The sequence below is a fragment of the Neodiprion virginianus genome, chromosome 5 (assembly GCF_021901495.1).
Source record: "Neodiprion virginianus isolate iyNeoVirg1 chromosome 5, iyNeoVirg1.1, whole genome shotgun sequence".
Taxonomy (NCBI): domain Eukaryota; kingdom Metazoa; phylum Arthropoda; class Insecta; order Hymenoptera; family Diprionidae; genus Neodiprion; species Neodiprion virginianus.
Genome location: NC_060881.1, coordinates 17,760,746 through 17,816,746, shown reverse-complemented (window position 1 = coordinate 17,816,746; position 56,001 = coordinate 17,760,746). Strand labels below are relative to the sequence as shown.

Genomic DNA, 56,001 nt, shown 5'->3' with positions numbered 1-56,001 from the left:
TTACAATAAATTATTTCAATTCGTTTTTCGCGCAAGCTGAAATTCAGTAGCTGTCGGTCCGCTAATAAAATTTCTCGACTTCCAGGATAAGCGCTCCGTGGTTCCTGGTTCACGTTTACAATAAATTATTTCAATTCGTTTTTCGCGCAAGCTGAAATTCAGTAGCTGTCGGTCCGCTAATAAAATTTCTCGACTTCCAGGATAAGCGCTCCGTGGTTCCTGGTTCACGTTTACAATAAATTATTTCAATTCGTTTTTCGCGCAAGCTGAAATTCAGTAGCTGTCGCTCCGCTAATAAAATTTCTCGACTTCCAGGATAAGCGCTCCGTGGTTCCTGGTTCACGTTTACAATAAATTATTTCAATTCGTTTTTCGCGCAAGCTGAAATTCAGTAGCTGTCGGTCCGCTAATAAAATTTCTCGACTTCCAGGATAAGCGCTCCGTGGTTCCTGGTTCACGTTTACAATAAATTATTTCAATTCGTTTTTCGCGCAAGCTGAAATTCAGTAGCTGTCGGTCCGCTAATAAAATTTCTCGACTTCCAGGATAAGCGCTCCGTGGTTCCTGGTTCACGTTTACAATAAATTATTTCAATTCGTTTTTCGCGCAAGCTGAAATTCAGTAGCTGTCGGTCCGCTAATGAAATTTCTCGACTTCCAGGATAAGCGCTCCGTGGTTCCTGGTTCACGTTTACAATAAATTATTTCAATTCGTTTTTCGCGCAAGCTGAAATTCAGTAGCTGTCGGTCCGCTAATAAAATTTCTCGACTTCCAGGATAAGCGCTCCGTGGTTCCTGGTTCACGTTTACAATAAATTATTTCAATTCGTTTTTCGCGCAAGCTGAAATTCAGTAGCTGTCGGTCCGCTAATAAAATTTCTCGACTTCCAGGATAAGCGCTCCGTGGTTCCTGGTTCACGTTTACAATAAATTATTTCAATTCGTTTTTCGCGCAAGCTGAAATTCAGTAGCTGTCGCTCCGCTAATAAAATTTCTCGACTTCCAGGATAAGCGCTCCGTGGTTCCTGGTTCACGTTTACAATAAATTATTTCAATTCGCTTTTCGCGCACGCCCAAATTCAGTAGCTGTCGGTGCGCTAATAAAATTTCTCGACTTCCAGGATAAGCGCTCCGTGGTTCCTGGTTCACGTTTACAATAAATTATTTCAATTCGTTTTTCGCGCAACCCCAAATTCGGTAGCTGTCAGTCCGCTAATAAAATTTCTCGACTTCCAGGATAAGCGCTCCGTGGTTCCTGGTTCACGTTTACAATAAATTATTTCAATTCGTTTTTCGCGCAAGCTGAATTTCAGTAGCTGTCGGTGCGCTAATAAAATTTCTCGACTTCCAGGATAAGCGCTCCGTGGTTCCTGGTTCACGTTTACAATAAATTATTTCAATTCGTTTTTCGCGCAAGCTGAAATTCAGTAGCTGTCGGTGCGCTAATAAAATTTCTCGACTTCCAGGATAAGCGCTCCGTGGTTCCTGGTTCACGTTTACAATAAATTATTTCAATTCGTTTTTCGCGCAAGCTGAAATTCAGTAGCTGTCGCTCCGCTAATAAAATTTCTCGACTTCCAGGATAAGCGCTCCGTGGTTCCTGGTTCACGTTTACAATAAATTATTTCAATTCGCTTTTCGCGCACGCCCAAATTCAGTAGCTGTCGGTGCGCTAATAAAATTTCTCGACTTCCAGGATAAGCGCTCCGTGGTTCCTGGTTCACGTTTACAATAAATTATTTCAATTCGTTTTTCGCGCAACCCCAAATTCGGTAGCTGTCAGTCCGCTAATAAAATTTCTCGACTTCCAGGATAAGCGCTCCGTGGTTCCTGGTTCACGTTTACAATAAATTATTTCAATTCGTTTTTCGCGCAACCCCAAATTCGGTAGCTGTCAGTCCGCTAATGAAATTTCTCGACTTCCAGGATAAGCGCTCCGTGGTTCCTGGTTCACGTTTACAATAAATTATTTCAATTCGTTTTTCGCGCACGCCCAAATTCAGTAGCTTTCAGTACGCCAATAAAATTTCTGTAACTTTACAATCTTCTCATAATCTTTCTGGTAGATAATATCGATAAAAAAATTATATCAAACCTTACACATTATTTTTGATTTGTTCTCATGCTGAAAATATTTATTAGTATTCGTGGTATAACTCGAGGTGGTTGGCGGTGGTCGAAGGTGGACGGGGAGGAGGACGAGGAGGACGAGGATTTGTGCTGGGTGAGTAAAACACTTTTATAATATTTGATGGCAATTGTAATTATATTTCATCTGAAATATTACAAACTTGTCACGTTTACAATAAATTATTTCAATTCATTTTTCGTGCAAGCACATATTCAGTAGCTATAAATAATCTTATACAATTTATTACATTATTAATCAATTGATTAATTACATTAATCCTTACACAATATCTTTGATATGTTCCTATACTAAAAATATTCATTACTATTCCAGGTATTACCCCAGGTGGTCGGAGCCGGACGAGGAGGAGGACCAGGTGGACGAGGAGGAGCACGAGGTGGACGAGGAGCAGGCGGGGTGGGTCGTTGGAGAGGACCTCTCCTCTCCTCAGAGGAGGGGAGGGGGAGGGGCTGGGACGGGCGAGGTGGGCGGGGAGGGGGAAGGGGAGGGCGGGAGGGCGGTAGGGAGGGAGGGAGGGAGGGAGGGCGGGAGGGAGGGAGGGAGGGTGGGAGGGAGGGAGGGAGGGAGGGAGAGAGTGGAGGACAGATGTCGATGCAAGCCCGTTAGAGTTAATAGAGCAGTACCGCCCCCCTACACGCCCGCCCTTCCTCCTTCCCGCCCTCCCTCCCTCCCTCCCTCCCTCCCTCCCTCCCTCCCTCCCTCCCTGCCACCGCCCTCCCGCCCTCCCCCGCCCCGTCCCACCCCTTCCCTTCCCTTCCCTTCCCTTCCCTTCCCGTCCCTTCCCCCTCCCCGCCCACCTCGCCCGTCCCTGCCCCTCCCCCTCCCCTCCTCTTAGGAGAGGAGAGGTCCTCTCCCACGACCCACCCCGCCTGCTCCTCGACCACCTCGTCCTCCTCCTCGTCCACCTGGTCCTCCTCCTCGTCCGGCTCCGACCACCTGGGGTAATACCTGGAATAGTAATGAATATTTTTAGTATAGGAACATATCAAAAATATTGTGTAAGGATTAATGTAATTAATCAATTGATTAATAATGTAATAAATTGTATAAGATTATTCATAGCTACTGAATATGTGCTTGCACGAAAAATGAATTGAAATAATTTATTGTAAACGTGACAAGTTTGTAATATTTCAGATGAAATATAATTACAATTGCCATCAAATATTATAAGAATATTAATTAATTAATTAATAATATAATAAATTGTATAAGATTATTCATAGCTACTGAATATGTGCTTGCACGAAAAATGAATTGAAATAATTTATTGTAAACGTGACAAGTTTGTAATATTTCAGATGAAATATAATTACAATTGCCATCAAATATTATAAAAGTGTTTTACTCACCCAGCACAAATCCTCGTCCTCCTCGTCCTCCTCCTCGTCCACCTCCGACCACCGCCAACCACCTCGAGTTATACCACGAATACTAATAAATATTTTCAGCATGAGAACAAATCAAAAATGATGTGTAAGGTTTGATATAATTTTTTTATCGATATTATCTACCAGAAAGATTATGAGAAGATTGTAAAGTTACAGAAATTTTATTGGCGTACTGACAGCTACCGAATTTGGGGTTGCGCGAAAAACGAATTGAAATAATTGATTGTAAACGTGAACCAGGAACCACGGAGCGCTTATCCTGGAAGTCGAGAAATTTTATTAGCGCACCGACAGCTACTGAATTTCAGCTTGCGCGAAAAACGAATTGAAATAATTGATTGTAAACGTGAACCAGGAACCACGGAGCGCTTATCCTGGAAGTCGAGAAATTTTATTAGCGCACCGACAGCTACTGAATTTCAGCTTGCGCGAAAAACGAATTGAAATAATTTATTGTAAACGTGAACCAGGAACCACGGAGCGCTTATCCTGGAAGTCGAGAAATTTTATTAGCGGACCGACAGCTACTGAATTTCAGCTTGCGCGAAAAACGAATTGAAATAATTTATTGTAAACGTGAACCAGGAACCACGGAGCGCTTATCCTGGAAGTCGAGAAATTTTATTAGCGCACCGACAGCTACTGAAATTCAGCTTGCGCGAAAAACGAATTGAAATAATTTATTGTAAACGTGAACCAGGAACCACGGAGCGCTTATCCTGGAAGTCGAGAAATTTTATTAGCGGACCGACAGCTACTGAATTTCAGCTTGCGCGAAAAACGAATTGAAATAATTTATTGTAAACGTGAACCAGGAACCACGGAGCGCTTATCCTGGAAGTCGAGAAATTTTATTAGCGCACCGACAGCTACTGAAATTCAGCTTGCGCGAAAAACGAATTGAAATAATTTATTGTAAACGTGAACCAGGAACCACGGAGCGCTTATCCTGGAAGTCGAGAAATTTTATTAGCGGACTGACAGCTACCGAATTTGGGGTTGCGCGAAAAACGAAATGAAATAATTTATTGTAAACGTGAACCAGGAACCACGGAGCGCTTATCCTGGAAGTCGAGAAATTTTATTAGCGCACCGACAGCTACTGAATTTGGGCGTGCGCGAAAAGCGAATTGAAATAATTTATTGTAAACGTGAACCAGGAACCACGGAGCGCTTATCCTGGAAGTCGAGAAATTTTATTAGCGGACCGACAGCTACTGAATTTCAGCTTGCGCGAAAAACGAATTGAAATAATTTATTGTAAACGTGAACCAGGAACCACGGAGCGCTTATCCTGGAAGTCGAGAAATTTTATTAGCGGACCGACAGCTACTGAATTTCAGCTTGCGCGAAAAACGAATTGAAATAATTTATTGTAAACGTGAACCAGGAACCACGGAGCGCTTATCCTGGAAGTCGAGAAATTTTATTAGCGGACTGACAGCTACCGAATTTGGGGTTGCGCGAAAAACGAAATGAAATAATTTATTGTAAACGTGAACCAGGAACCACGGAGCGCTTATCCTGGAAGTCGAGAAATTTTATTAGCGCACCGACAGCTACTGAATTTGGGCGTGCGCGAAAAGCGAATTGAAATAATTTATTGTAAACGTGAACCAGGAACCACGGAGCGCTTATCCTGGAAGTCGAGAAATTTTATTAGCGGAGCGACAGCTACTGAATTTCAGCTTGCGCGAAAAACGAATTGAAATAATTTATTGTAAACGTGAACCAGGAACCACGGAGCGCTTATCCTGGAAGTCGAGAAATTTTATTAGCGGACCGACAGCTACTGAATTTCAGCTTGCGCGAAAAACGAATTGAAATAATTTATTGTAAACGTGAACCAGGAACCACGGAGCGCTTATCCTGGAAGTCGAGAAATTTTATTAGCGGACCGACAGCTACTGAATTTCAGCTTGCGCGAAAAACGAATTGAAATAATTTATTGTAAACGTGAACCAGGAACCACGGAGCGCTTATCCTGGAAGTCGAGAAATTTCATTAGCGGACCGACAGCTACTGAATTTCAGCTTGCGCGAAAAACGAATTGAAATAATTTATTGTAAACGTGAACCAGGAACCACGGAGCGCTTATCCTGGAAGTCGAGAAATTTTATTAGCGGACCGACAGCTACTGAATTTCAGCTTGCGCGAAAAACGAATTGAAATAATTTATTGTAAACGTGAACCAGGAACCACGGAGCGCTTATCCTGGAAGTCGAGAAATTTTATTAGCGGACCGACAGCTACTGAATTTCAGCTTGCGCGAAAAACGAATTGAAATAATTTATTGTAAACGTGAACCAGGAACCACGGAGCGCTTATCCTGGAAGTCGAGAAATTTTATTAGCGGACTGACAGCTACCGAATTTGGGGTTGCGCGAAAAACGAAATGAAATAATTTATTGTAAACGTGAACCAGGAACCACGGAGCGCTTATCCTGGAAGTCGAGAAATTTTATTAGCGCACCGACAGCTACTGAATTTGGGCGTGCGCGAAAAGCGAATTGAAATAATTTATTGTAAACGTGAACCAGGAACCACGGAGCGCTTATCCTGGAAGTCGAGAAATTTTATTAGCGGAGCGACAGCTACTGAATTTCAGCTTGCGCGAAAAACGAATTGAAATAATTTATTGTAAACGTGAACCAGGAACCACGGAGCGCTTATCCTGGAAGTCGAGAAATTTTATTAGCGGACCGACAGCTACTGAATTTCAGCTTGCGCGAAAAACGAATTGAAATAATTTATTGTAAACGTGAACCAGGAACCACGGAGCGCTTATCCTGGAAGTCGAGAAATTTTATTAGCGGACCGACAGCTACTGAATTTCAGCTTGCGCGAAAAACGAATTGAAATAATTTATTGTAAACGTGAACCAGGAACCACGGAGCGCTTATCCTGGAAGTCGAGAAATTTCATTAGCGGACCGACAGCTACTGAATTTCAGCTTGCGCGAAAAACGAATTGAAATAATTTATTGTAAACGTGAACCAGGAACCACGGAGCGCTTATCCTGGAAGTCGAGAAATTTTATTAGCGGACCGACAGCTACTGAATTTCAGCTTGCGCGAAAAACGAATTGAAATAATTTATTGTAAACGTGAACCAGGAACCACGGAGCGCTTATCCTGGAAGTCGAGAAATTTTATTAGCGGACTGACAGCTACTGAATTTCAGCTTGCGCGAAAAACGAATTGAAATAATTTATTGTAAACGTGAACCAGGAACCACGGAGCGCTTATCCTGGAAGTCGAGTTTCACCGCGTAGCGGACCCGAAGCGCGGGATCCGGGAGGTTGAGAACCCGGTACTCGAAGTTTGCGGAGCGCGACTCTCAACCGTCCGCTCTACTGCGCGGTTGTTACCAGACTGAGGAACTCGGCTAGCCGATTTCAGATTGGTGACGTCACTTTCCGAACATCCGAAAATTCAAACTTTGGTTTCGAACTGTAATACTAGGTATGATGATGTATGATGTATGATGTATGATGTATGATGTACGATGTATGATGTATGATGTATGATGATATGATATGATGTATAATGATTCTAGTGTTCACATTTCATACAAGAAATACACACCTGGTCTGTCCTGCCGATTCCAGACTCAAGCGGCCAGGCCCTACGATGGTCAGCCGTTGACTGAAGATATATCCTTTACTTAACGGGTCAGCCGATAACGCTGCCGTTCTGCGACAGTTGGATGATGAAAAATTTTGCTCGTATCTTTCAAATGTGTGTTAAAATACACTGGAAGTGTTAAGAAGCTTCGTTCTTTCTCTTCCTATCACCTTTTTAGGTCTTTAAATCACTACGCAGCGTTAAATACTATCTCATATACGAAGCATCCATTTCATCTCGTTCAAAATTAGCGCATCCGTGATGTATTACAGTTACTCTGAATTTTTTTCCATCCGAATACTTTTCGAAAAACAATTTTGCTTCTCTACCCAACGTAGATACTTCACTCTCGACTAGCTAGAACAGCGTTTTGGTTATATGCCTACGAAAATTCAAGATCGAGAGAGCAAATGAAAAGTTGTTGAAATAATTAGGAATACTAATGTTATGGAATACATCGAGCGCGCGTCGAATAGAATCCCATTTCGAAGTGAATAATTCTTCTCTTTTCATATAATAGCTAATCTAGTAATATAGGTAAATAGGATGGTTGGAGGTGTTCGGAAATGGTAGGACATTTCAAAAGTTAAGGCTGACTCTAAAACTCACATTTACTTAAATTTCTTTAAAAATGAAGTAATTACTTGCGTAACATTTATTTAATATCCGTAGGATTTATTTAAGATGTAAAAATAAATACATTTATTTTTCGCAAGAACAGCGGAGAGAATGAAAAGAATCCTTGTAAACCATAACCATTTACATCAAAGTAACGCAGGTTTCCCTATTTTTATACTTGGGATGAATTTCGGCATCGGTCGGGTGTTCACACTAGACGACGGCGATGCGCGGCGATGCGCGGCGCACCGCCGAAATATTCCCAACCTGGAACTCGCGAAAAATTGCCGCGGTCCGCCGCGGTCCGCCGCCATCTAGTGTGAACACCTATATGGATAACTGTATGAGCGAAAATTTCGCCGCCGTCCGCCGCCGTCCGCCGCGGTCTAATCGGCGTCAGCCTTAAAAGTTTTTCGCCCAAAAAAACAGCAAGGCTTACCCCTTTGTATTTTTGGCGAAAATTTTTGCGATTTGGAAAAGCGTTGAAATAAATTCTTTCACCCACTATTCCGACGTAATTTTGCGAGAGAAATCGATTGGGCGCAGTCCCAATACGCTGCGATCAACACATCAAAAGTTACAGCCAAAAAACGAAAACCTGTGATTTGGACATTTTCAGCAGGTGCTTTTTCCTTTGTGATCTCCATCCTGTTGATCCCACGCTGTTTTCGCTGCGTTTTCTGAGTTCCTGGGCGTCCAATTGGTCAGAAAAGGGTCATAGAAATCGAATCGGAGACTAAAAGTTTTTCGCCCAAAAAAACAGCAAGGCTTAACCCTTTGTATTTTTGGCGAAAATTTTTGCGATTTGGAAAAGCGCTGAGATAAATTCTTTCACCCACTATTCCGACGTAATTTTGCGAGAGAAATCGATTGGGCGCAGTCCCAATACGCTGCGATCAACGCATCAAAAGTTACAGCCAAAAAACGAAAACCTGTGATTTCGATATTCTTCAGCAGGTGCTTCTTCCTCCGTGATTTCCATTCTGTTGATCCTACGCTGTTTTCGCTGCGTTGTCTGAGTTCCTGGGCGTCCAATTGGTCAGAAAAGGGTCATAGAAATAGAATCGGAGACTAAAAGTTTTTCGCCCAAAAAAACAGCAAGGCTTACCCCTTTGCATTTTTGGCGAAAATTTTTGTGATTTGGAAAAGCGCTGAAATAAATTCTTTCACCCACTATTCCGACGTAATTATGCGAGAGAAATCGATTGGGCGTAGACCTAATAAGCTGCGATCAACGCATCTCAAGTTACAGACAAAAAACGAGATTTCGAGTTCTGCCATTTTCCAGCAGGAGCTCTTTCCCACGTAATTTCTCTGCCGTTGGTCCTAGTTACTTTTTGCCTGTGGTTTTTGAGTCCCAGGGGGTCCAATTAGTCAGAATAGGATCATACACGTCAAATCTGAGTTTATTTATTCATTATTTACTATGTGCTTTATTCTATCAAGGTTAGAATCTTATCATGTCCAACTTTTTTTATGTTTTTCATTCCACGGTCCACACAAAAATTTAAAACCAAATACATCACTCAAACAACTTTACAAGGGAGAAAGGCTTTGAACTGACTTATTCTTCATTTCGATACAGTTCGATATAGCGTTCTCTGTGTTGCCCATCTCAGCGACAACAGCACTCCTATCGGATTTAACGCTAAAAATTTTCTCCACTTTCATAGACCACGTTTCCACCACAGCGTTCGGTCTCCCTACTTCTAGTCTTCATGGTTTCGCGCTTAGCTGACTACGGCGCTGTAGGTTTCTCCATGTTGCCAACTCAACTGTCGACTGTGAAAAATTAGCCGTCCCAGATTCATTGTTCTCAAGTGTACATGCGCATGCACACGCTTGCCGCACCCTCAACTGGCGGAATGCGCGACCTAGTACGAAAATTGGTCCCCTATCGAGCACACCTTACTTGACTCCTTACGTCATGGTCATGAAGATCGATTCAGATCGATTATCGAAATTCGAAGTTCGAACACCGGCTTCGAAAATGCGCACTGGAACGTACCAAAACAAATTGTGAAAAGATTATGCTGTCAGACCAATATCAAATTCAGTTGAATTACAATTTCTGATGCGTATTTGCCAGTTTCAAAGATCAAATTTTCTTGCATCACTTATTCATCCCAGTACCAACTCGAAATGGATCGTCCGAGCATGAGTGCATCTTTGGGAAACACTCTAACCTCACCACGAAAGAGAATGTCATTAACGCAGTCCCTGAAGAAGAGTAATTCGTAAGAAATCTTCCTACTGTATCATTGATTTCGCAATCCTTATCTCAGAATACGGGAAATATTTCGGCAAATTTCCACTTCAATGAATGATTAAAAATTTTCGAAATCTCTTCACCAAATGTAAATAATGTTTGGGATTGAATTCGTTGGATGAAGAAAAATACGATATATTTCCGAAAGAATTTCAAGCAGTCGGTTCAAATCCCCAGTTATATTTCCATGGCCCTGAAATATAGTTTTCTACATAACCAAACCATGTGTAAACCAATAATTTCTCAGCATGGTTCATAGCTAAGATGGGTAATTAGGGATACTGGGTAGACGAAACTTGATATTCTTCAATAGTCTTATTATGAGGTTGTCGTTCCTGGAGTATTCACCAAACTGTTATAATCATAAGCTGAGGAGATATCACCAAGTTTGAGAATACAAAAGTAAATATTACTAAAGTTATAACTGAAAGCTTAAGTATCAATGTTTCGTCGTTTCCAATTGCTGAAAGACGGTTGCAAATATATCAGATTCCAGCCATTTGTTTCTGCAATTCCTCATTTTATTCAAGAGACCATATTGTACATATTAAATCGAACAATGTCTTTTCATCATAATTGCATATCTGATTTTTTGATATTATAACATCGCACCAATTTCGATTATGGTCAACAAATGACAATATTAAATCAAACACTGAACGAAAAAAGAAAATGTCTGAGTACATAGAAAATAGTCTTCTAAATAAAATAAACTCTGGTCTAATGAAATCAATCCATACTGCTAGATTTTTAACTTTTTCGCAGCAATTTGAGATCAAGTATCGGTATGTAAGCTCTTGTTTGAAATCCCAGTAATATTTATTTGGATATTTTTAACGTGATTTTCGTAGCTTAAGAATATAGTAATTGATTAAATACTCAGTGTATGACAATCTCGTAATAAAATTAATAACCAGTATCGATATTTGGCCCAAAAACCTCCTCAAAAGAATATCTATGTAATGTGAAACAACGTAAGTTCATTTTTTTCAAATATTGAACAAACAACGCACATACATACGTAGCCACCGCTAAACATACTGCGGAACTTATAAAGTATCGTAAGATTTCACCTCTCATCGAATTTCAAATCCGGCTAACAATTAAAATGCCCTTATTTGTTCTCATCTGAATATAAATTGTTCAATTCCAGAGTAATAAGCATTTCGGGGCGATCGAATCAGTCTGTCCAAGTAATATGCAAGACGGCTGGCCATGTCGTGGAAAGTTTCGGACCTTCTTTGCCGGTTCTTGTGACCGAGGCATTGACGTTTGTTGATCGAAACACCGCAGTCAGCGTCAGTGTGTCTTTAGATGGATGGGCTTGGCTGGTTTGCGGGCGCAGGCTCCTTGTGTGGCAATGCAAAACAACCATTCATGATCCCAAGCTCAGGCGGACCTTTAACAGTCAATGTCGAGAGTTGCTACTTCCTCAAAGCGACCTTGCTCACAAAGCTGACTGCATTGCTGTCTGGCTGACTCCGGGTCATCAGGTTAGGTGTAAATCTAGGTGTAACAAGGAATAGCATACCTGAAGTTTCGATTGATCAAGCTTCAAGATTGGTCGGAAAGGATTCCAATAATACCGAGTAGATCACTGTAAGACTCGGCCACAGTTTTAATAATTCTCTACTTTTTAAAAGCCTCTCAGGTTTTATTCACTTTTCAGAAATTCGTCATCTAATCACAGTATTGGTAGAAAAGTTTGGTTTTCGATCAGACTTGGTTCATCGAAACTTCAAGCATATAGGTCATAAAGAATAAAGAATTTGGTGAACAGAAAATCAACTAATTTAATTAATTTAGATGAGAAAAAAATTTGACAAATTTAGAAACCAGGCTCCGATTCATTTTTACTGGAGGCTTTCGACTTTAACCTGGAAAATTTTAGTCTTTCTGTAGGGATGTTGTTATTATATCGCATTTTATTAATCATATTTCTCATATTTCTCATTTTTTTAATACCAAGGTTCCTAGCTGCATGGCTGTATCTCCGGAAGGCGTAGTTCGCTACTGGTCAAGCGTCGCTCATGAGGGGTCGTCGGTGGAAACAAGCGCAGAATTAGCTGGACAGGAGGTTGACTGTCTAACTTACGTACCAGGGCACGGTTGCATTTTAGCAACGACGACTTGCACAGTGGCGCTTTTGCAGCCGCAATTTACCAGTGGACGAAACAGCATTTCTTGCCGAGTTCTTCGCACCAGCCAAGGCTGGCTAGGAGGCATAAGTCGTAGGATGTCTTCCTTGATCTTTGGAGCCATGCCTCAATCTCCAGTCACTGAAACAGTACTGAATTTAAATTTATTTAGCATTTTTAGAGGGATTAACTAGGCTCAAAGTCTAGTATAACCACCACTCACGAAATCCTATGAAATCTTGTCAAATCATATGAAATCCTTTGAATTTATACGGTGAAATCTCAGGAAATCTACTGAAATCCCATGAAACCTGTTGAAATCGAGTGAAATTTTTTGAAATTCCTAACATTTTATGAAATATTCTGAAATCCTGTAAAATCCTGTGAAATCTCCTGAAATCATTCAAAATATTTGATATTTTTGTAAATACAAGAATCCCCTGAGACTTCATGAACTGTTTTCAAATTGTTTGAAATCCGGAAAAATTCTGTGGAATCTTGTGAAATCATTTGAAACCACCAGAAATCACTAGAATCCTTTGAAATCTTATGAAATTCTGTAACATTCTGGGAAATCTTGTAATATCTATGAAACCTTAATCCTTAAATCTGCTATACACACAAATTGATGAATTTATTTTCAAATAATTAGTGCTCGGGTTTTGTGGAGCAAGAGATATTTCAATCCTAGTTGCACATTTTCGTTAAGTTGATTGAAGTTCATGCGAAATATTCCATGTAGCTCGTAGCAAATAATCATTTTTCACATGTCGATAGAATTTGTGAAATATCCGTACAACCTTCAATATTTCTGCATCTGCAATCATGTACGTTAGCAGGCCGCAGCTTTCGCACGGTCGTCTGAGTAAAAAGTCACAGTCTACGATTTTCTTTCTGATTCAATTGTCTAGTGACGGTACTTTTTATTTATTTTTCTAGACGGCTGCAAAGTCTATTTTTCTTAATAAATCAGTGCTTTAGCAAACAGTCTATTTGGAAGTATATGTTGCTTATTCACAGAATGTTGATGGAGAATTCAGCATTGCGTATCCAGTGGTTGCTTAAAAGTGAAGTCTTTTCCAGACCAGAGGACTTGATAAAATTCTTTCCAAGACTGCATCAGTTAAAAAAGAAAGAAAAAAAATCAGTTTTTATGGAATGTATAAAGTTTTGGACAACATAGATATGGCAGAATTTTTTCCACTCTCGCGAGATATCTCCAGAAACTTTACCGATTTCTATTTTGACATTTCACTGAATTTCACTAGAATGCATGGAATTTCATGAGATTTCTCACTTTCTTGTGTTGAACAGTAAGAGTTTGCCTGATGTATTTAGTTTTTCAGAAACTTGTCAAGGTTACTTGTACATCGCTTGGTGAAAAAGCATCCAGAGTCTTGATATTAGCAGGCACCTCTCTGCAATACTGGTCATTTCCACACGGTGAGACGGAGAAGATGGAATTTGACGAAGACATTGGTCACACAGTTTCACAAGGTTTTCAACGAAGATTTTGGGTATGCAATTTCAAAGAATACCCCCAATTCCAGATTTCTGCACTGTTTTAGGGACTATATACGAGTATATAGCTGAAAGGATGGGTTATTCTTAGAAATTTATATTTCTACAACCAATTGTTCAATTCGATTAGATTTGATGTTTTCAAAAGCATGTGGCTTCAGTGAGCTTCATTTAGAAATTTTTTCTCATTAGAATCAATTACCGAAAATCACTGCTATTGACAATAACGTCAACGATTTTGCTGTGTCAAAAGTTTTGAGGTGACCATGATATTTGGCGCAATCTCATAAACGGCTCAAACCAATTTACTTTAAATTTAGAGATAGCATTTTTGGACAGTTATGTCACTGATCAAAAGGATTGGCATGATTGTCAATGGTAATGCGCCTTATTGATTAGATCTGATACAATAGATATGTAAATGATGTTCTGAAATTGCAAAATTCATTCACTTTTTCAGCTGTCTAGTCATACGTACCAACTTATTTCTGGTTGGATCGGAAGCTAATTCAACTCCCTCTGTAAACTGAGTCGAGTTTCTCTTCTTTTTGGTAATTTTTCTTTCAATTATTCATCACAGGAATCCAGTGCTTGCGTGCCTCAGGGTATGGATACCTGTTTAATCGACATGCAGCCATGTGAAGAAGGCGTGGTAGTGCTGATGGCAGCAAGTTGCACAGAAGTATCGCCAGAAATTCACTTTGCGATTGGTAATCCTCTAAAACTTGTTACTAAACAAATTTTTTTTTAAACATCTTTATTGATTTTAATGCGAAAATAGCAGTAAAAATTTAACAAGCTTTTCGACCAATTATCCATTCAAAAGTTCATTTATTCAGTTGCTACAATTGAAAAAACAAATCTTCGAAAGCTATCATTTCTGTTGAAAAACCAAATTTCTCCATAACTGAAGTTGGTGTCGGACTTCGGTGATCAAATGTTTTGTTGTATTTTTTTTTTTCTTTTTTAATATAGACGTCTAGGGACCAAAATACTTGGATATCAAAGTATAAGAATACGGCGATGAGAATGTATCAGCAAATTTAATTCGTAGGCTCTGTGATCCGAAAATTTGAAATCGTTCTACGGAAAGAGCGTAAACCAGAAAAAAATGATATGTTCTTGTAGTCTAATATTAGCTGACGTTCCGTCTGGCGAAGCTCCCGTATTAAATTTGCTGAAACCCCGTTCTGTGTTATGGCAAGGTTGTTCTCAGACATTTAAAAAAAGATACAGAAAGTATGAGTTATTTAATCAATGTCATTAATTACACTTAAAACTGATAATATCTTCACAAGCCTGGTTATTTAATCGTATGAAGTGTAAGATGTATAAATTCAATTTTAGACATATTTTTAATGTAAAAAATACAGACTTCTTACCTTTATATGTCTACAATGCATACGTGTACATTCGTAGGTTTAATTCCACTTGTTGATACGAAGTTAACAAATACACTAAAGTGGTTTATACCTTTGAAAATTGGTCCTTTACGATACCGAGATGACATCGAATCTACAATACTTTCGTATCGATTCATCCTGTCTGGATGGGAGGCCATTATATACAACCAACAGACGGTACTCATTGCAAACCGTGAGTAACATTTCTTAGTTTAAAACAGTACTATTTACTTCTTTGATGAAAGCTGAACATCTAAAAAGCGGACGGCTAGGTAACAGTTCCAGTTCTTAAGTATTCTCATTCAATTTGATAAGTTTATTCTGCTGATGTGTAAACCTTATACAGGGAATTTCCATCCGTTTTTATCTAGCGTCGGACGGTCATAATTCCCAAATTTATTGTAACTTCAGTACACGGTAATGCGCCTGTATTTTTCTGTTTCTTGACATCTAATTTTTTCGGCGTTTTTGAACAGCTAAAACAATTGCGTCAAATTATCACCAAAATTGTAAAAACCCTAAGATCTTGCTGAAAGTAATATTTTCATTTATGTGGAAGTTATGAATTATTTACTACTGTTCAGATTTACCGCTCAATCTATTACTCTAGATTTTTCAGGATGCTCTGAAAATTCTATATAGAATGATTAAAAGTTCTAGACACCCTTATAAATATTTTGATAATTGCAAAAAACCACTTTTAAAATGGTTTGGATTTGATTCCAAAGCTACTTGTTAAAAGAGGCCGATGAGAGAGACTTTACTGTTTTTCCTCAAGGAGACATGTAGAATTACACATCTACTTTTTATGTACCTTAGACATTTATTTTCCACTCTTATCTTGCACCCCCTCTTTTAACCTTGTTCACTTTAAAATTAAAATATTGACTGAAAATTCCTTCATTTGAGTAATGAAATACTTTTTGGCCAGTTTTGAAATGTTTTGAACATGTTTCAGAAATTGCGTCTTTTTCAAAATTAGCGTTTTTCTTGCGATGTGAGTATAATTCTACAAAATAGTGGCAATCGAATTATTAGAAAATTTTATGCCTATTTCATATACTTGACTGTTATTTATTATGCAGTATATCTCAAGAGAATCTTAAAAAAATAAAATGAAGATTATACGCTACAGTGTACAAAAAAGCAAATGAGTTAATTTCCAACTTTTCTGTTCAGAAAAGCCGGAGAGTTATTAAAATTTGTACGTCATGTTAATTTTTCTGACCATATTTTTATAGGTATGTCAGAACATGATCAAGAAAAAATAGATCTCGTCAAAGGCGGTGAAGATAACATACTTGGCGGCGCACTCTGTTCGGGAACTCCGGTACTTTTCACCAAAAATCTGGGGCTGGTTACGATCATACCCATGGATTTCAATGCTCAAGATTTCAACATGTATGTTGATGAAATTGGTCTAACCTGTTTGGTGGGAGCGTGCAAATAGTTTTAAATTATGAATAGTTTGAATCATTTGAGTATTCGATTCTATCACTTTTGTTATTTAAGCTCCGTTTGAATACTTGCATAATTTAGAATGAAGATATTAGCAAGACATCGTATTTTCTGTTTCAGGAGTTATTCTGACGCTAATTTCAGCCTCGATTATGGCGGCAACAATTCGACATTCGGCGCAGAGAATTTTGCTGCTCAATTGAGTAACAATGATTTGCAGGAAATGACCTTTACCTCAGATGGTGCAACGCAATTGAGTGCAGCGTTCCTTCTTAGTCTCAGACAAAATAAGGTAAAATACATAGAAAAAGGAGGAGAACGTCTGTTTCAAAAATTTCAATTATTTAATTTATTTGTGATATGAATTTGTTGTATTGTAACTATTAAGATTAGAGGTGTGCCAATCATTTGCAATCACGATAATTTAATTTTGAGATTTGATAACTGTTCGAATTTATGATTTAACTAGCTGAAATTCGCTGATTCTTTTTATTCACATATTTTATTTATTATTAAATCACATTCAATTTTCTATTCACAAGAATTTTATAAATATTCTCAAAACATGAAAAAACTGGAGAAATCAGGATTGGAATAATGTGAACGATTTGAACTATTAAAACTAGTGGAATACTTGTGGCCATTCAAATTCATGAAATAATTCTAACAGTTCGAATTACAGAAATAATTTTAGCTATTCAAACAATACAAACTATTTGCATGCTCCAATATTCGATTCGATTTTTTAAACGCATTTCACTATTTCTTTCGATTTAATTCGATCACTATAAACACACCTCTATTAAGAAAGTAAATATGTAAGATTACCAGATCCAGAAAAGTTGCGAGAGTCGCGCAAGAAATTGCAATTTTTTATAATTAGTCACTTCATCTTCATTGCATTGCGGTCGGACGAATCACGAAGTGCAGGATATTCAGAGCAACCGAAATTTAACGTTGTCAATCACTGCACGAGCTTATATTTTTTACAGGCTCAATGTCAAGAAATATTGTCGGGACTTTTTCCCCTTCAAGAGGAACCTGTAATGGATATTGACGCAATTTTGGACACAACAGTCTTAAAAGTTGCTAAAAATCTGATTGATGATTACCCAGCCAACGATCCTCGATGGACGGATCATAGGGACTTGTGTCAGTATTTGAACAATTATATACTCGTGGTGTTTAATGTTGCAAAATGTGAATCTCACGTGTTTGAAGCTATTAACCCTAATTGCTCACTCTGGGTGAATTTCACCTCAAACATCTTTCAAACTCTGTAGAGTCACTTTCTCGTGGAAATGGGTTTTGTTGTTTTTTTTTTAAACTTTGGTAGAAGTGAACGCTGTCACGCTGGGTGAATTTCATCCCAAACATTTTTCAAACTCTTCGTAGAGCCCCCTAGTCGTAGTAATTTTGGTGAGGAAAACTGGTAGAGCTTTTTCTGTGATCTGTAAACAATACCAAGATATATACGTTTTTTTTTTTAGATTTTTAGAAATCTTCATTGAAGCAGGATATAATTTTTTTGGAACTGGGGTGAATTTCATTATCTGTGACCGTTATGCGATTCTACTGAGGTTTAACCAATTGGGGTTAAACTTGAAATCATTCGTACTTTTATATTCTCAAGTTATCAAATTATTCACACGGAAATGTTATCATTTCACAAATTTATATTTTCATATCCAAATGTTGACATTTATTATGGCAGAATAAGTTCTGATATTTGTATTTACATATTAAGATTCAAGTCAATGTTCCGATGTTCAGGGGAGTTATGACATTTCTTTCCTTCATTACTACTAAATGTCACAAAAACCGAGTGTATTGATCAGTTTGGATGATTCAGGAAATGTCCGGTACAAGACAGAACTTTACAGCAACTCAGCCACACTCTTCTGGTCATTATAGATTGCAATACTCATCTCTAACATTTATATTTTTGCTACTTATAGCTATGACAATAAATGCTGTTACCGCTATGCAAATTCCCCATCAACTGGAAGGAAAACAGAAGGCCTTGGATCTCTTCATAGAGTTTTTGAAAGAATTCAATTTATGGGACAGGGTAAGTTTGTTTGTTTATCTCTTTACAGTCATTCCTTCAAAAATTAAATAGCTATTTTATTTATAAATTTTAATTTTTTTCTAGTTCTGCGCAGTTTCATATAGAGGAATAATCATGGCCGCAACACATGTTTTGGGGGAATATGCTGAGAAAATAGTCGCTGCCACAGCGATTTACAACTTGCAAATGAGGTGATAGGTTTGAAATTTACGTTACGTTACTTGTTGTTTTTTCATTGAAAACATTTGAATGTAACATAAATTCGTAGATGGGATAGACCGTTTGTAATTTTCTGCTCTAATAGAGGAGATCAAAGTTGATAACGTTGACATAGCGAAAAATTACAAAACAATCATTATTTTGCTACTAAACCGTAACTGAAGAAGTTGAGTTTGTCAAATAGTTTGTTTTTGCATGGTCTACTTGCTTTGCATTATTATATCAGCGTTACAAACTTCAATCTCATTCTTAGATCATTCATACTTAATACCTTAGCTTGCATCACCAATGTGAGAAATTAGAAAACAAGAAATTATGCTCTATACTCAAACCGATTCTCCCTGTTATTACCTCCGATTTGATGCAAGGTTTTTTACTTCAATTTGCCTATCCCACAAACTTTTTGTGTCAATTTTTCCACGTAATATTAATTCCCGTGCCTTAAATTAAATGATTGCTTTCCTTCAGCCACAAAATCTTTAGAAAAATTTGGTTTCGAGGTACAATGACACAGCAAAATTTCTTGTGAAATGTCTTTTTACTGCTACGCCAGGATTTTGAGACATAATCATTCAAAGATTTTGACAGCTGGATATTTCAATCTTTTTTCAATTTCTTAAATGAGATATTTAAATATTTTGAATAATTTTGTAAAGTTTGTCGAGTACGAGAAAAAGTGTAAACAATTTTCCACCAAATTATTGATACCGATGACTTAGTTCAAGGTGAGCTAACGTTCCGTTTGAAAGCCGTTTGTTTTCACTCCCAGTCGAAAATGTCATGAATAGCAAAAGATTTTTCCTGTAGAAAAATATGTCTTAAATCCAATACTAAACGGTTGCTCCCAGATCCTGAAGTTTTTTCATCGAAACAACGGGGCAGTTATCGTGTTTTCCTTTGTTTCTTCAAATTGTTCTCACTCAGCCGCATTTAATGATATGAATTTGATTCTGGAAGTATTTTGTAGGGAATTGATTAGAGTTGATTTTTATACGTTTTGTAGAATAAAATTAATAAAAATATGCTTTCATACTAAACACCCGGAGTTCATCAAATATGCACATTTCACAATTTTACACTCAACTCGTGAATATTGTATTCTTGCCTACAGACACAGTGACATCATGGATCCAATCATGGACCAAACCGTGAGTCCAGAAGCACGCGTTTCAGACGAGTTGACCACTCGAGACATATTTTACCGGGAAGTGAGTAACGTTCACGTTTACTTACCGTTACTTGTGAACAGTGCTTGCAAAATCACCCAATCTGAGAGAGTCACAAATCAAGTAGCTCAGTACATTCTTCAAGTAAATGCACTCTTACTGGTAAGACACACATCTATCTATTTATGAAAAATGTTGTATGCCAGTGTTTGAGCCATGATTATTGCATTCTATTTTTTCGTGCATACTACAGAGCGTTTTACACGAGGTAGTGAAGTATAGGCAGCAAAATGCAGTAAGATTCGTGCCAGCCAGATGTTCTAGCGGAATAACAGAATATCTCCCATGGACGGCAGCAATGGGTAAACATGGATTACGTAATTGTCTCCAAACTATGGTGCGTCAAGTTTTTTCTACAACCAATAAAAATTTTCTTCTTTTGGGCATATGTTCCGAAATGGGCAATTCATACTTAGGAAGCATTTTGGATACTTGGATTTATGCAAAATACAAAGTCGCCTTGACTATTTGACTAGCTTCTTTTGACAAATATGACTTTCGTATGATTCGTTTCATGTCGAATCACTGAGCTTTGACCCAACCAGTTTAATTCGAACAAATTTTTTCAAAATTTGTAACTTTCGAATATTGATATGAAATTTTGAAAAAAGTCAGAAATCTTTCTTGAAATGAATCTGCTATAATGAATAAAAATTAGCCGAATTAAAAATGCTTGATGATTTGGAATGAATATACCCTTTTGCGTAGGGTAAAAAAGATATTTTCTGCTTTTATGTTTCTCGACTGAAACAAAATAGCCATCTGACCCAAAGAGAAATTCAGTGGCATTCTCATACCTAAATAAGATAATAAAGAATTGAAGTCAAAGTTATACTGAATCTAAAGTTAGCAAAATTATGACAAGTCAAACTTAAGTGCCAGCTGTACTATACGCAGAGAATTTGAGTGAATACACGAAAATTTTTAAGGTGATTTTATTAATGTTTAATTAGAGGCACATCAATTGATTCAAACAATATTTCTCTATGAGCGGTGAAAAAAATTTGTTGCCGCTGCAAATAATTTTTTGGGACAGGTAAAAAGTTGGTGAGATTAAGTGAAATTACTTGCGAGCAAGGAAACATTTTTTTTCAAGTAGCTCAACCAATCTTGTTTTTTTGTGTGATAAATTGCGAAGAGCTTCTTTGAGAAATACGTTTTTATCGATTTTATTGTTCTCGCAAAATTACACTAGAGTTTTGACTCGAAATAGCGTTTCCCTGAATTTCAGAAAGTAGTTAACCTTATCTTTGTATCTTGAAAAACAATTCAGAATAACAACAGATCTATTTAAATAATAATGAAAGATGAACTCAATTCAGATTGTCTGCATAAAATAAACTAAATAACGTTGATCACTGACGACTGTAGCCGTAATCCTACTGTTTTTTCTACACAAGAATAAATCGCAGTTCATTTATAAATCGTCAACTTGTCTTACAGCAAAGTATAACTTTGAAGTACGGAGTGAATGGAACAAGCGATCATTCTGTTCGGAACGAACTGTACGAGCAGCTGGTTAGTCTGGTTGACCTGATTTTAGATGGTAAAAAATGTCATTTGGAAAGTATACGTGGAACAGAAAAATTCGAAGTGTTATTGAAGCAGTACGAAAATGAGCGAGCAAACTTGATACAACCACTTGGTAAGTAAACAAATTTTGTCTGCCGCTAAGTGTGTCGACAAATCTGACTATATCGTACATAATACGAGGCATTTGTTTTGTTTTGCTTTCAGTGAAAGAAGAACAATACGAACAGGCAGCTATATTAGCCGAAAAGTATTGCGACTTTGCTTCCCTGGTACAAATATGTGAACTAACGAACAATCAGAATCGTCTCGATTCTTACATTGAAAAGTTTGCAGCACAAGATTTTGTTGGATTTCTGTTTTCATGGTAATTGTCAATTTGGTTTTTAACAAAATAAATACACTTGGTCAAATTTTTATCAGACAAGATTTTGAATTTGAATCAGTTCATATTAAATTTATGGATATTCCAATTGATTATAATTACTTTGCTAGGATTTTATAGATCTGGATAATCTTCCTTGTATTTCACGAGATTGCAGAGATTCTCAGAAGATTACAAGAATGATGAATATCTAGTGTGATCTTGTGTACAAATTCCATACTCACTTTGTAACTCTTTATGCATCGCTTCTGCAGGTACGTCAAAGATGGTAAACAAGGCAAATTAGTTGAGAGATGCAGGCGAGGCGGTGCAGCTGAATTAGCTGAAAAGCTGTCCGAGCATCCTTCTTTGTCTTGGGTGCAGGCTGCTTTATGCGATGAATTGCGTCTTGCTTCAAACACTCTTCACACACTAGCTATGGAAGAAATTGACCTTGTCATGCGTAAGAAGGTAAAGTATTTTTTGATCGAGTGTTTGTAAGCCTGAAGTTCAACTTCACGGCCAAAAAACACGATCGAAGAATATACTTTGCATATACTCGATTAAAAAAATTTAGTTCGTAACTCGGCTTTGTTAGGATTGTGTGTTCCTTGGACTGATTTTACCATGCGGCACACAATCCTCATTTGGTTCGTAAAGACCTACTTTACAGCCTAGGTACGGAAAATGCTATACAAGTAACAAAGTGATTAGTTTGGGAGCGACGTTCATATTTTCTCGCATCTACCAATAAAACTTGTTATAAATACCAAGAAAATAATTCTTGCGAAAGGTTATTTCTTAAATCCAACTTCAAAAAGTCGCTTCCATAACTCGAAGTTTTACAGGATCAAGTCCTCATCATTAAATGCAGCTGTGTTATTTAAATGGGAAAACTTCTAGTTCCAAAAGCAATCTTTTGAAATTGGATTTTAAGGGATATCGTGTCAAAAGGATTCCTTCATTGCTATTCGCAACAAATTTTGACAATGGTAGAGAAAAATTGACAAAACCGTTCCTTCCAAATGAAAAATCTTAATGAATTTAGTAATCATGTGCAATCTTACAACAATAAATAACTAGCAAATTATTTAAACATCAGTTGCCTTTCAGTTGCATGCATTTTTATTTATCACTGATTCAAATTGAAACTATTACAGTTGAAAACAAGTTGAGTATACAAATGAAGAAGGAATCTTGACAACAGTTGCCATGTACGTTATACGCATGCCTATTCATTGTAGAATTCCGGTGTATTAGAACTAAGCGAAAACAGTTTCTTATTTTTCGTATTTGTTTTTTGCCTATTTCTCTCTGTAGATGTACAAAAATCGTTAACAATCATTTTGTCGGTTACAGTCAATGCTTTCTCTATCGAAATTGGCGCTATTTGCATCTGACGAGCCGGAGGATGAGGTAATCGAATGTGCTGAGAAGATAAATAGAGATCTCGAATTAATTGCTCACCAAGAAGAGGTGCCAGCATCTGTACTTGCAAGTTACGGATACGATATAGAAAAATTACGAGTTCTCACACCTACCGAACTTATCACGGTACGTAGACCTTTGACCATTTATCTAATTTCTTAATTTCTTAATTTTGAAATTTTCATATAAACTGCGTTCCATGTATAGAGTTTTTTTCGCGCAGATTTCCATTTCTTAGTAGCCCGAATGATGAAAATTCCACTAGATACGTTCTATTATATTCCACAACATCTCACTTTACTCAAAACATTATTTCTACAATCCCACCGAATTATTGTATTTTCAACCACTTTAACGCGATTTGAAATGAAACATCGTCGTCCAGTTATATACATGTGACGAAAATTTGTTGGCGAGTGAATACGACTTCAAGAAAGCCCTGGATTTGCTCGACTTTGTTCATGAACAAGAAGATAAATCTTCCTTGAGATTAAGGATTTGGGCCCGAGCAGCGAGAAGAGATCGTTGGGACAGTGTAGGCAACAATCCTGAACAACAAGCGCAAAATACAGTTTTCTTCAAGCTGGTAGATTTGGCGCATTTCATGGGTGAGTAGATTTGATGCAGTTTACTTGGCAGTATTGCTGAATTTCGATATTTCTGTTTATCTCCTGTTATTTCACAGATCCTCAAAATTCTCAGCTGCTTGGCGTCAATTTTTTTTTACACATCTCTCGAAATTTCCACAAATTTTTCACATCGGTTTAAGATCTCCTTAATTATCTACAATCAGCAGCAATACAATTAGCAAGCAAGAAATCCGTATTTTATGGTGTAGACATGTCAATAGTCTGTCCCTTCAACAATTGATGTTTTGAAAATAAAACATTTCAAAGCACCAATATTTTCGCTTCAGTTTCGATCTATTGGCTAAAATTGAAAAAAAATTGCTCAAAATCAATTTTATAGTAATAAAGGATTAGAACGTAATAAGTAATACTTGGTATTATTTTTACAGGTGCTAGAATTCAGGACTTCCTTCCACCGCTGGATGCGTTGTTAACAGAGCCAGAACTTGGCAGTCTTGCTGGTTCGAGTAGTTTTCAATTTCTAATCAAAATTGGATATGAATATGTTTACCGTAACTATCATGTAACCAATGAATCATTACTATCCTAGTACAGTATTTTTTTTTCTTTTCGTAAAGAATGAATAACTAATTTGAAATGAAAAAAATAAAAAAAATTTTTTAAACTCAAACGAGGTGTTTTTTATCCGAGGAAATTATAAAGTGACTCACACGAATTAATCTTCATAGAACCAACGTTCGATAATCGATGTAATAGAAATCGATGATTGACCTTGTTAATATCTTGAAAAGTTTGGGTAGTTTGTCGTTGTATAGCAAAAATTTTTAGAATGACAAAGTTCATGTTTTACGTGTTGGCAGTTTCAAAAAAAAAATTTGTTACCTTCTCTATTCATGAAAAAGACGTTAGTTACATAGAAGATGAAATTAATTTTTCTTGCTACTTTTCATCAAATTTTTGAAAAAAATGTTATTCAGCAACGACGTTAACACCTTACAAAGATTTCAAATAAATTCAGTATAATCGTCTTTTTTACTTCAGTTAAATCGCATCGAATCTTGCCACCAATTTAATTGTTATTTCCAAACACTTGGCAATATGTGTTCAACTCGATTAGAATCTAGTTTAGCATATGTCTCTTTCAAATTTTGGAAATATTTAAAAAAAATGTATAACAACTGCTACGTAATGTTAACATGCTTCTTATAGAGTGGAGAATGATTTAGAATTTTCTTTATATTTTAAAAGCATTAAATACTGATTTTTGTCCATACAAAATTGTTCAAAGTGCTCAAGCAGGTAGGAAAAAATCTCTATCATGAGAACACTGTTAAAACAATTGGAAAACAAAATGAAACATTGGAGAATTATTCGAAAATTTGAAAAGGGTTAAAAGATTTTCAAGTTGAAAGTGATTTCATAAAAAGATTTAAAAAAATATAACTGGGGTTTTAGCTGTATTACTATTACCTAAAAAAATATCAATGTAACTGTAAACAGTGAGGGTACACAATGATTCATGTTGCACGGAACGCTATATATATATACTGGGCAACCAGTGGATGAGAAATAATAATTATTTGAGTTTCGTGCACGTTGAATTTCCCTATATAAAATAAAGAATTAAATTACACGGTGAGTGTAATTTATCAGATCTGAATTTTTTTTCTTCTATTATTATTATTATTATTGCTCCTTACGGTATAACATGCTATCGTGACAAACTTAACTAAAGTTTACATTTAAATAAAAATTTTGGAAAAAACGATAAATGTAACATATAAAACTAGAAATTGAAACCCTGAAAAAATAGAAGGTGCACAACTGACGTATCTAAAGTCTTCAATGCGTACAATATATCTGACGTGATTTGGCGTTTTGCAGTCCATCTCTGAAATGAAAATAAAAATAAATACTTTCAAGGAAATCTAATTAATTTCCAAACATAGTTGAAAGATTTGAGTAATCTTGGAACATGAACTGATAAAAATTATGTACTGATATCACTGTGTAGCCACTTATTTTCAGTTATGAGTATACCATAGATATCAATACAATTCCACTGACTCATGTTTGGAAAGTATACAAGTATACATACCTTTTGTCAATTTTTTAATAAAGTTATTTTAGCATTGTAAACGAAGGTGGTAATTACTTTTATACATTGTAATTGAAACGTAAAATAACTAGTGTTTGTAATTGATTTCGACTAATTTATTGATGAACCATGCGTTTTGAAATTAAATACAGAATCTCAAAATATAATTGTATTTTATAACTGATTTTGGCTCAATTACAACAAATCACGCAAGTTTTGTTTTCTGTGTCTATAAAACGGTGTATTGACACACTTACCGCTACATTGTTGCATGGTTGTCACATTCTGTACTCGATAATAAGTTTTGGGGCATGCTTTTCCAGTCCTACAATCAGAGTAATCGGTCATACTGATCTCGTTGTGACCTCGCAAGTCCTGGCAGTAAAATCCATCGCGAGTACCGACTGTGGGCCACTCGTTCCATGAACAAACTCTCATGGCGCCATAGCCGACAGAGTGAAACTTTAATAGAAACATGATTCGTGCTCATTTGTGCGTTGCAAATAGTTGTAAGGAAATGACTTCATACATTATACTCACTGTCACTTCAACTTTCTTAGTATTTCCTCTCCATTGCGGATGTAGCTGATATGTTACAGTCTCTTGAAGCCCTGTATAATCTTCAAATTGATTCTTTGATCCATACGTCAGATTGAAATTTGAAGGGGGTCTCAACACTCTTGGAACTGAAAATTGCAATATTAACTCTTATACAGTTTTGGCTCATCTTAAATACTTATAGTTGTTACATTTTTTTGACTCACCATTCCGGAGATGCATGCTCAAGTCGTCTATTTTTAAACTTTTAATTAAATAATCCTCGCTGGTCAAAATAAGGTTTTTCAATGGATCGGAGTAAAATTCTGAACCGTAGTAAACAAATCTTACATCTGAAATATTAACGTGACGTTGATCAAGGTGAACATAAACATTCCAAGGAATATCGAGCAATATCAAAGAATGTTCTCAAACTTGAAGAAGTGACCAGTGTTATACATTATCTAGATAATTTTATCCAGGATAATTATTTCAGATAAATTCACCTTATCTTTGGTTTTGTAAAGATAATATATAATCTCCTTATCAGTGAACGTTGAGAATTTTGTTACCTGGATGCTGGGTCTTTATCTGACGCAGCGCTTGTATACTGGATTGGAGCTCTTCTTCACTCGGCACAGTTCGTGGCGCAAGGAGAACGACCACTTGACCGAGATTACCAATAACATACTTTTTGCTATTATTACTCCAAGTTTCATTCTGATAGGCACCAACTTCCTCGAATACTCTGGTGAGGTTCAGCGTAGAAGGCCCTTAAATTTATGCCGGTATGACAGAGTCAATGTTTGGAAATTTAAATACATGCAAAATTTGTCACCAAGCAATTTGACATACATGTTATTTGAGTAAAGTTCTTCAATGCATAATATATCGTGGATGGACTATGCGTTACATTGACTAGCCATTCTCCTGTCTTTCCATGAAGTAATCCCATCCTCGACCCGTACATCGAAACATCCAAGTCTTCAAGCATTACTCTGCGGTACCAAAATCAATTTGACAACGTTATTATGAGAAGTGTTGATTCCTGACACAGGACAAGATAATTAGTATTATTATCTAGATGAAAATATAAAATTATTCGTATGAAAATTCGAGTAGATGAGATGAAAGATGAACTTGACTCACGTTATTTGTATGAAATAGAAATTGAGATGAATTTATATAAGATTCTTATTCTGGATAAAATTATCTGGGCAAAGTACAGCGTTAGTTCCGAACGATAAAACTGAATATAAAACTTGCGGTCACGATAATTAAGAATTTTCTAAACGTTCAAACGTTCGTACTTGAAATACGTACGATATAAAGTCTGCTGTATAATCTCGGGACCAGGCACCATCAAATGCAACAAGAATCTCTAGTTGAGGCTTTGATCCTGGATTATGGCATTCCGATTCAGCGAATAGATAGTTGTCGGCATAGGTTGAAAATGTGTTGACAGCAAAATTTACCATCCTCAGTAAAGCCTCCGGTGTCATATAAGCGATACTGTTGCGATAGGCCAATATCTGAGCTAGAGCATGGGTCTGATTTGAAAGAGAGATTGATTTAACCACGTTTTGAGCAAAATTAATACTCCGAAAATCTGTTAAAAGCTCCAAACCTGTTCAGTTATTATTGTCGTCGGTGCGACTAGCTGGAAATTTAACAATCGCTGACAGGCCTTCGCGTTTTTGTCGAAAGCTATCCCTTCGTAGCTGTAATACATATCCAGAACTTGGCTTAGGCGAAGACTGTGGAAGCTGTCGATCCAAGTTTGTAAATTTTTCCCTATCACCAAGCCTGAAATTAAATATGCTCCATACAAGATTTATAATTCATCGCTGATTGGCGCCTGTTGTAGACTAATGAAAACCAATGAGAATAATGTTTTCGTTGAATTATAGTCTTTATTCTTTCTTATCCTGTATTTCATCCATAGGGTTAAAAATTTGAACATACATTCACTATTTTTATTTTTTTTTTTCAAATATCTATTTCACTGTTTCCATTTAAAACAGAATTGAGGAAATAATTTCTATCCATTTATTTATAAATGATATTTTTGTAAGCATTTTCCATTTTCTATTTTAAATGTTTTGAAATATTTTACGTTTTATGACTCATTTCGAATACCTGTTTTACTATTTTCATTTTAAATAGAACCAAACAAAGAATTTCTATCCATGCACTTACAAATGACATCGTTACAAGCATTTGCAATTATCTGTTTCAATCGTATCCATGAAAACATTTTACCCAGGCCTGCGGTTACCGTCTTACCATCGATTCCGCCGACAATCTCAGCCCGAGTCGCGTCTAAATGTCCATTATGATCTGTCAGGTAAAAGAGTCTCGGTTGCATCGTACTGTTCCAAAAGCCTGTCGCCCCCATTGTCATATCAGACGATACAACAGGCCCTTGATAAACTGCCATTTCCCCAATGTCTCCTTGAATGCAAATGAAAGTGTTATCGTAAAGACAAATTTATTAATTTTTCAATTTATAATTGTGCAGTTTTGTCTTGGCAAGGGAATTCTTGATTAGGAGAAGAAAAGTCACCTGCAAGCGTCGACACCCAAACGTTATCTAATTTGGAGGTAGATTCCATGAGAGACTGAAACCACATGGATCTTCCAAGTGCAATTTTGCCTTTCGGAACAATGAGATCAACTTCTTTCTCGTTATAGTTCAACGATGTAAACTCTGTTGTAATTGATTCTGCAAAAGTCGAGCACAAGTAACAGACTGTTGCAAATTTATTTTTCGTTACTTTTTTTTTGTATCCTCGCCGTAAAAAAGTAAGTGACGCGTTTGTTGTCACGCAAAATTGTAATAAATTTTGTATCAGCCTTCAATAAATGAAAATATCTTGGCAATTATAATGCGTTCTGTGAATGATTTTACTTCTGTGAGGCTTGAATAGACGATCATATCCTCGTATTGAGTAAAAGAAACGACATTCTAGATTGAATTATTTAAAATTTCATGTCAATTCGAAAAACAAATTATTATTCAAAATGTTCAGAATCATTGTAGATTATATTCGAATCTTTAGATACTCTGGAAATAACAGCATATAAAAATGTTGTTGAAGTGACCTCTGGAGATTTCAATTGAAAAAGAAATTACCTTACAAGCATTAGAACGTTCTTATAGTTATAAAACTTTTTCTTTAATTGCTGATATTTCAAATTGTGTTATTTGAATATGCTCAGAATCATTCCTGTTATATCATAGGCGAAAACAACAAAACTGCTGGACATTTTTTGTAAATTTTTTTCGGAAATTCGAACTCGACGAAAACGAAAAAATTAATGTTGTGTCATTCAACAACGAATCATACCTTGGCGATACATCGGTGGTTCAGCAATTAACAACTTCACAGCTACATTCTGGGGCTGAAGGGACGCAGCAATCGAGGCGATGACTGCGCCAGGAGAAATTGTTCCGTACGGAGTGATAATGACACCGCTCTCAACGGGGCATATTGAAGCGACGCCAGACTTCGATCTGCCTGAAAAGATGCACGTTAATATCCGATTATTCTCCATTTCGTACTCGACTCTTTCGTCTTATAGTGTCTTCACCGGAAACTTTCTCACTCGGTGTGCTACACAATTTCTCGACGCTAGCCGAAGGATGCTCCCAAATGGTTGACGATATCATACGATGTAAAGTGCAGCGTTCTACCAAGGTCAGAGCCTCGGAAGGAAAAACTTGGTAATCACCAGGCACCAGTTCCTCGATGATTTTGTGCTTCTCTCGTTGAAATCCTGTGCCGCTGAAAGGTGATATTCCACTGGTAACAGCAACGTCTTCTTGATGCTCGATACCGTCGAATCTGAACCTTAAATTAAATTGAACATATCGATTACAGTAAAAGCATAAATAAATGCGGACGAATGATGACTTAGGAAAAAATTTCACTTCGACACTAAACTTGCTTGTCCGTCATGATTTCTATACCCCTTGGAAAGCGTGTAGATGAGACTTTACTGTATTTGCACATACCTGTGAAGCAATGAGGACGTCATCGCTCTCATGTCCAATCTCGTGTACGCAAAATGCTCTGCCTTTTGTATGAGATCTATAAGAACGCGAAGATTTGTCGGTATCTCAGTACCTGCGACACTGCCATTTCGATAACATTCCTCCAATCTTTCTGGAATACTCGTTTGACAGTTCACTAGCACAAGTCCTGAAAGATAATTCCAAAATTATTATGACGCAAGACAGATTTAATTTTTTTTTTTTCATCAAATCATTCGCCCTATTGTTATATCGAATTCATGAACCAACCAAGATGCGTTGAATAATTAAAAAACTGATTAATTAAACTGAATTATGTTATTGTTGAATGGTGTAACTGAGAGGTCGCTGAATTATTTGATAATACAACAATGTGCATTGTCTATATCAATTTTGCACGCATGTATATTCATGAGAACAATTCAACCTACGTACCGTAATATATGAACACTAAAAAGACATCACTTTTCATTGTGACAGATTAAAGACATAACAGGAAATACCGTAGAATATCACGTTTAATAGTACACTATCCACAGTGAGTCAGAAGCGAAACGATTTAATAAGATAAGCCCCGTTTCACCTGTGATAAGACTGTGATAAGGGAAAAACTTGAAATAGTTGAGTACACATACTCGAAATGACCTATTTGTGCCCTAACTGCAGTTTTGCACCAAAATAAGGAACAAAAAGACCGTAGATCTCATATCTCTCAATTAAACCAACATGTAAGTATTGAACATTGGTATTGGTATAAAAGTTTGTATGCATGAGTAATTCTCCCTTAAGTCACAGGGATTCAAATTTTGACTTTCAGATTTTTCTTTTTTTTTTACAATTTTTTGCTTACTTTTTTGAAAAATTTTTTATATCCCAAAGTGTTTTTGATTTGCACTTATGAATTTTGACTAATCGATCATTAAATGTTTCTAAAATACGAGTTGATAACTTATGACATTTTTTTCTCTAAGACAGCTCGCTATGGGATAAAAATTATCGGAACAAAACGTGTTCATTTTCATTCGAACTTTTCGGAAAAAAAAAAAAAACAATTCGAATCTCCAACGTAAACCATGACATAAGATTTTTACTTTAGAATTTGATCTTCAATTTGTGCTTATATTCGGAAATCCCACGTCATCGTTTGCGATAGGAATTCGAATTGTTTTTATTTCGACAAGTTTCAGACGAGACGAACATTTTGTGTTTTGATAATTTTTCCCTTGGAGGTAGTAGAAAATCAATAATTAAACGATAAAAACACTTTGCAATACAGATTTACAGTTTAAAAAGTAAATCGAAATTTTTTTTCTTACTCAACTCTGAGAGTCAAACTTCAAAACCCTTCCTATTTGAGTGAGAATTATTCATATAACGTATGAAATATAATCAGTGAAGAGAAACGAGAGAGAATCTTGCTCAAGTCGAGATAAAAAATGCCTGTATTTACATGGCTTAAAATGTTTCATCTCAGACGAAAAAAGTTCAGCTATTAAATTTGAAGTACCACAAGTCGTAGTCGTATTTATAATATTTTTCTCAATCCGAACTGTAAAACTTGTTGCATAAAGCAAAAAAGAAATCCTCACGAAAAGTTTTTAATTTTAAAGTTCATTTTCAGAATTTTAAGTCTTATCATTTAAATAATACGGGCAAGATGTAATTTTTTCAAACAGTTGCCACTCATTGTCAGTTACAAGTTATAAGCCAATTGACTCGAAAGTCGATGTTCTGTAACAAACGGCGTACCAAATTCAAAAAAGAAAGAAATTAATATCCAATCGGAATTCCTAACTACAAATTCAGATTCGTGACTAACAATTCAAATGCCCTCAGGTACCATATTACATGAAAATTTAACGATTTTTTTATTTTTAATCACTGCAATGAATGGAATGGAATGGAACCACTACAAATTTTGAAAGTCTAACCTTGTAGCCGCGATCAGCGACACAAAAAAACTTCAAGTACCAATTTTCATTCGAATCCGTTCATCCGTTCTCAAGATATCATCAGTTTATCTTATTTTTTGGAATGCTTTTATTCAAATAAATCAAAAAGTGTTGAACCGATGAAAGCTAAAATCTAATCAGTTCTAAGTTTGGAGAAGCCGCGTTGATTGATATCAAAATTATTGAAATCCGGTAACTCTTTCTCGAGGTATCGTGGAATAAAAAAAAAAAAAAATTGGCCACGTACACACACACACAGCCGCACATCCGAAAATGTTCGGAGGTGATTTTCTAGATTTTGAAACGTCGAGATCTAGTGAAAGCTCAACTTTCCAATTCCAGCGTGATTATAATAACTCTTTTTTCCCCTGAAAACAGAGAAACGGAAAGTTAAAAATTAGTATTTAAACCTCTTCAGTGGCTAAACCACTGATTTTGCATCACGAATTCAACTGATTTCTAGGTCGAATTCCATTCTCTACAAAATGTTTCCAGGATGAACATTGTATTTCTTTTTTGCCCTTCATATATACACGAGCAACATAAGAAGATGTTCAAAAACGTTGAAATTGACGAATGGATCAATTATCGTTTGCCAAAAATAAAAAAATGTCGGTTACGACCTTATACAGGTAGGTTCGATATCATGTTTTGAGAAAATAAACATTTTTTAAATATTTGCTTGAAACCCATAAATCCGATGTCTCGACGGTTTTTGTGTCGTTTACGAGAAAAAAAGAGACTAAAATGGCAGATGCGACCTTATACCGATTGTAAATTCGATAAATAAAACTATATTTTAGCGCTGAAAGGTTGGCATATCCACAAAACATAAAAACTCATATCTTTATTCATTTTTTCGAATAATTTTAGTTTAGATATGCATTTCGAATACCGTGAAAAAAATTATACAACCTTTTACCACTAAATTCGACTTTTTGGCACATACATACTTATACCGTTACTAACGCGATTCGTTATTCAGCTAGAAAGACGTTAAATTCCGTGAGAAATGTAAAATTGGATACAAGAGATATTCTTCCGGGGGGATTTTTTCCCGCCAAATAAAAAAGCAATTTTGCTTCGAAATGCCCTCATGTATACATGCAGGTACGCATATGTATGTCAATTGATGCAGAAGGGGCAACCTGTTAGTCACCGCATACCGTATCTTATCATCTGATAGTGATAGTAGATTTCGTACGTAGTCACATAAGGTGTGGTGCTGAGAATCGGTAACAGAGATCGATAGTTTATAACAGTGCGTGGAAGAAAAATACTGACTGGAAAACTGTGCCTAGTGTTCGAACGTACACTGCCTAATGGAAATATAATTTCTCTGCTGTTTCGTAAGTGTTAATATCGTCATTGGCATCGTTATTGCTGTTACTACTAATGGGTAGCTCATTAAAACCGAAAATTATGAGTTCAAACAGTTGTATATTTTGTCCGTATACGTCGATGAATTGAATCTCTCATATTTTTCAATTTCAGAAACGAAGAAATGAAGATACTCTTATCTTTAACACTCATTTACCTTGCAGGTAAGATATCGATGGTGCTATGCCACGTTTAATTAATATAATATGTACATATTGTACATACAGTGCGTTTACATTATCCAGACATTAATTTCTATTTCGAGTATAATTTTATATGAAAAAATCACTATACTAGTGACTAATCCTGATTTGCTTTATCTTTTTGCTGTACAATAAGTGATTGCATTCTGAAGTGAAATCACTATCAGTCATTATTTAGTTCAATAATTGATAATGACTAGAGTTAATTGTATATGTATATATAAAACCGAAAATTTAAATTGGTCTACATAATACATATAATTAGGGTGTTTCAAAAAAAAAACGAATTTTTTTTTTTTTCTTATGGTGTCCAAAAACTGATAGTATACCTAAAAACAAAAATTTTCGCACCAATATGAGCTCTTAATATCAATAGTAAGGTTTGCCTCTATCCATTTCTTTATTTTCCATTTAAATAACAAGGGAAATTTTTTTTTTATTTTTGCATTTTCATTACTTTGGAACGGTTCATCGTAACAACAATCTGAAAAAAGAGATTTGTAGGAAATTTCACGCTCTACAAAAAACTTCTGAAGATTAAAGTTCCTCAGATCAACCGTTTCAAAGATATCAGCCATTAAAAATAACACTAATCAAAAATTTCAAATATTTTCCAACAAAACTACAAAAAAATATCATATGCCATATTTATATTATTTTTTTACGTAGAATCACTTTAATTCTGTTAACCTGAGTCTGTAAACTTTTTTCTCTGCTAATTAATTCAATACTTAACTCACAAAAAGCACAAATACATAAATATAAAAGTTAAAAATATCACATAAATGATTTTTAAATACGTAAATACAAATACAAATACAAATACAATAAAATACAATACAAATACAAATACATAAATATAAAGGTTAAAAATATCACATAAATGATTTTTGTGTTTTTTGTGAGTTAAGTATTGAATTGATTAGCAAAGAAAAAAGTTTACAGGCTCAGGTTAACAGAATTAAAGTAATTCTCCGTAAAAAATAGTATAAATATGGCATATGATATTTTTTGTAGTTTTGTTGGAAAATATTTGAAATTTTTGATTAGTGTTATTTTTGATCGCTGATATCTTTGTAACGGTTGATCTGAGGAACTTTTATCTTCAGACGTTTTTTGTAGAGCGTGAAATTTCCTACAAATCTCTTTTTTCAGATTGTTGTTACGATAAACTGTTCCAAAGTAATGAAAATGCGAAAATAAAAAATAAATTTTCCCGTGTTATTTAAATGGAAAGTAAAGAAATGGATAGAGGCAAACCTTATTATTGTTGTATTGAAAATTTTTGTTTTCAGGTATACTATCAATTTTTGGACACCATAAGAAAAAAAAAAAAAATTTCTTTTTTTGAAATACCCTAATATATATACAATATATATATATATGTAAAAGTACGACAAATGTGAAATCCTGTAACTACTTTGCACGAGCAACTGATTATTAATTCGTTTACAAAGAGCAGCTTTTTTAATAACTAAAAATTTTGTAGATATTAATTTCCATATAAATACCTATTTACTTATTTTACACTTGGAATAAATTTAGAATAAATATAAACTGATCTATGCATTCCGACGACCAAATATATGATACGATGCTGCAGGAATTGCGGCGCAAGAAAATGCTGCAAGAAACATTCCCGCCTCGTTACTCGAGTGTTATAACACAACGGCTATGCTGGTAAAAGACGACAGGCTGCCACACAGCATGCCTGCTTTGATAGCCCTCATTCGTAAAATTGAGAATACGGCAGGCCTTAACATGGATCTTCGCACTCTATCAATAGCTCTTCTCCACAGGTAGATGAACAGTTGAATATCAAGAACAATAATTTAGACAAGTCCAGGGTTGGGTAATATTTGAAACGTTTACATTCTATTTTCTAGTCCCTACATTAAATAGATTTGAACATGCATTTTCTATTTTCTATTTAAAATAGAAAATAATGTACATTTGTCCAATTGTCAGATGCTTCGAGTGAATTTTACACTTTTCTCAGAACACTTTGGCCGATATTCTAAAACAGTGCGCTCGATTTGGAATAAGTTGTGTCATAATTGCGACGTCTTTGCTTAGTTTTCAACTTAAAGACAGTATGTTCAGCAATGCACCGATTCACTCGCTGAGATAGAGGAGTGGTTTGATATTTTTCTTTACTGAATCGCGTGTGAAGACAAAGTATGTCTGTAGATAAATATTATAAACAGCGTGTGATAGTAGTGGAATATCTTTTCAATGATAATGATCAGCTAGATCTGGTGAAAATCTTTAAAACCGTAGTTTGCTTTGAAACTCTGTACTTGACATACTACACTACTAAATACAATCATTTTTACGACAGAAATTATATAACGAGTTGCACGGTTATTTATGAAAAAAATCAATGCATTCACAAAATAAATTGCCAAGTAATATAATGCGTATCTCAGTTAATAGAAAAAATACAAATATTTACAGTATTTATTACCATATTACATTTTACAACTGAATTCAAATACCTGCGTTTACATTTGTAGTTTCTAATTGAGGAAATTAGCATTTCCATTTGGCCATTCAAATACTATTTTTAGACGTATTTATCATTTCCAATTGCATTGATGACAGCATTTTATCCAGACCTATGGATACAACAAATAGAAATCTGATAAGTTTCGACAATTTTGGTGTATTTTGTTGTTTTTTTTTTTTATCATATCCTGCATTTACTGTGAATGAAAACAACCTTCCATTACGCCAGGTTCCGGCAAGATGGTATCGAAAGGAATCCATCTGTTCAAGTTCAAGATGGAATAGTGCCTTTTTCACCAACAGGAATGTCTTTTTCTCGGCACGCTGCCACACTTAAACTTATCCCAGGAAATGCTATATCATTTCCGAACAGCAGTTTAACTGCCGTTGAAAGAGTAAGTACGAACTCTTCCACTATTATAGGGTTCGTACGCTTTTTGAAATCTGGAAAATGGGATTTTTCCAGTAACCTTTCAAGAAATATGTGGCTGATTAATGACAATTTTTTTTCACACTAATACTAATACCTTCAATATCAACTAGTAACTAACTTACCGTCTGACTCTCAATTTACAAAAAACAGCCTGCGATTTTTTGCTTGAAAAAAAAAAAAAAAGTTTGGCATTAAATAAAGTACGTAGAATGCATGGTGGTGGTGGTACGAAACAAAATTTGAGGTAAAATTCTTTTTCTTCTCAAAACTGCCAATACTTTGTACAACAACGAGTTTATTTCTTCGACAGAGTCAAAATTCCAGTCTTATTTTTGAAATTCCCTCACTTTTCCCTGCTGTGAGAAATTTACTGAGTTTTCCCGATTTTCCACGTTCTCCCTGTGCGTACGAGCCCTGTATTAGCACTCTGGAGAAAATTTTAGTTTGCTGAAAAAGATGCATGAATTGTGTGAGTGTGAGTGTGTTGTAAAAATTAAAAAACTTGTATGCAGTAAGATTGCGCGGTAAATGTGCAAGCATTTCTACACAAGACAAGTGTGCAGAAGTTATAGAATTTTAGAACAACTGCACACTATCCTATAACATTTTGCTTACCAACTTTTAGCCAAATTTATATATTTTCGTTTGTTGTATTATCCGATTTTTATTAGTAAATTTACCACCAAAATACCGTCATCCGTTAACAGTTATAAACATTCTGACAATAGGAAGAAATCAAGTGATTTACGACGACAAACTTTAAATACATGCGAAGGATGTAGGATTACCTTTGGTAATAATGCAATGAATTTCATGATGGTTGGTTGAAAGAATGTGTACAAAAACGACAAGCTCCATTTATTGTTACATTAGTAAGGTAAAAATGTGGTGAAGTATCTGAAATGAAATTTGTTGAATTCATTCCAGGAACGTATTTAATTTTGTGTATTTTAAAAATTTAGTACAACGCTTTGTAGAAAAGTTGTCACAATTTTTTACAAATTTTATATGCTTCACGAACATGCTTTGCACAAAAATATTTCCATCAGGGAGTGTGCGGATAGAAAACTGACTTGCAAAATATATATAAATGAAGTAAAATTGCATCTACAAGATCTCATAGAGTTTTATCTTCTGTACCGAACATATTGAAAATGTTTTTACCTTTGCAGTGTTCGCTCCATTACATGCTGTCGAGTAGTTTTGAGATGATACAACGGGACGGTGAGAGTTCAGTTTGCAGCACGATATCTCAAACAGCTCAGTATAGAGTAGAGCGAAATGTTGGTGAAGAAGATGCGACGGAATCTGAAAGCATTGGAGATGACGTTGAGACGTTAACTCCGCAGGAGTTGTGAGTATATGTGTTTATTATACTACAGTCGATTAATCTTCAACTATGCTTTAATCAATGATGAATTATAAGCTCTTGTGAAACTTTTACCAATTCTTGTATTTGTTGATTCAGAGAAATGATTAAGCACAAGACAAATGAATACCAACCCAAAGTGACAACAGAGGATCCGAATTGGTTGTATCCAGCGCTTCCTCCGAACCACCCTGACAGCGCACGCATTACTACGTACACACAAAGTTCGTGTCCTGTGGAAAATGGCGTAGTAAAGACAAAGTAATTTTCATCCATTTTACATATTACTCAGTAAATAAAGAGAGAAAAACGTCTTACAGTAGCAGAAAAGCTTGTTCGAATGTCAAAAACATTCTCAGATATTTGGATATGTTGCAGATGGGGTGCTGTTTCCATGGGTCCTGTATTGGCAGGTATCGCCGCTGCTCTCGAGCCACAGACAGTGACTCTTGCTGAGTTACTAAGTGCAGATTTGGAAGAAAAAGGATACACTTCGGGTCCTGCTTTGACGAATAGATGGATCGCTACATTAGGAGGTATCAAAATCGGTTACTCCAAAACAACTTAGAGAGACATGTGAATTTTACTCAAAGCGTCTGTAAACTGAGAAAAATTTCTAGTCGTGGCATCCATCCAGATCCTTACTATTCTCATTTTCAACCGTGATAGAAAAATATTTTACTTCCCGACACACAATGAAAACTAGATTAGTAGCCGTAACCAGAAAATCCAGCGTTTGTTACTATTCTTATTGACTATTATAACTCGTACTATATTTTCTTGTAACTGTTGTGATGATTAGATGTTGAGGCGTTATTTAACTGAAAATTTTTTATTTTGACAGCTATAATCACATTTCTAATAGTTTGTAATTTCTATTAAATTTTCTTACAATTCAAAGCATATTTAGGCGGTTGTGCGAACGATACTCATTTTACTAAAATTCTCCAATTACTACAGCAAAAGAAATATTTCTCAGTGTAAGTAGATGTTTGAAATAACTCTTTTTCTGAGGGATTCAAGTACGAGATATCTTATGCCTTGAATTGCCATTTTGTGCATGTAAAAACCTTCAACAAGATTAGTGTATTTAATTGCACAAGTGACGAGGCAAAAATTCGACATTTTGTCACTGGCCATGTTTAAATTGAGAGAATATTTTTGAAAAAACTATTTCTTGAACTCTGAAATTCTCTGAAAATCTTTAAGAAATTAGACGATTTTTTAGAATAATTAATAAAAATTTAACATTTCTGAAGAATTCAGATACTTTGAAATGCGTAGAAAAAGTCTAATTCTAGGTCAAATTGGTATTCCTGCGATAATTTCTGAATATGATTTCAAGCAAAAGGGATATGCTTAAGAGGGCCAATTTCTCCATCAGGTCAATACCCATTATTTTAAGAAGCATGTATAAGTTGACTAATATTAGATGAATTCAGTTTTAAACGATCTGTTTTTCAATATATTGAAATATCCTGTCATCCACGAATAACTATATTGTGGTAATTTTCCCATAGAATTATCACGATACTAATACTATGAATGTTGGGATAATATTGCAACGGAAGCTTGACTTTAATTTTGTCAAAGGTGACTTGGCAGAAGCAGCACTAATCCAAGGACCGGGGCAAGTGAGTTCGATAAATATTGGTGCGATCGGTGGCTTCAATTCAACAGCGCTACCACGATGGTATTTTCTCACTACCAACGAGAACCTTGAAACGACGACCGCAGAAATACGAGGAGATCTGGATGGGCTCATTCTGGCTGACAGTGTTGCTTCCTGGTACTCGTCAGTTTCGACTTTGAGGCTTTCACAGATTCTCGACATGTATTACAGCTCACGAGGGGTGTTCAATTCTACTATGCGTGCTTGCAACAGGAGAACGTTATTTAGTACTGTCGCCGAGAACGCCACGATGGTGAATCAGGTGAGACAAAAATCGAGTAAACAGTAAAATACGCAGTACAATTGAAAAGAATTACATATGAGTTGACCCGTAAATTTTCTGCCAATTTCTTAGGGTGAAAGTTTCAATCTGGCTGCAATTTGAATGTGTTTTAGGGGTGTATGAGGTATGAAAACATTCAATTTCAGGCCTCTCAGCATAACAGTTTGCCAGAAACACGTTTAGCAATATTATCACGTTTTTGAAATGAACCTTCGTCTTCATATTTACAGTACTTGCTGACGTCGGAAAAAAATCATGACCCAATGTATTTATCGTGTAAGAAAAGTCAGATCTTTCCGAATATGGAACCCATTTTAATGTAGACCCTCAGGAACTGCTGAAACTATAAGTATTTAAATTACAGCCTGGCAGATCAAAATTTGAACCCTGAAAAGTTCGCCAAAAGTTGACGGATTGGCACACATACTCTTGCAAAACTGCTTTCACAAAGCGGATCACATGCTAAAAACCGTTTTTCTTTTCAGGTGTACAGTTCAGCCCTGCTTTTATACGAGGAAGTCGCAAGAGTGACGATGAGTGCTGAGCGCATACAGAGCCTTGCCACTATTGCAGCAAATGCACTTAGCGTCTACATTCGTACGTCATATATTAGTAAATTATCAATACCTACGATCATGATAGATTTAGCCAATCCAAATGATTATTTTTATTGAAATCTTCAGCCGCGTCGATGAATAGTGATTTACCCTGTGATGCTACTAACGCGGTAAATGACTCCAACACCGCTTCTGCTGATTTGACTATCATCATTGATACTACATGGCCATTTACTACGATCCAACCGTTTCTCGCGTAAGTAATTTACCTTTCAGGGAGATTCACTTGTTATCGGTATTAAGAATATTTTATCCCTCTCAACTGTTCGATAAATATCCTACAATTCGTAAATTTAATTATACTGATTCTTCGTGTTTTTGGAAAAATATATTTGTGAAACCTTATTTGAAAGGTAAGTGAAAATTAAAAGAAAAGCGAGTTACTTCACTCGGTTTTAAAAGCCCTCAGACGTTTTCCCCTGACTTCCTGCTTCCAAATATCGTATTTCGCAACACTTTTCCTATGTTTTAAAAAACTTTGCAAATCGAATAGTTAATTCAAATCACAAGTGGTAGTTAAAAACGCGAAAACCGCATTGAACATCAGATTTCGCTTTTCCAAGAACAATTCGTTAACATTTTTCAGTTTTCCAGGTTTTTCTAAAAGATCGGCAATCCTGAAAGAGTTCATAAATTTTTTTCTTCCTTGCAATTATGAATATTTTGACACTTTATCAGGCACTCTCAAAAACTCTCAAAAACTCTCGTAATTTTAGTAGAAAATTTCTCAGAAATAGACAATGTGTTTGGAGAACTCTTAAAAAACATTCTTCATTAATTCTGGATAAGTTTTTCTGATAATTCCTAAAGGATCTCATGAATTTCTAGAGGGTTTCTGGAAGGAGCTTACATTCTTTTCAAACTTCATTTTGTATCACTGATATTTTTTGAAATTAGAACTTCTTAGGAAACAGTTGAAATTAATTTATCTGAAATGCAGCTGAAAAAATCTAGACTGTGGATTTGTAAAAGAATATTTTGAATCAAACTATTCTAAACGAAACTAAACTGAGCGTTTCTGAAAATAATTATGATTTGCAAGAAACTTTCGAGAAAAACTGTCGGAAATTCACACAGAGTTTTTGCTAGTGAAATTGCACACAATATCTGGGGATATTGCTTTTAGGAATGTTATTTGTTTGTGACTGACTGGTTAAAACTGAGAATTTTGGTATCCGCAGATCTTTGCTAGAGGGCATCGAAGTTGGGAAATTCAACAGTAACTTTACTTTGATTAACGGCTACGATGGAAGTCTTATGATAAACAGTAGCAACACGCTGCTGGATTTTTACAGTTTCAACGCTACTCAATATGCCAACTGTGCGTACAACTTTAACTATTTGCTTGACAACCCTGGTGGAATAAGTTCCCTTGATTTTCCATAAAAATCTCTATCATTTTTGAAGGAATCTGAAACACAATCGTAGTTTTTGAATACAATTTTTTACATAACTTCGTAGTGTTTTAGTGAGTTAAAAGGTATACGATAAATTATCAAAATCCACTGAAATCATGCGCAAAATGTGAAAAGACTCGTTGAACATAAGCATACACGATCTGCTAGGTATGTACTCGATTTGGCTCGAGTGACTTTTTCTTGTGAGTGGGAAATTCACATATTATAAAGAATGATTTCTAAATATTGAAATTTTACTGTAAAATTCGATCAAGGCAATTGCTTTGTTTTTGAATGGTAGACTTTCTCAACACATTTGAAAGAACTTACAGTTGTCCACAATTATCTACATAAGACTATAACTGTTTACATTCGATTGTAGATTTTCATCTGAATTGACAGTTCTCAGAATTTTGGTTTGATTTTCACGGCCAATGGATGTTTTATTATTGTCGCTTAGAATAAACAAAAAAAAAAAAAAATTTTATAAAAATTCGTAATCTTTTACAAAAACTCACCAAGATTCGTTACAACTTTTTAGGGTAGTCGAGTCTTTATTTATTTGTAGATAATTGGAGATGATAGCAATATTTCATAGTACTACACCGTTTTCTACAAAAAATCAAAAAAAGAAGAAGCAAAAACATGATTTGCTAGGAAAAATAACGCGTTTCTATGATTTTGTATTCTTCTCCGTTTTCGTGGAATATCGTAGAAATTATTTTCACCAGGGTAAGAAGAACGCTGAATCTTGGCTAGTAACTAAAGTTAAATAAAATTGAATATCTAGTTACATCGGGTTTCGACCTGCCCAAGGCACTTGAAGCCCTGCGTATTCTGCAGAAGGAAAGATTGAACAAAGAACAAAGCCAAAATATTGGGGGCAGCAACTCGGATGTTGTACTAGTCCTTTCCTACACCTCATCGATTACTACAGACGCCGACAAAGAGTATTGCTTGCAGCAATTGAGGATCATAAGGGAGGAAGTACCTGGTCGGTATTGACCCATAGCACATAAAAATCACCCCTCACCTCTGCTCATCGTTTCTTTGCTCTTTTCAGATTCCGTGTTTCTCTATCTTACTTACGGATCCAAGGACAAATGGTCCGATATTGCAGCCAACTCAACCACAGACACGTTTGCGATAACCGCAACAAGCACTACAGACACTTTGACAACGATCAATCCAGTTATATCACGTATCAAACAAAGTAAGGCTGTGATTTTTTTATGCCAAGTTACATACGCTGATACATTCTCAAGTAAATCTCTGGTTAAGATTTAAAATGTTTTAAATATTTTCAAGCGACAAAAATCTATAGAATATGTACAAAAAAATTGCACGCTCTGTTAACTTGTGGAACTTTTTATCCTAATTCGTTTTTACATCTCTTGAAATTCCATTTGATGTTCAAAAACCAAATTTTTAGGTACAAAAGCATTTAATTCTGTATATCCGGAAAAAAGTGGAGAAATTTTATTTTAATTTTTAGACAAAATTTGTTTTCTTGATGAAACAAACATTCAAAGTCTGAACTAATTCGGATAATTTTTTGAATTCAAACTTTGTTACGTAAGAAATTATCAAAACATGATTTTTTGGAAAAGTCGAAAAGGATTTTTGTGCATGGACTTCAAATATTCAAATATGACTTGACTAAATAATGAAAGACAGCATGATTAAATTCTTTGGATATCTAAGATTATCGTTTGGTGAAATTTCAGTAATTTCATCAACACAAGAGTGTAGAAAATACTGTAATGAAAATGCAGCAAAAAAATGTCGTAATGTTTTTACGTTCCACAGTGTTATTTCTTCACAGATAAGATATTACTGTATCTGTACTCACTACTTTTTTTCAGTTCCTAAACGCCTTATCAATTCTGCATGTGGAGCTTCATTTTCATCAACGGGATCAACAGCCTCGTTTGTCGACTACGTAGAACCTTCAGGCATCAAATACTACAGACTGAATCCCAACTATTTTTCTACAGATACGGCAACTGTGAAGGTAAACAACGTGACAAAGCATTTAGTACTCATGAGAAATTGATAATACCATTTTTTCATTGATAACATAACAGCAGTCTTCAAACTTACAAAGCATTACGGTCAGCGTAATGAAATGTAGGCTTCACGGCGCTTGATTTAGGCAAATTAAGAGAAACAGGGATGAATTCGAATGGAAACGGGAAGATGTCAGGTACAAATATTTCTGAACAATCCTAAGGAAAAAAAAAACATGCGAGCATGAGTATAGTGAAAATTGTATGGTACATTAGTTTCATTCTTTTATTTCTTGTGTTATAAAGTTTCGTATATATTTTTAACCGTATAGCAAAAATAGTAAGGATGCAAACGAGCTAATTAAGATTTCTTTAATGACGTGTGTAATTCCATAGTTTTTGGAACTATTAGAAAAGCTCCATTAAATAATCATAAAATCGATCTTCTAATTTGTCATCTCGATTCTATACAATAGAAACTTCCACTCAACTTTGACCATCTAATTCGAATAACGCAAATGAAAAAACTGATGACAAAATTTCTGAAGAGTTAGGGATTTAGGAGAAAGACTGAACTTTGGAGAGTTTGTAAAAGGAGAAGGCATGAAAAAAAAATGGGTATATTTAGGATTTAGGAAATTTACCGCTGTGAAGCCTGCAAAAATACTCTTCAAGTGAATCGCTGTTTCGCAAATGGAGATTTATGAAAAAATGCGTGCTAATTTTGCCAATACGCAACCATGTATCCACATATACGTTTTTCATACTTCTACGTTATCATTCTGGTTTTAAAACTCCTTTGTCTTCACCTAAACTTTAATCACAACTGAAATTTCAGTCGAAATCTGCGTTTCAATCCTTCATGTGTCTATTACTAGATTTTTCGATCGATAGAAATATATGGAGTAAAATTCAGCATAGAAGATACAGTCGAAATACGATAGTTTGAGGAGATAGTAAAATAATAGTGAAACTTACCATAGTTGTATCAGTGAGTTCAATAAAAGTTGTAGTCAAGTTAAAGTTTATGTCGAATTCGCTTGATTTTTGAATGCAACTCATACATTAGTGTATAGTATATACACGAATATAAGTTAAGCTAACATTTTTGTACTGTACATTCTACAGTGGATTTTTCTCTGCGGATTAGTGAAATTGTGGAAGCTCTTTGTAATACAACGGTAACCATGAAGCCATTTCGATTCATAAAGTGAGACAAAGTGTTGAGAAAACATTAATTTCAACGTTATTCCCAGTTATACGTCACAATTGTCATACTCCTTGAAAATCGTATAAATGAGATTTTAACGTTACTTTACACATATGTAAAACAATAATTTTCTCCCAATGCTTAATTTAGATAGTTTAACTCATTCGCTTTAATGTGAAAATATTGACTCAAAATGCCTTTATTTCGGTAAAGGAACACTTCTTGAACAAGTTTGAGATGTTTTGGACATGTTTCAGAAAATGAATTTTTTTTTCAAAATTTGTGTTTTTCCGCAATGTCAGAATAATTCTACAAAATAAATAGTGGCAACGAATTTGTAAAAACATTTTACCCCGATTTGATATACTTGAGAGTTATTTAGAGAAATTCGTAGAAAACGAAAATTAGTGTACAAAAAAGCGAATGGGTTAAACCTCGCATGCATGCAACAATAACCTCAACAGTTACCACATAATATTTGATTGATACATAGGTTCAAGGTGCAGGATGGGGATACCTGAATGTTTGTACATCGCGTTCGGTGGTTCAGCCAAATTCAACTTCTCCGAACGACGTAAGCTGCACATCAGTGACAACAAATACGCACAGCATCAGCATATCCTGCAGTGGCGTGGATCTCATACACAGATGTCAGCCTCTCTACTTATCTGTGGCAGCTAATGCTTCGGATTCAGTATCGTACCAATGCACAGGTATATTTACAGTACCTCTAGAAAATCCAAAGCCATGATGAATATTTTTGCATTCGAGTATACCACGAAAATCAGACGCGTTTAAAGTACGGAAGAATTGGTCTGAGTAGGAGAAAAAAGCGTTTAAAAATTTCCAGAAATCTAATTTTTGCCAATAATGGTGAACAGAGATGCAATAAAATCCTTAGTATGTAACAGAAATAATTCAGAGTAAATTCGAATAACAGAAGTTTTACGATATCAACAATTTCAGAGATGAGTTTTTTAATAATCAAAACGTTGAAAATGATTAAACTCTGGTGCTTTTGATGAAATTATAAATATTTCAGGCCTAATTTGTTTACCATAAATATATCCAGATATCGCTTGAAAAAGTTTCACAAATAGTTAGCTTCGAAGTGGATAAAGAGAAATTTTTGAAAGCATGGTACAATAAATCTTCGTCAAAGATTACATTTGCTTTATAACTATAATATAAAGTAAGATTTCTAGAATATTTTTCGAGAATTTCGGAGAATCTGTTCGGTGAGTAAAATGAACTCAAAAACATTAGAATCGGATCGAATACATTCGAGTTTAAGCATTTCGCATGTTCCAGTTGAAGAACTTTTTCGCAAATTGTTGATATCTTAGCTGGTGTTATTTGAATATGCTCATCATCATTTCTATAACATAATAAAAATGTTGTTTGATTAGTGTTTAACATTATTAGCGCAAATAACACTGCTGGAGTTTTTTCAAACAGTCTTTTCTCTTTTTATTTTGACCAACAAAATGCTCGTTATCCAGTGCCATTCAAAACGCTGGTATTTTTTGTATTCTACAATTTAACACACGAGTGTATATCTACATAAAAATCTTTCAGATGCCAACGTTTGCCGTTATCCGGACATGCGCAAGTTCACAATATCGTACGACAATCTTGTATGCCGAAGCAGTGCCAGCACTTTCTTCTTTGCTCCATTGGTTCTGGTAGTATCTTTCATTATCAACTTCATGTAATATAAGTGTATAGAGTTAAACGCAGTTACCGAAGTGATTCCGTGTTAAAACGGTCACGCTTTTTGTTAATACATACTACGGAATTTTTACGCTATTCGAAGATAACATTGTATCGAGTATTTGATGGAGAAAAATTTGCGCCCGATTTTTCAAACAATTGTTGTATTTACAGAGTTATCGCAAGTTTTAATCACGAGGGAACCTTTTCTCAGTGCATAAGCATGGCGTTTTTCGGTTCATACGATAACTTTTAGCTAAGAATTTCATTACAGTACTGGAGTTGAATTGAAAAAAAAAAAAAAAAAAAACCGTCGTCATTCAGTTGTAAACGCGATATTGTTGGATGAAGATAAATTTCAGGGTAGTATTTATTTTTCTATCCCCAAGCTGTAACGATTTGGCTACATTCTCTGAACAGAATAGGAGGATAAATATTTTGCCTTTCAGTGTAATCAGCTTTCCAATATCAAAAACTTACTTACTCTTTAATACTTGACATAATAATTAAATGGCTACTACAGCGATAAACATTAAATTTTAGATTTTCGTAAGATAATTAATCTCATGATGAGATAGGATACATAAAACTTGAAACTATACTTGGGCTGCTGGATTCTGATCATTTCTCAAGTGGAAAACTAAATTCGGATTTTGAGAATCTAGCAAATCCATTACACAACTAATATAGCCCAGTGGGAATTTGAGCAAAGAAGTTCCTTTGAACAAAAAGTTGGAATAAATTCATAAATATTGTAAATATTCTTACAAAAGTAATCGTATTCCCCGGTGAGCAGCGACATGGCACATTTTCAGAGCCTTGTATAAAACCATGTGATCATTTCTCCAAGAATTATTCATTTAAAAATAGAATCATCAAAGTAAACGTCTGTATTGTGCACATGAATTACAGATCCGTGAATTCTCCCTCGATTGCTTGCAATCTAATCTGATTAGGCAAAGGAGTCGGTATTTGTGAAACCAGGTGTAAGATTTTTTTTTGATATTGAAAATGGCGCGTCATAGGAATCAATTACAAATATTACATCATCATCAATTTTACTGAATTTAAGTTTAGAAACTAACATTTCCAAACTGCATAACATTTTCAATTCACAATTATTGATCTGTGTCGTCCCGGTTTTATAGTTTTCAAACCCAGTTATTTGATGAAATTTGAGTTTTCGAAGAAAATGAAATAATAATATCAGTATGTAAACTTTGACATTTGCATTGGTTTGCTGAAGGAAAGTTTGATCAATTTATTTGAACTTGAAATTTTCATTTTTTTTTCACTTTACTTATATTTCACTAAGAAAGTAGATTCTTGATAAAAAAAAAGCAAATAATCGCGTAGTATTCGTACTAATAATACATTTCAGATTGCACCCAATTTTTATTTTTTTTTTCCATTGCATAGTACTTAATGAGATGCACTTAGTGAAATGAGAGTGTTAACGTACAAATTAGTTAATTAAAACAGGAAGAAGATTAAAAAAGGAACAGTTTCTTTGCCCTTATTTTGTCTTTTATTTATTTCTGTAACAAAATACTGACTAGAAAAAGTTCAGTTTAATGGGCTAATGAAGTATCCTTATTTACGAATCAGGGCTGCACAATAAAACAATTAATCATACATTTTTTTGAAATTAGTCGATTGGTTGACTCTTTTCATTGATTGTTTTTCTGAATAATCGATTGTTTAGCATTCTCAATTAATCATTTTCCCTATTAATGGATTCATTAGAAACATCGATTAGAGTTTTCCCGATTAATCAAGTAATCAACCCTTTCAATTAATCGATTTTCAATTAATCGGCCATTTGTTTATTGAAATTGATTTTTTATTTTTTTGGATTAATCGACGAATTGGATAAAAAATGAGTTCAAATCTGCGGTTAATCGATTAATCGCGAAGCTCTAGTACGAGTTAAGTCTGTATTAGCTCTCCGGAAATAATGAATTATTTCCTTCTTTTAAATAGACATTACTTTTTACAATCCTACAATTGGCAAATACCGGTATCATTATCGAGGTTCAACTCTTAATATTCATACACACCTTGCGACAATACGTAAAAATATGTTTTGTTCGTTGGGTAAACACTGCTTTATATATAAGGTTTACATAATGTGACTGTATGATCGACGCCGCAAGAAACTTTTTTTACTTGAGCACCTACTGCTACCTAGAATATAATATATATAATTCATGTGACAGCAAATAATAAAGAATGTCATGAAATGTATGACACTGTTTGACATATACTTACTTTCAATGGAAAGAACTGATCCTCGATATTCCCAAGTCCTAAAGATCCAAATTTGTTGCATCCCCACATATAAAGGTCTCCATTATCAGTCACTGCCGCCAGTTGACTTATACCGCAGTATATTTGAGAAACCTGTGACAAGGTAGAAAATTTTTTTTCTATCATTGCTGACTATTATATTTCTTTAATCGAATAATTCAGTAGTAAATTTTGTATGAAACATCGAATTTCAATTTCGAACAGTCGTCACTGGTTGAAAAAAATAATTTCAGATTATGGTAAAGAAGCTAAACTATCCAAGAACACTGTCTTCAAACTTGAAGTAAATCGGTTGGACCGGTTTTGAAATATCGTGGGCCTCGTAGAACATGTCACTTAGCTAAATGGTTGACGTTATTGTCACTAACAATGCTTCCAATTATTTCTATAGTAAAAAAAAAAAAAGAATATGTAGCTGAAGTTCGATCTACACACGTTTCGATAAAACAAACTCCGATCGAACTGAGTGGTTAGTTTTCAAGATATCAATTCCCAAAATTCACCCATTTCTTTAGCCGTCTACTCATCTATAATCCATTGATTTCGATGAAGTCTAGATGACACTGAATTTGAATTGTGGTCAATCCAAAAGTGTATTAAAAACATAATAGCAAACTATCATTGCTCAAGAATAGAATTCCATGAATGAATTTTGTGAACTAGGGGAATTTTAGGCAAATTTCTACTGACCCGATTATTACGGCTATACGCGTTAAAACCAAACAGAGTAGCCGGAATCATTGTAGGTTCTTTTGCTCTTTGTACAGCAGGACCAACTCCAAGAATTCCATATCCCCATACAAAAACGTTGCCATCACCTAGGAATTCAGACCAACAAGAAAAATTTATGACAAAAGAGTAAGGAAACATAATCCGCTACTTATTACAGTAAATTGTTTACTCAAAGAGATTTGTCACTTAAAAATCAAGCCTTTGCTTCGAAGGTTTCATATGGTCAACACGTTCTTAAGCTATGATGATTTTTCTAGGAATGCAAAATAAAAAACTAGGATAACCATTTTTCATCTCTAATCGCATTAAGATGCTGAAAAATCTGATATATAAATGCCACATCATTTTGCGAACGAGTCATTTTACGTAGAAGGTAATTTTTCAAGTAAAGTCCAACAATTTTTGTTTTACTTATCAAGTTGATATTGTTGAATATACAATTTTCCAAGATTCCAGTGGTATCGATTTTGATCAGGAAATAGCAATACTTAATCAATAATTGAGAATGAGACAAAATTTGTTTCACAGAACTGGCAAGAAACAGTTTTCCAAACAAAACAAGCCACCGTGACTTCATGGAGTGAAATTGAACGAGCCTAGTAAATTTTTCCACCATTTTAAAGCTGTTTCCAGTGAGAAATTGATACTTAAACTGCTGTTCATAATTTTAGTCACACTTTTTCAGCAATTTTGGAAGAATACCGTAGCATCCGAACGTAATAATTTGATAAAAACTGTACGTGAGATGATCTCGTAGTAAAATTAGTAAAAAAAGCATTGATTTTTAACCAAAGGTATTTGATCGATTGATTATATATTCTTACTGTTTAAAACCATGCAAAAGCTTCCGCCTGCAGCAATGTCTACAACGTGTCCCAGGGAGCGACACTCTTGGATTTCTGTTGCAATGTTTATTTGGTGATTATCAACCAAAGATGGCAACTGTCCATATTCCGAATTACCCCATCCAAATACTGTGCCTTTATCTACCAAAATTATATTAGAATGTTAAAGCTGCTGAATTAGGGTTAACTGAATTATATACAGAATTTCGCAAGCAGATTAGACGTCCAGGTCTTTCAAGATTTTCCCCAGTATTCTTTTAGTATGGGAAGTCTCTTCAAACAAATTTATGTAGAATATCACATCAATATATGACGTCTGCGATTTGTTTAATTGGTTAAGCAATGATAATAACAAGTAGTTTTTTTTTTTATAGCATACCGCTAAGCGCCAAGACACAGTCTGCCATACAGGCAACTTTGACAATATTTTCACCAGCCAAGTCTCCTTTCACTAAGCTCGGTTTGTACTCATTTCTGTAATGTGCAAGACCAGTTTGGCCATCTGCACCCCATCCAAATGTATAAACTTGGCCTGACTCGCTTAAAAGAATACTGCAGAAAACAAAGAGTAGCTTGTAATTCATTGATTTATAGATTATCAAGTTTTTAACGCTAACACAATGAAAGATTTGGAAAAGGTGTCCCTATTTTGCAATGACTTTGAACATGTTCAGTTCTTAAAATTTCGAGTATATTTTGCTTCATTACAGTTTACCGAATTTCTGACATTTTCAAGTTTGTGAAATGATTTATAAAAACACTCTCACTGCATCATCATCATGAACTTCAACCTCGTACGATATTTATGTTAACATTTCTTTATGTTCTACAAATGGAGCAGGAATCGTTTTTTTTTGTTTTTTTTTTTCTAAAGATTTACCAGTTTTATAAAGCTCGTACTGCAAACTCCACACATGGCTAAAAAAACTTCCACTTCTCACCGTTAGTGCAAAATATACCATAATCAAATGAACCACCTTTTTTCATTCAAGAAATGTTTTGCTTTACGAACTTTAAACGTCAAATGAAATGATTTAAATTTGAAAAAAAAAAAAAAAAACATATTGTGAAGTAATAAATGGTTATTTCATGCAAAATATATGAACTAGAATGATGCAACATGTCGTTTTGTACTATTTACATTGAAAATGTTATAAAAGATAGTGGTCAACTTTGGTTTATTATCTTTTACCGAATTGAATTTAACGTAAAGTTGCAAAATGAACATTTTCGTTTAGAAATGCATTGTTAGAATAATTCTGTGAACTTTAGCCTCATCTTTCTTGGAGATACAAGACAAACCGAAATGTTATAGAAAATGCTTATTGCAAGTCATAAAATTTAGTGATTGTCAATAATAATGAGTAAATATCAGGTTCAAGTTCATAATGTTAATATAGCCATGTATTTTTAGGAAAACCGTTACTTTGCAAGTTTAGGATTCTTTAAATTTCGTTAAATCATACAATGAATATAAAAACACTCTCATACTTTGGAAACTTAATAACATCTTCAGTCACTTTTAATTGAAAAATAATGATTTTTGTTTCTCAATGTTTCGTTACATTAACGTTACTAACTTCAATCTTACTTATCTTATCTTATCTTCACTGTTGTCTAAGGTAACGAGTATTATTTAAATGAAAATAAGATGAAAAATAATTTCTCTCGTAATTGTCTCTACAAGTAAGATTATCATCATTTTAATGTGGTTAATTGAGTAGACAATAATAAAAACGGGAAATTCTTAGTATGTTGAGAAAAAAGAATTGTTGGTTGCAAAAAATATTTTTTTGACGGCAGCGCAATATCTTTTTGTTCAACGGTTATCTGAGATGATTCTGTTAAAACAAATGATCAAAATAACTTATGACAGTGCTGATTGGTAAATGCTATCACGTACCTGTGATCTTGGCCTGCTGTTACAGATTTTATGCGCTCCCCTTTGATGTCTGGTATATGATGAACTATTGTATTATTTGTGTAATCTTCATCGACAATTATTGGTCGTCCACATTGACCATAACCATTATTTCCAAGTGTAAACAGGCCTTCGGTTGTTAGAACTAACAAATGTGCACGACCAGCAGCAAGTCCAGTTACTTGACTGGACGGATTTTTTAATGGCAGATGTATCGGCTTTGGGAGCGGAACAACATTTTGAGGATCCTTTGCTGCTTCATCATATCCTGAGGAAAGAATTGGATCAAATTTAATCAAAAATGTGAATCAAATCGAATGAAGATTGCACTGAAGGCACCTTTAAAATCTGTCAATCCTAGCAATATTTGACTAAAATTTAGTCTGATCTTTCCGAACATGAAATCCGTTTTAAGGCTGTTGTCAGGAACTGTTTTTTACACTTTCAGTCCATGTTTGCAAACTCCTAAGAATAAATTTTCTGCATTTTTTTAATGTGAAATAGTAAACATTATAGAGTACATTCTGAGTTGTATAGTGGAATGGAAATGGCATCGTTTGTAAAACATAATAAATATTCGAGGGATCATGGATTTCTTATATATATTCTATATCCCTGGAATATTTTTAATGATTTGATTATGATGTAATTCTAAAAACTTGAGGATATACACCAAAATGTCTGAATTTGAATAAAGAAAATAAATAAAAATCCATTTTTGATCCGTCATGTATATACGACTGAAAAGTTGAAAAAACCTATGTTTTTTTGTCACAATTTCAGAAGACCTATCTCAAAAATGATTACATAATCATAAGAATCAAACTTTTTTATGCCAAAAGCACAGTAGGTCATATTTTTTCTCGACAACAGGCAGTGCTGAAAATTCAAAGACGAAGGTTCAATTTGAATTTGTGGAATTCATTTGTTTTTACCATTTGACTTGAGTCCTACAGCTTTTTCAAATGAAAGGTAAAAGAGAGGTGTGGAATGTTTAAATAAATCCGATTTTCAACTCCTAACCATTGGCTACTACTTGTAGAATCAAGTTACTGTTTATGATAAATGCCATCGAAAATATTACGCAGAATATAGATTGATAGTTACCCACGTATACAATCAGTTTAATATTTTTGTCCCAAATTTTTATTCATATTGCACAAATGCGTGCACGTGCCATGTTGCAGATATCCCTCTTTTACAGCATCTGGGTTAGAAATTGTGTACAAAGATGCAACTTCCAATTATACAATATTACGTTATTTGGTCGATATTAAATTTTAACCAACTTATGGAATCTACTAAATGATATATCTAACATTTATTGATTTTATATTTTTATCTTCACGTTTATTTACCCAATTGAGAATCTGTGTTAATTCCATTTCCCCAAAGGATGTTTCCATCTTTCGAGTCAACGGCAAAGACCGTAAACCCATAACCAGATTCGATATCTATCACTCGATGCTGTTCTGCAAATCGAAGTCTGTTCGGTTTGTGATAAAATAAGAACTTCTTGCGCTTCGCGATCGGCGGTTGAAGTCCCAAGGCTCCATGACCAGCAAGGCCCCAAACGTACACCCTGCGGTCGCTACTCTGACTTACTGGATATTGAAATACTGCAATGCGAAATTATAGAAAAATTTTCAGCATTATTTATATTAAGACATTACATGTCTAAGAAATATTTTTTTTGCTCCCACCTGAAAAACTAGAAACATCCTTTTGTGAAGATAATTTATTATAAGTTGTATGTATCAGATAGGGGCAAAAAAAACTTACTCTCGAAGAAACCACTACAATTTGTGGACTACAAATGGTCCGAATTTTAACATTACGCAGAGTTTATTAGAACAATTAAATGACTGCGATAAAGATATGCTAAAGCGACGTGAAAGAGATTGGAGTGAATTTAGCCTGCATTGTGTAATGGCAAGATTTTCGGGAATTCTCATGTCTTATTTCTGTTTACACAGTACAATACGAAACAACTTGTTAATAACGCAGTCAGTACCAATCACTCTTAGAGGATTGATATCATGTAACGTAGAATTCAGGGTACTTTTTAAGTGTCGTCGGTGTTATTTTCGTGAAATCGAAGTAAATCCAGTGAAGTCACTGTATCAGGCAAATACACATCGCCAATGTTGTTATTCATTACGTCACATTTGTTTACGGTAAAAAAATCCCTAGAGTATTCGTTACCTGGCAATTCGTTTGGTGGTGGGTTTGGAGATTTTGTTTTCGTTGCTGTCAATTTTTGGCGGACTTTTGGAGAAGATAATTTTGAATAATTTCTGACTAGCTTAAACATTATTTAAACTTTTGTAGTAATAGTTGAAACGTGCCGTACTAATTATGGCATAGTTGAGTAAGCGACTGTTTTGCACGGTTGTCTGTTGTTTGAGGTTAGAATTTCATCTGCGGTAACACCGATAACACTTAATCACGGAGCAGTCGGCAGGAGACGACACTGAAGCACCGTTCGGCTCGAAAGTTGGACTAGTTTTGCGGCAACGTAACTCGTATGAGGAATAGTCAAGTTGCGATTGAAGCGCCTCTTGCGGGGTAAGCCCGTATAGCGCTCTCCCCCCCCCCCCCCCCCCCGCCGCCCTGTATCTTATAATTCGCCGTTTGCCACCTTTTCTTCAGATTCAAATGTCAGTTGGAAAAGTAATTACTCAGTTTTCATTCACTTCAAATGCGTATTTTACGAATTTATAGAGGATGCATCGACGCTGAAGAAAGGTCCCCGAGCCAGTGAGCGAGAGAG

General features: G+C 35.2%; 4 protein-coding genes across 8 annotated transcripts; 2 read left to right on the top strand and 2 right to left on the bottom strand.

Annotated features, from left to right (window-relative positions):
• The first annotated feature begins 9,736 nt into the window (after positions 1 to 9,736).
• Positions 9,737 to 24,673, top strand: LOC124304548 (nuclear pore complex protein Nup133). 2 transcript variants are annotated; one of them, XM_046762924.1, is made up of 19 exons: positions 9,737 to 10,023; positions 11,209 to 11,548; positions 12,025 to 12,342; positions 13,540 to 13,710; positions 14,295 to 14,424; positions 15,134 to 15,310; positions 16,359 to 16,518; positions 16,696 to 16,867; positions 17,568 to 17,727; positions 18,534 to 18,646; positions 18,731 to 18,837; positions 19,977 to 20,193; positions 20,285 to 20,428; positions 21,535 to 21,736; positions 21,829 to 21,988; positions 22,261 to 22,456; positions 23,345 to 23,539; positions 23,799 to 24,021; positions 24,432 to 24,673. In XM_046762924.1, exons 1-19 carry the CDS (start codon positions 9,929 to 9,931, stop codon positions 24,590 to 24,592), a joined length of 3,441 nt encoding a protein of 1,146 aa, XP_046618880.1. In that variant the 5' UTR covers positions 9,737 to 9,928; the 3' UTR covers positions 24,593 to 24,673. The 2 variants fall into 2 exon arrangements, with proteins under 2 accessions (XP_046618880.1, XP_046618879.1); XM_046762923.1 differs by lacking the exon at positions 9,737 to 10,023 and adding an exon at positions 10,486 to 10,840.
• Positions 24,609 to 31,203, bottom strand: LOC124304551 (uncharacterized). 2 transcript variants are annotated; one of them, XM_046762926.1, is made up of 14 exons: positions 31,110 to 31,203; positions 30,657 to 30,843; positions 30,233 to 30,492; positions 29,989 to 30,159; positions 29,205 to 29,363; positions 28,925 to 29,092; positions 28,266 to 28,444; positions 27,962 to 28,188; positions 27,494 to 27,636; positions 27,211 to 27,411; positions 26,866 to 26,991; positions 26,642 to 26,787; positions 26,359 to 26,563; positions 24,609 to 25,894 (listed from the first exon to the last, which is right to left on the bottom strand). In XM_046762926.1, the coding sequence occupies exons 1-14, from the start codon at positions 31,144 to 31,146 to the stop codon at positions 25,746 to 25,748; spliced, it is 2,358 nt and encodes a 785-aa protein (XP_046618882.1). In that variant the 5' UTR covers positions 31,147 to 31,203; the 3' UTR covers positions 24,609 to 25,745. The 2 variants fall into 2 exon arrangements, with proteins under 2 accessions (XP_046618882.1, XP_046618883.1); XM_046762927.1 differs by having other exon boundaries at positions 30,248 to 30,492.
• A 2,617-nt stretch (positions 31,204 to 33,820) lies between these two features.
• Positions 33,821 to 48,314, top strand: LOC124304550 (uncharacterized). The gene is made up of 16 exons (XM_046762925.1): positions 33,821 to 33,975; positions 34,121 to 34,170; positions 35,813 to 36,008; positions 36,947 to 37,112; positions 38,323 to 38,504; positions 38,619 to 38,780; positions 38,898 to 39,055; positions 40,113 to 40,453; positions 40,960 to 41,071; positions 41,158 to 41,287; positions 42,273 to 42,412; positions 43,279 to 43,482; positions 43,552 to 43,701; positions 44,354 to 44,502; positions 46,201 to 46,420; positions 47,286 to 48,314. The coding sequence occupies exons 2-16, from the start codon at positions 34,131 to 34,133 to the stop codon at positions 47,420 to 47,422; spliced, it is 2,487 nt and encodes an 828-aa protein (XP_046618881.1). The 5' UTR covers positions 33,821 to 33,975; positions 34,121 to 34,130; the 3' UTR covers positions 47,423 to 48,314.
• Positions 46,998 to 55,739, bottom strand: LOC124304552 (RCC1-like G exchanging factor-like protein). Of its 3 annotated transcripts, none has more exons than XM_046762930.1 (8): positions 55,434 to 55,739; positions 54,587 to 54,847; positions 53,211 to 53,496; positions 51,687 to 51,859; positions 51,287 to 51,448; positions 50,421 to 50,548; positions 49,692 to 49,823; positions 46,998 to 47,085 (listed from the first exon to the last, which is right to left on the bottom strand). In XM_046762930.1, the coding sequence occupies exons 1-8, from the start codon at positions 55,540 to 55,542 to the stop codon at positions 47,080 to 47,082; spliced, it is 1,257 nt and encodes a 418-aa protein (XP_046618886.1). In that variant the 5' UTR covers positions 55,543 to 55,739; the 3' UTR covers positions 46,998 to 47,079. The 3 variants fall into 3 exon arrangements, with proteins under 3 accessions (XP_046618886.1, XP_046618884.1, XP_046618887.1); XM_046762928.1 differs by lacking the exon at positions 46,998 to 47,085 and adding an exon at positions 48,429 to 49,607 and having other exon boundaries at positions 55,434 to 55,738; XM_046762931.1 differs by lacking the exons at positions 46,998 to 47,085; positions 54,587 to 54,847 and adding an exon at positions 48,429 to 49,607.
• Between the last annotated feature and the right edge of the window lie 262 nt (positions 55,740 to 56,001).

Bases quoted from the DNA above. Each gene is read 5' to 3' on its own strand.
- LOC124304548 (XM_046762923.1), top strand. From the start codon at position 10,728: ATGTCTGAGTACATAGAAAATAGTCTTCTAAATAAAATAAACTCTGGT. The intron at 17,728-18,533 runs GTCAGTATTTGA...TGCTACTTATAG, and splicing joins GACGGATCATAGGGACTTGT to CTATGACAATAAATGCTGTT. The intron at 18,647-18,730 runs GTAAGTTTGTTT...ATTTTTTTCTAG, and splicing joins AATTCAATTTATGGGACAGG to TTCTGCGCAGTTTCATATAG.
- LOC124304551 (XM_046762926.1), bottom strand. From the start codon at position 31,146: ATGAAAAGTGATGTCTTTTTAGTGTTCATATATTACG. The intron at 30,844-31,109 runs GTACGTAGGTTG...ATTATCTTTCAG, and splicing joins TTTAGTGTTCATATATTACG to GACTTGTGCTAGTGAACTGT. The intron at 26,564-26,641 runs GTGAGTATAATG...TTTCTATTAAAG, and splicing joins CTAAGAAAGTTGAAGTGACA to TTTCACTCTGTCGGCTATGG.
- LOC124304550 (XM_046762925.1), top strand. From the start codon at position 34,131: ATGAAGATACTCTTATCTTTAACACTCATTTACCTTGCAG. The intron at 41,288-42,272 runs GTAAGTAATTTA...TGGTATCCGCAG, and splicing joins ACGATCCAACCGTTTCTCGC to ATCTTTGCTAGAGGGCATCG. The intron at 46,421-47,285 runs GTATATTTACAG...AAAATCTTTCAG, and splicing joins AGTATCGTACCAATGCACAG to ATGCCAACGTTTGCCGTTAT.
- LOC124304552 (XM_046762928.1), bottom strand. From the start codon at position 55,542: ATGTTTAAGCTAGTCAGAAATTATTCAAAATTATCTTCTCCAAAAGTC. The intron at 51,860-53,210 runs GTACGTGATAGC...TGTTTTCTGCAG, and splicing joins ACAGCAGGCCAAGATCACAG to TATTCTTTTAAGCGAGTCAG. The intron at 50,549-51,286 runs GTAAGAATATAT...CTGAATTCCTAG, and splicing joins CTTTTGCATGGTTTTAAACA to GTGATGGCAACGTTTTTGTA.